This window comes from Tachypleus tridentatus, chromosome 1 (genome assembly GCF_004210375.1).
Source record: "Tachypleus tridentatus isolate NWPU-2018 chromosome 1, ASM421037v1, whole genome shotgun sequence".
Classification (NCBI taxonomy): Eukaryota; Metazoa; Arthropoda; class Merostomata; order Xiphosura; family Limulidae; genus Tachypleus; species Tachypleus tridentatus.
The window spans coordinates 42,205,820-42,277,908 of NC_134825.1; the positions used below are offsets into that span (position 1 = coordinate 42,205,820).

At 32.4% G+C, this 72,089-nt stretch overlaps 2 protein-coding genes across 3 annotated transcripts in view; both read left to right on the top strand.

The window, feature by feature from the left end:
- The first annotated feature begins 4,295 nt into the window (after positions 1 to 4,295).
- Alg9 (alpha-1,2-mannosyltransferase Alg9) lies at positions 4,296 to 54,408 on the top strand. Its single transcript, XM_076494351.1, is given in 18 exon segments — positions 4,296 to 4,357; positions 5,952 to 6,101; positions 8,599 to 8,740; positions 13,308 to 13,442; positions 16,159 to 16,229; positions 21,162 to 21,324; positions 21,609 to 21,670; positions 23,569 to 23,656; positions 24,571 to 24,676; positions 36,043 to 36,131; positions 39,778 to 39,877; positions 39,880 to 39,893; positions 43,019 to 43,090; positions 44,716 to 44,845; positions 48,927 to 49,074; positions 49,277 to 49,406; positions 53,461 to 53,591; positions 54,212 to 54,408. Coding segments are annotated over 17 exon segments (1,824 nt in total). The 5' UTR covers positions 4,296 to 4,357; positions 5,952 to 5,994; the 3' UTR covers positions 54,348 to 54,408.
- Positions 54,409 to 69,646: 15,238 nt separating this feature from the next.
- The window catches only part of LOC143247041 (methyltransferase-like protein 27), a 14,395-nt gene continuing 11,952 nt past the window's right edge, over positions 69,647 to 72,089 (top strand). The window contains exons 1-2 of one of the 2 annotated variants that reach the window (XM_076494371.1): positions 69,647 to 69,801; positions 71,967 to 72,089. The exon at positions 71,967 to 72,089 is cut by the window's right edge and continues 29 nt beyond it. In XM_076494371.1, coding sequence (XP_076350486.1) covers positions 71,987 to 72,089 — 103 coding nt within the window. In that variant the 5' untranslated portion in view covers positions 69,647 to 69,801; positions 71,967 to 71,986. The remainder of the gene's footprint in view (positions 69,802 to 71,966) is intronic. The other variant, XM_076494381.1, reaches the window with a different exon arrangement.

The following is a 72,089-nucleotide window of genomic DNA, read 5'->3' on the forward strand; positions in this document are numbered from 1 at the left end:
AGTAGTTTTTTGCTCATACCTTAAAAAATATCATGATTAGGATAATGCAACTAGAGTATATTATAAATATTATATTAACACACATATACGTAAAGTTGTATGTAAATTGAACGACAAATAAACTGTTTATAAACAAATAACCAAACATAGGCGGGGCAGAAAGTGTTCATGCGTCTACTTTAATGGTCAGTTGTATCGCCTTTCAGGTGAATTACTTGGCGCAATCTCTTCTCATAGCCCTCCATGATCGTTTGACAATACTCGACTGGTATTTTCTTCCATTCTTCTTTACAGAAGGCCTCCAACTCATGCAAGTTTTTTGGATAACGCTGATGAACCCTGGTCTTCAACTCACGTTAAACGTTTTCAATTGGGTTGAGATCGGGTGACTGCGATGGCCACTCCAGAACGCTTATATGGTTCCTCTGCAACCAGGATTGCACATATTTCGATGTGTGCTTAGGGTCATTGTTGTGCTGAAAGATCCAACGACGCCCAAGCAGCAAGTTTCGAGCATCATTCTTGATATAAATGCCTAATATATCAACGTACTCTTCTTTTTTCATGATTTCGTTGACGCGGTGAAGGCTGCCTACACCAGAAGAGCTGAAGGAACCCCATAGCATGATCAAGCTATCTTCGAGTTTAACTGTAGGGACGGTGATTTTTGAATGATTTCGTTACCCCTTCATACGAAAAATATTGCGAACATCATTGTGGCCAAAAAGCTCGATTTTAGTCTCGTCTGACCAAAGAATACTCTTCCAATAGGTAAAGGGTTTAACTACATGCTTTCTTGCATACCTCAATCGTACTTCTGAATGAACAGACTTTAAATATGGAGTTCTACGAGGACGGCATGCTTTGAACCCAGAAGAGTGTAACATGTTCGTAACTGTAGAGGTGCTTACTTTAACCCCAGTTTCTCTTATCAGTTTCTTGTTAAACTTCTAACTTTTTTGAGAACCTTCCTCTTCTCTGGAATTTTGGTAAGGCGTTCGGAACGAGGAAGGTTAGCAGTTGATCTTGTAAACTTAAACTTGGCAATTATGCTTTGAACAATAGATTTCGGCACATTAACTTGTGTAGCAATACCGGAAAGAGACACACGAGACTTCTATTTTACAATAATTCGTTTTTCTTAATCATTGGACAGTTGTTTCCTGTTCGCCATGATGATCAAGCAGATAATCACGGAGACGGCGCTAAATTGCCGGAAGAAAATTTTTTCTGGCTAAATTCCAATAATTATGAACCAAGTGTCTAGTTCTGGAATGGTATAATGTAGTTTATTCGCCAAACTAAACAAAATTTTTACGGGAATATCAGTTTTTTTACACGTTCTGAACTGTACGAACACTTTTTGCTCCTTCTATTTTTGGTAATTTGTTTATAAACAGTTCATTTGTCGTTTAATTTTCATAAAAGTGTATGTAGATGTGTGTTAATATAATATTTATAATATACTATATGTCTATTAGCCTAATCGTGATACTTTTTTAAGTTATGAGCAAAACACTACTCGGGACGCAGGGGTACGAACACTTTCTGTCGTAACTGTATATATGAACAGCAAGATATTTTCTAGATCAATTCAAAGTGAATGAATCTTGTGATTGATACATTATTTAAAACATTAGAACAAAATTCAAATTATGTTCAACACATAAACATATCTACACTTAATACTGTTTATGTTTTGACCTTATTAAAATAAAAATAATAACTGATTTTATTGATGTAAACGTTTGCCAACTTAATTTCATTAGTTTAATCATAGAAGATGGGGTGAGTAGTCATTATTTAATTTATATTTTAGAAATTTTAAAGTACAGTTTTCTTACTCACATTAAGGCCTGGCATGGCCTAGCGCGTAAGGCGTGCGACTCGTAATCCGAGGGTCGCGGGTTCGTATCCCGGTCGCGCCAAACATGCTCGCTCTTTTAGCCGTGGGGGCGTTATAATGTGACGATCAATCCCACTATTCGTTGGTAAAAGAGTAGCCCAAGAGTTGGCGGTGGGTGGTGATGACTAGCTGCCTTCCCTCTAGTCTTACACTGTTAAATTAGAGACAGCTAGCACAGATAGCCCTCGAGTAGCTTTGTGCGAAATTTCAAAACAAACTCACTGACATTCACTATTTACAAAATAACAGTAATTTTTCAAACTAACACAGCTATTTCATATAAGATGAGTAGTTATTTTGAACACTTAAAAGGAAAGTATTTTCATATGTCGTGGATCGTATCAATATTTATTGCAAAATGCATTACTAAATTTTCTTACAATAAATATTTCCTTTTTCAACAGATGGCAATACTATTCAGTAGGGGCCTGGCATGGCCTAGCGCGTTAAGGCGTGCGCTTCGTAATCTGAGGGTCGCGGGTTCGCGCCCGAGTCGCGACAAACATGCTCGCCCTCCCAGCCGTGGGAGCGTTATAATGTGACGATCAATCCCACTATTCGTTGGTAAAAGAGTAGCCCAAGAGTTGGCGGTGGGTGATAATGACTAGCTGCCTTCCCTCTAGTCTTACACTGCTAAATTAGGGACGGCTAGCACAGATAGCCGTCGAGAAGCTTTGTGCGAAATTCCAAAACAAACTATTCAGTATTTTTATGTAAAAATATTTCCAAGGTCAAGTTCTTCATTTGCTTTGAATTAAACAATTCACAAGTTTTATTTTGAAAATAATTATTAATCACAGTATTTTAGAGAGAAGTCTGAATTATGCAGATATCATAAAAATGGTAACATTAGAGTATTAATCTTACTATATTTTTTTCCACATGAAAAGACAAGTTCGACACTTAAGAATAATCTCATTTTAAACAATATGTGATTAGAACAAAATTATTTCGAGGTTAGCGCAGCTTAATACGATGATTAGGAAGTAACTTATATTGAGAATATTTTAGAAGAACAGCCACCCAGTGGCACAGTGGTACGTCTGCAGACTTACACACTAAAAACCGGGTTTCGATATCCGTGGTAAGCAGAGCACAGATAGCCCAGTGTGTAGTTTGTGCTTAATTCAAAACAAACTAAGAGAACAAGTAAGACTAAAATAATTTTACTATATTGAAGAGTTCTTTAACAATTTCAATTCATATAGTCAGAATTTTATAACTGTAGATGAGTCATGTTTATTATACCTTTTGGTTTTTAACTGTTTGATACATTACCATTTTCATAACATTTTTATAAATATGTACGTTTTATTTACTTCAATAACTTCTTGTTAAATAAATTAGTTATAATTTTATCAACTTGCGCCCGAGTTTTATACATTAATGGTACTATTGTGTGTGTGTTTTCTTATAGCAAAGCCAAATCGGGCTATCTGCTATGTCCACCGATTGGAATAGAACTTTTGATTTTAGCACTGTAAATCTATACACTTATTACTGTTCCAGGGAGGGATGGTATTATTATGAATAAAAATGGACAGACGCTCTTGTACCGCAAGCCAAATTCTGTTCGATCTCTCAAAATTTTCTAATATTATTAAGATTAAAATATTTCAAAAACAAATGAAGTAATTAGACATGGTATAGCTTTAAGCATAGCTATCTAATTATTCTGAGGTCATTAATTCTGGAATTAATGTCTTAGAATTTTTTACAAAGCTACCCGAAATTTGGACAGATAAAACAGAGAGAAGTCAGCTGGTCAACAATATTTACTGATAACTTTTAGGATACACTTATCTGAGAGGATAGTGGAATTTAATTATATTTCTTATACAGCACCCACTACAAAGGCTTTCTATTGGTAATCTGAGGGTCGCGGGTTCGAATCCCCGTCGCACCAAACATGATCGCTCTTTCAGTCGTGAAGGCGTTATAATGTTACGGTCAATCCCATTATTTGTTGGTAAAAGAGTAGTCCAAGAGTTGGCGGTGGATGATGATGTTTAGCTGCCTTCACTCTAGTCTTACACTGCTAAATTAGGGACGGCTAGCGCAGATAGGTTTACGCGAGATAAAAAAACAAACTAATTATAATTGTGCTTCGTCAGCTTGTAAAAGGCGTTCACTCTTTTACAGTTGTTATAGTAACAAGTATAAAATGTTCAGACCACTACTGTGTTTATTGTATCCCAACTGGCTTGAAGAGATATGGACAGCAGTGGATATGTTAAATCTAGTGTGGTTTGTATATTATTATTATACACTTTCTAAATTTTGAAAATTCCATACACACTAGGTAACTAATGTAGTGTTAAATATACAATCGGCCTAATATTAATGTCTTGAGTGAAGTATGATTGATTAATATTGTTGTTAAGTAATTGTACACTAGAGGTCGTTAAAATTAATCTAGCGATAACCCCAAGTTGCGGTTACATGTATAGTGTAAGTAGTACTTGAGAAGTTTTCTTATGTACTAATAGTAATACTGTTTGTGATTTACGTTAAGCAGCAGAGTAATTTTAAATTTTAGGAAGTATATTAATACTTCTGTTGTCGCTACTGTTTTCAATAACTTGAATTACGTCATTATTTAACCTGTAAAGTATATTTTATCTAGGTGTAAACAAAGTTCACAAGTTGTGTACTGTTAAACTAGTAGAAAAGTAGTAGAGAATCTTCACTTTTTGAACTGCTCTGCAGTACATATAATTATTGTAAATTCTTGTAGTATAAATAAATATTGGAAACTGTAAGTGATCCTGATTGTTGAATTATGGCTAAGACATGGCACTAATTCCTTGTTTTTCGAGAGATACTCCATTACCTGTGCAGTCACTATTTCCAACACAACGGTGAATCAACACTACCACTTCACCGTCCACAGTGTAGGCATAGGCCTCTCACGGAAAAGTTTAGCTTTAAGCATAATAATCGGGAAATATTTTTAACTAAACACGCAAGACTAAGTCGAGTTTCCTCTACTGTTTGTATCAAAGCTGCTGCTGCCCCTACTACTACTATTAGCTCTTGTGCTTCAGATCTTTAAAAGTTAAAGCAAGAATAATTGTTATCCAGTTTATTTGATGGCATTTTCGTCAATTAATCGTTAGATTATCAATATATATCCTTTAAATGAATACAATGTAATGAAGTGATCTTGCCAGTTTTATAAGTTATCCAAAGAAACAATAACATTAGTAATATTTTATTTTTCAATTAGATGAAATTATGTAAATAATACACAGCTGGAGAAAGTGACACTGTTACTTTTAGTTCTTTTTAATGTAAAACTAAAAGTAAGAATGCTATTATAACTTTGTAAAACTGCGTAGGCTTCATTTGAAACACCATGTGCAGTTTTAAACCTTCCTACAGCCTTGGGAGGAATAACATGGGAAAAAGTACAAGAGTTCAGGCCAGTGAAATGGTATGCTGTTTAATGTATTTAAGTTATGAAGAAGTACTTAGTATTTATTATATTCTTAATTTTAAAATGAAGGACTGTGGGTAATTTATTAAATAATTTAATATTTAGATTATCTGCATAGAAAAGATAAAAAATACAAGTTCCAATAATAGTAGTAGTAAGTTATGATCTTTAAAGCCAAGATAAAGATATTTTGTTGAAAAAAAAGTTTTCAGTTAGTGTAATAAAGCTTTAAAATATTTAAGTGGTTAGTATTTTTCATAAACTGTGTTGATAACTTGTTGAGTTGATAGGATTATGGGCATGACAAGCTGCAGTAGAATAATACAAAGACCAACTAAAACAATGAGAAATACTGAATGAATATTGCAGCTTGCTGTAGAAGATATAACTGTTTCATTGAATTTAAATTCAGTAGTTTTAAAATCTACAAGATAAAAGAAGCATTTACTTGTAGTTAACCCTAATAATATCATTAATATATATTTCATTTATTTAATGATTTGCTTATTTTTTTCCTCTCTTAAGAAACCATAAGCTTATTTACTCCCTTTTTAGACATGAGGTATAAAATTTTGGTCTTATAATAAGTTATTTTTATTTTTACAGGTTATCTTGGTATCAAAAATAAAAACTTGAGTGGGATCAAATTATGGCCCCAGCAAGAAGTCGAGGAGCTGTTTCAAGAAAATTGGCTGCTCCAAATAAGAAGAATAACAATAAAAATGCCCTACAAATAGTTCACCAGAAGAAGGCAGTGTGAGACATTAACTAAATATTGATATTAATATCTATTTGGTTTCATTGTACCACATTATTGTTATACTGTATTTACATTTACTTATTGTATATTAAATATGTAGGAGATTAATTCTTCTGTTGTAGAATAATGAATTACAATATTAATAAAATAGCTTGCAAAATAACAAATTGCCAGCAGAAAGTTTGAATAACATTACTAATTAACAAAGTATTATATCTATGAATATATTACATAATCTAGAAAGATTTGTAGTTTGTGAAATTAGGCATATTATTTTTTGTGAAAGGACCTATTTCTTTATAGGGTTAAGTGTCATAAATCTATGTAAAATATTCTTCATCAGCTTCTACAACCACATTATTTGGGATTTTAGTAAAATGTAAGAGATAAGCTGGGCTTGTGGTTCATGGTGTCATCAAAATGCATATTAAACTGCCCAACATCTGACCAGGTTATTTAAGAGTAAATAGAATTTTTAACCAGATGTTTAGTTAAATATACAATAGTTATAATTTAAGAATTAAAAGGATAAACAAAACTTAACTGTTCTTATTTAAAATTATTTGAATGAATAAATTATACTTGCATATTATTACTCTGAAAAAGGAAGAAAGGTAAATGATGGGAAATATAGAAATACAAGAAATGGTAAACAAAAAACAGAGGACCAACAATATTCTATCCGAGACTGTTGAATATACAGAAGGACAATGCAAATAAAATAACTGCAGGACAAATTACATACTATCAACAAAAATAGATAACTTCTTGTTCTGTAAAACAGCACCTAAAAAGAACAAAACCTTTTTGTTACTATTTGAATTTCTATCACTAGCTTTTTTCAACATATTTGCATAGATAGGAGAAATGGACTGCTATGATTTAAAGTTTTGTATAACTGTGTAAAAATAAAAAGCTAAATTGTAATTGTCAAATACAAAGCTGTGTGTGAGGCTGTACAGGTATATTATACATGGGATAATTTTATTTTTTTCAACGATAGGAGGAATAGTTTTTAATAGAATAATGTTAACAAAAATAATGAGAGCTGCTGAAGATCAAAGTTGTGTGCCTTATTTAAAAAATAATGAAAATTTTGATGTAATATACAAAGTTAAATAACATTTGAACTACTACTCTGAAAATTAAAACCTGCAAATTTTTCAATAAAAAAGATCCTGTAAAAAGATAACTAATGATGAAATTTACAGATTTTAAAGACTGCAAATGACTTGATACATACCTGAGGTACCTTAGAAGAGTAAAAGATAACTTGCAGGGAGAAAGTTGTTTTTTTTCTGTACTGACTCGTTATAGTGTTCCTGATTGTATAGTTTTGATGCAAATCTGATGTTAGATTTCCTAACTACAATGATCAGCAATTCACTCTCATGCTTTCCAAGTAATATTCTCAAGCTATTTTGCTATCAATATTGCTGATAGAAATTTGATGTATGTATTTAGTAAAGTCTGCCAAAATTTCACTTGTCATTGCTCTTAATTATTTATGCAGAAAATTAAGTATGAACATTTTTACAAATGATTAAGTAAATTATACCTATATTACCTTGGATAACTTTAAATACATGATAAAATGAATATACATGTACAGAGACATCATATATCACAAAATTGTAAACAAAATTTCAGAAAAAACAGTTGTACATTTATGTTGAAGGTATATTATGGTGTTTTAATATACTGGCTAAAAAACCCAAATTTTTAAATTCACTAATCAAGAAATTTTTCTGGGAATGAAAAACATGGTTTATAAACCTTTAAAACTTACTCAGAACCTTTTGAAATGAAACATTATTGTGAGGCATTATTTGTATATGGTATTTTTTTTTTAAACTCAGTGTTAAACAAGTATAACAGTTAAATATTCCCCACAATAAGAAAAGTATGTAATATTCAGTTCCTGCCTCTTGATATACAAAATAATTAACATGGTATTCCTATTAGTGCATACACATTCTGTATATGTACATGTATGTCTTTTTGCCAATATTTGTTAAGAAAATTAAAGTATTTTTAATAATTTAGTGATCCAAAATTCAGTTATTTCATTATTGTTGTCATGGGACTTGTGTAATTATATGTATGTTACTACATATCAATAACTACAGGATACGTGCTTGCTTTGTGTTAACAGAAGCTCTGAATAGGAAGGTTTTTATTACTTCAAGAAGGCTATGTAACTGTTTGAAAGCTAAATGTATACTGAGGTTACATGCTCCACAGAACAAGGTAATAAGTAATTGCAAATAGTGGTGGATTGTTAATCAGCAAATAAATAAATTTTAAAATGTCATGTCTGCTAATTCCTATTGAAATAAATAGTTGTTTTCTAAATTTTGTAGAATTGCTTCACCAGATGAAATTTTCAAAACTTTGCACTGTTATGATATTTTCATATATAGTAGCATTGAACCAAAAGGTGATGTACTGGAATTGTTGCTTCTCTTCACCTCTGTATTTCTTTTTTTGTAGGCCTGCTGATAATGAAGAAATATTAGCTCCATGGACTCCATCGTCTTATACAGCATTTAAAGCATTGTTATCTGCTAGGTTATGTGCAGCAGTATGGAGTAATATTTCAGATTGTGATGAAACCTTCAACTACTGGGAACCAGTACGGATTTTTTTTTTTTTCCTTTTTATTTATGTTTGAGTTTACATTATTTGTATGGTATACAAAGAATAAAATCATTGAAGATAAAATAAATTTATCTTGTTAGTATAAACTTAAGAAAAATATCTTAAATTAATTGTATCATAGTAAAGGTGCCCAAAACATACAAAATACTAAGTTAGAAAATGATCATCTAATATACATATTGTAGGTAATACTTCACTAAATGTGTTCCATCCTTAACAGCAGTCATTAATAATCTAACCAAATGTACAGTTTTTATTTTCAAATTTCACACCTAAATTAGTATTTATAACACAGAGTAATGTTTTAGTCCTATATTGTATTTTGTCAGGGGACACTAAGGTGAAAACAAAACTCTTTATTGATGCTGTCTTTGAATGGTTTAGCTAAATATGCAAATCTGTGCAACAAATATTTTAATCCAATATAATCCAACAGTATCTGTACGGAATTTGAACATCCTTACCAGTGTAACTATAAAGCAATTAAACAGTATGTTTTATAATTTCAAACTGAATATGCTGATATATGGGTAAAGTAAGGAACATTTATTTATTTCCATATAAGCAGATCAAAGTGTATGTCATGACATTTTACAGTTTTACATTTAAAATTTAATTAAACAGTTTTATTATGCATGTATGTTATTAAACTTGGCATGAACCTGTTAATTCACATTTTTATATTATCTGTAATTTAATTTCAAAAATATATTTTAAAAGATCTCAAACTTCTGTGTTTTTGCCATATTATGCACCTGAGCTTCAATTTCTTCTCTTCATAATTCTCTAACTTCTAAAATAAGTTGCTGCAGTTCTCAACCAGTTAAATACAAGTAAGAATCCAAAATTTGAGGCTACTTTTATTTGCTAGGTTACCAATAAATTTGTTAAATCCATCCAAGAAACAGTCTCCCTCTGATTTTTAAGATTTTTACAAAGCAACTTCACATTGTTGATGGACATATTTACAACAAATAAAAAAAAAAGGCAGATTATCTTCTTTATCAAACTTACAATTTCCTTTTGAATTTGGTTTGGAGAGCATTCACTTGCTAAAAATGTCTTGTAGTCATGGATTTATAACTTTGAATGGCTAACAAAAATTTTTAATTCTATTTATGTCCTTAGAAATATGAATGAAGTATTGTAATTTTAAGACTTTCTAGTTTCTGAGATATATTTTGTGTTTTAGAATGCATATTGAAAAGATGTTAATTGTTTTTGTACACCCACATTTGTGAGAATCTACAAGGTTTAGAGGGAAATTTCAAAATGTTCTTACTTGAGTAGAAACAGTTTGAATGTGCTATGAGTACTCTGTTTTCTATTTTTTGTTGTATTGTTTTTTTAAGAAAAGTAACTAAAACAGAAGAAATATAAACTTATGAGTGTAGACCAACAAGACTCCACTGAGACAAAAATCTAAAATTGAACTAGTTCAAGTATCAGTGCAAGATATGACACTAAATTCATTTGTTGTTACATTAACAACTGGAATAGCTAGTTGGCTTCTACTGTGATTTGTTGCTTTTCATGCTAGGACTACTGTTCCAGTTGTGTAAAGCATGACAACAGATCCATATTGAAATAAAAGTTATGAATAAATTTAACAAAACTCTGGAAGTTGGACCAGATCAACTGGGTCTCTTTCACCTCTGTCTCTCTCAGAACTTGATCCTGTTGTCTTTAGTCTTATGTTTATTAATGTCTGCATATAGGCAGAAACTAATTTTTCATTTACATAGCTGTTCATTCTATACCTAAAACCTTGATACATTTTCATGGTATCCTCACCCATGGTGGTCTCCATGTTGCCAACAGGCACGAAAGGCTTGAAAAACAGGTCTGGTATATCTTTTGCAGGTATCCCACTGTTTCTAACTGAATTGGTTCCTGGCAGGGTTGTGCCCATGCTTGGCAGGTTAGACGTAAAAGTTAAAAGGAACCTTGGATTAAGCTTACAACTAGCATCTCTTCTACCACCAGTTCCAACATCATGTGACAAGATTCAGAAGGTCAATGAAAAGTATGCTTTCCATCCTCTTTCTAGCTTACTCTCCATTGGGCAGGGAGTTGCTGATGTACTGAGAATCACTAATACTCTTGGCAAGAACTTTTTTTCATCTTTCTAGCACTTCTACTTCCTCTTTTGCTATTTAAGCCATCAAATTTAAGGCAGAGTGATTGTTTCTTTCTATCAGGCTGATCATCTCTATGACTGTTATAGCTCCTTTACACTTGTGGAACCCAAGCTCACTTTTCATTTGTCTGGCAGTACATCAGTCAGACCTGATGATGTTCACTCTGGGATTTTGCATCATCTATCTCCTGCCTCTCTTACTTTTCTTCTGATTGTTTCTAACCAGATCTAGCAGAAGAATGTTCTTGATGGTTGATTTAATTCTGTTGTTCTACCTTTTTCTAAGCCTGGGAAGGATACTAAGATTCCTTCTAATTGCTTTGAATAGCTGTCTCTCTTGCCCCTCCAATATGGATTCTTTTGATAGTGCTCCATTGTGGACTTATATTTTTGTCTTGAAACATTGATGAGGGAAGCCTTTCTGAAGAGAGATAATCTTGTTTCTATCTTCATTGATCTTTAGAAGTCTTATGACACTATGTGGATGGATGTATAACATTTTGTATAAGGTAATCTACTCTTATGGATTACCTAGCCATTTGTCCATTTTTTTATAATTTTTTAAATGACAGGTGATATTCTTCTTCCTCTGGTCCCTAACGCAAAGGTTTTGGGCTAATCTTTGATCATAAGCTTAAGTTCATTCCTCACATCAAGCAGCTACATATCAAGTATAAGAGGGCTCTGAACATCCTCCATATCCTTTCCTTCACCTCTTTGTGAATTGATTGATATTCTATGCTCAAGATTTTATGTGCCCTCATTTGATTTAAATGAGACTATGGGTCTATTGTTCTACTTTGAAGATGCTGGTCCACATTCACCATCTGGGTCTTCTGGCTCAGCATGGGTGTTTTTCACACTTCTTCAGTCTTGAGTTTGTATACTGAGCTCAGTGAGCCTCTGCATAACCTCTTCTTTTTTGCAACCATCTCTGCAGTATGCTTCCATGCTTTGATCCTAACCAATGGGGTTGTGTCTTCCTCAACAGGCTTTTTTGAAATAGACAGTCTACATTTACTACTTTTTTCCTTTGTATCCAGATGGAACTGTCTGTATTGGGTCTGACTGATGTTGCTATCTCCACTTGTCATCCAGTGTTTTTTAAATTTTTATGAGTCATTGGCTTTTTAATTATCTTTGAATATTTTATCAAAATTTTGGAGCTTTATTTGATTTTTTGACTTGATTTATTTTTGCCTTTTATAATATTTTACTTTTATTGAGTTTTTAACACAATGTTTGGTGCAGATGGCCTCAGTTTTGTTCTATAAATCACCAAACAACCATAGAGCGTGCTTGCTATTTCAGCCATGAAGATATTGTAATGTGACAGATAATCCTACTCTAAATTTGCAAAGAGTATCCCAGAAGTTTGCAGTGGGTGCTGTCTGGTGTGAATAGTAACGATTATAGAACAACTTACTTGGAAAATATGTTTTTAGAAATGCAAATTTATAACTTCAAAATTAAAACTATTTATTGAAAACTGTCAACACAGAAGTTTGTTTAGCAGTGCTTTACCTAGATTAATGTAGTGTGCTTTCTTTATAGTGAGAGCTTTTCTCAGAGTTTTTGTTGAATATTTATGTCTGGCAATGTCAATAAAACTAATAATTCAGTAAAAGAATATATAAAAGTATATCTGTGTGCAGTGCTTTGCTATAGCTCTTATTTTTTAAGATACTTTATAAAGAAAAAAGCTGTTTGAATAAACTTTTATCTGCAGTTTATGGGATGAAGGTATCACCAATAAGTATTTCCTGTGTTAGTAAACATTTTGTGAAATAAAAGTTATACAGCTCGTAAGACTTTATTGTGAAACACTCATAAATATCTGTATCAAGTAGCACAAATGATGGAAACTCTTTTATATATTTTTTAAATTAAGAAGTAAGTGTAAAAGGAACTAAAACAAGATTGTGTGAACATTATATTATTCTACTGAATTTGGTTTGTGCACCTTGAAAATTGGTGTGTAAATATATATGTGGTGTGTTGCATGAGAGATAGAAATGCTTGTTCCTAACATTAATTTTTTTTACACTTTAAAAATAATTCATTTTATATTGTCATACATTGTACTGAATAAATATGAAACATCAGTCAGTGAATCTAGTGCAGTAGATTGTCATGTTTATCATCTGTAGAAACAAAAATATAACCAGGTTTAGATAGATTATCAATTACTTGAAATAGTCAAGTAATTGATAATCTAGGAATGATAGTAATAAAACACATTTATTCATGAAAGTAGAAGTTATTTAATAATAACAATTACATGAACATATTTATCATAGTTTGTCTGTCAACAGTGCTGTAAACACAATATTATTACATGTTGAAAATTTGAAAAGATGTACGTTAAATGCAGTTTAAAGATTTTTTTTTTTTATTTTAGACACACTACCTGATGTATGGGAAAGGATTTCAAACATGGGAATATTCTCCTGTATATGCAATACGTTCATACACATACCTATGGTTGTATGCTCTTCCTGGATTGTTTTATAGTTCTTTACTTCAGAGTAATAAAGTAAGAAGCAAACTCACCACTTTATTCATTGAATATAAGAGGCATTATGTTGTGTGGTTTATAAACTGATAATTATTGTTTGTTTTAGAAAGGTTTCAGAAGGGTTTTTTTCCAGTCTTTTTTTCTGTGGAAAATATATTTAAAAAGAAAAGAATCAGTAATTTAAAATGCATTTTTTTGCCTGTTATTTTTAAAAATTTTACAAACTTGGTCTGTTTTTATTACAATTACATCAATAATCTTTTCATTCTTGTATTGAGATTCAAAATGTTAGATTTTAAATTTCTTTAAAAAAGTGTTCCAAAAAACACTGTCATAATAGCTTTTAAATTATTTATGTATTAACAAATCCAAGTACAAATGCAACAAATCATTTTAGCTTGTTGAGTCTCAATTAACCATTTCATATTTGCTTCATTTACTCAACAAATTCTTGAGTCTGTTAGTGTAATTTTAAAAAGTGAAACTTGACTTAACCTGATGTGTATAAACAACTTTTACAATTTCTGAATCCAACACTAGTCCTAATCTAGGTATATTAACTAAATATAAAAAATCCACTCTTTGATAACTAAGCTTTATTGTTTGCATTTTGTATATTTTACATTTAAATTTTGTCTTTTAAAATATTGATGTAAGAAAGTCTTTAAGCTTCATTCAGTTACTTTGACTTTAGTAGGAACATGTATTACAAATAAAACAATTGGATTTTTTTACATACCATTAATATTACAGAACTTAAAATAAGCATCAGACAATCCATTATCCAATAGAAAAGTGAAAGTCCTCATATGAAGATATGTTTAGGCTCTTAAAATTATGTTCTCTTGAGAAAAGAAAGATTATAATGGTTTTATTAAAGTATTCAAAAACAAAAGTGGAATAAATAGGATTAATTTATTATTTTTCATGTTTAGTGGTGAGTATGAAAGGATTAGAAGACAAATTTAAGATTTACCAGGGTAGAAGTCACCTGCAAATTGGGCAGTTTTATTTTTCAAACATAATGGTCAGTATTTGGGATAACTTGCCTTCAATTTGGATGAATGCAACAAAGTTAATAGAGGGTTTAATGAGTAGTTGAAAAGACTAAGCTAGGTACATGTTTGATGAAATGAATGGGGCAGTCAAAAGTGTCACTTATTGTTTTCGAAATGTTCGAGTTGTCAGGCAAGAATATCATACTGTACAAATTTTTCAAAGTGTAGAAAATGTTTGTTTCTGTCTTTTTTCTCTATATTTATGGAGTTAATTTAGCATTTCATGGGTTAAGTTAGACCAAAACAAGAAGTCACTGGAATCTTGTTCATTTAGAGGTTAGTTGTTTCCAATACCTTGTACACACTTCCACACCTACACATGCAATTTGACCTTTATTTTTGTTTTGCTTGGCAATACATAGAAACAGATTGATGAAATATATATAAACACAAAAAATAGTCAATTTGATGAAATATGTATATAAACACAAAAACAGTCAGTTTACTTTATAAGTAAGAAAAAGTTTGGTGGAATGTTTTTTTTCAGCTATCTCATGTAAATAAGTATATGCAATAAACTTCATTAAGTGATTTATGTGGGACAATTAGGCACATTTTACACCAACAATAAAAATGATAATTCTCTTTGACTCTGCTACTGTTTATATTTACAACCAATTGAAGAGTAAATTATAAATTACATGACCTTTGTAAAGCCAATAAGTTGTCATCACAGCTTGTCAAATTTGGACAGAAAAATTTGATCTTTAAAGTAATTAAATGTTTAAACCTAGTTAATTAGAAAGCCAAATAAATTACAGAAGTTTCTGTACAATCTAATTAGCAAATGATATGTATTTGGTTTTATCAAATTCATATTTGAAAGCTATATGAATTATTTTTTGACAATAAACATAGTATTTAAATAAATGTGGTTGCAATTAGTTATGAAACTAGGTTCTCTGTTAGACATCAGGTGATGTAATATGAAACTGTTTACCCACACTATCTGTTCTTCCACTGGGTATTTACACCAAAGCCGTTAGGCAGAAACTATTTTATAGTCCTCATCCAAAGTTCTTGATTAGACACTTTTAAAAGAACAGTAAAACAAAATTAAATTACAGCAATTGTGAAACTATGCCTAAAGTCATAAACAATAGTAATTGCTGTTAGACTTGCATATTGTGAAAACAAAAAGTAAAATCAAAATTTGATGCAACATTTAAAGGTGTTTTGTTTTTGTTGTGTGAAATCCAATTTCAAGAATCCTTAGTATTTCCTGGTATTTTACTGTGTCTTTCTAAATTTCACATCTGTGTGTTCCTTATACCAAGGACTTGAGGTGAGCTTCTTGTCATTATCAAGATTTGCAAAAATCTGTAAATAACTCAAGCTAGTGTTTATTTTATTATCTGGATTTAAAATATATTTTTTATCTAAATAATTGTAGTGTGCTCAGCATAGCAAGTGAGACTTAAATTCAAACATATGTGAAAGCTCTGCAAATAACACATGGTGCATTAATTCTAGTTGTAAACCTCAACAACCACTAATGAAACTTTTACTCTCCATAGAAATTCTATGTACATTTTTTACTAAAATATTTAAGTTACTCAAATATTTATGTAAAGTAGTCACATAACATTATATTTTCCAACCCAAATATAAAAAGTACAAACAGAGTAATGAATGTAAACATCAATTTATTACTGATTACACCTCCATCCCAACAGGTCCTTGTCTTCTACTTCTTGAGATGCCTGTTAGGTTTGTGTTGTGCCTGCTGTGAAGTCTACTTTTACAGGTAAGTGCTTTATACAAATTATAAGTTAGTTAATTCTTTCAATCCAAATATCCTTTACTACACATGATGGAGATTTCAGTTTCTTGAATTCAAAATTTTATTAAAACACTTTTTATTTATGTTATACAATTATTTAAAATCTCAGCTAATGATCCACATTTTAATAGTGTACAAGTTTTTTGTTCTTAATTCTACAAGCAAATGTTTTTAAAAATCCTGAAATTCTGCTAGTATAACACACGACGTATTTTTTTAGACATCTTGTTTTCTCTATTTTTTCCATCATCCCTTGAAAGAGTAAGAAATTTAATGTAAATTACTCACTTTAGAATCATTATTGTGCAGGCAAAGCTTTACTGTTATAGCCTTCAATTTTGTATGGTTACAGAGCTATCAGTAGAAAACCCTTCCTGTCACACGTACTCTCTTATGTTCGTATTTCTCTTTTACGTTTAATTACACTATGTAACACAAGTTTTGTTCCTGGATACTATGTGTTATTTCTTAATTGCTTATGTTGTAAAAGTACAGAAAATGGCCATTATTTCCTTCAAACTTTGCTTTTGTGACCTGGATAATGAAATTTAGAAATTAACCTATTTTTTTAATAGGTAAATTTGCACATTTTCATTTACATAAGGTCTTAATAAGACAACATAATAATCAAGATTTTATGTATTTATACTAAAGTTATACAAAAATGAACAAAAATGTTTAGAAGTGAGTAGCTTTTCGAGATTTGCAACTGTAATGTAAATCACTTTCATGTGTCAGATCCCCATATATAGTCGTGGCATTTGACTTTGTTATACCAAGATCTCTGATCAAGTTGTTGAAGTCTCTTTGGTAGTATGGGTTTCTCTCACCAGCTGCATCTCTGAAATTGTAATTGGGATCATCAATGTCTACCTCCTCTTCTGATTTGCTGCTCTCTTCCGAGGTTTGCTGCTTTCTGGGTACAGGGAGCTTAGGGCAGTGTGGCACTGGGGCGATGGATGATGGAAGGTCCAGATACATGATAGCAGATGCATTCTTACCAGCCCGATGTTTGGAAGGGTCCGCCATGCAGATGTAGCAATTGCTTGAGTGGTCAGTGGGTTCACACCAAATTCTTGGAATAGCAAACTTCATGGCTCTCTTTTCCCCTCTGTACCATCCTGCAAAAAAGCAAAATAAAATTGTTATTATGAAGAATAAATTTATTTTATTTACAACTAATGTGTAAAAGGTTCACTCAAAATATTTTACATGATATTTTTCTATACTATTTGAAATTAAAAAAAAAATTTAAATTTAAAAGGTCTAAAATTTGTATAATATAAAATCTTACTGTTGAAGCAAGCAAAAATTGTCCGTCTTACCTTCTAGAGTTTTTTTGCAGTGCTCGCAGATAAAATGAGGTGTCCAAGGTTTGTCTTGATCCCCAACATGCATGCCAAAATATGCCTTGTAGGCTTCGCACATGTTAGCAAATGTTGTCACAGAGTACTTTTTTGCTCTTTTCTTGATAAATTGGCCACATACATAGCAGAATGTGTCTGGAGAATGCTTGCAGCTTCTTGATGCCATCTCTGATAAAATCAGATAGGTTATGTGTTTACTTAGGCAGCTAGAACTAAACTGAAGTGGTGGATGGTGAGCCCCTGTATATATATTACAAGGTCTGTTCAAAAAATACGTGGACTGACGTCATAAAACAAAATGTACTTTATTTAGAAGTTACAGGTCTGGGACCCCTTCAAAGTACTCTCCTCCCCAACACACACATTTTTTCCAACGGTGTTTCCACTTGTTGAAACAGTCCTGTTATGCTTCTTTTGTAATGTCCTCCAGCTCCTTCGTCACATTTGCCTTAATCTCGGGAATCGTCTCAAATTTTCTTCCTTTCAAGGGTCCTTTGAGTTTGGGGAACAAGAAAAAATCGCAAGGAGCAAGGTCAGGTGAGTAGAGGGGTAGGGGTGGGGAAGAACAGTGATCGAGTGTTTGGCCAAAACCTTACGAGTTCTGAGGGCTGAATTTCACAGCAACGCGGTGCATCTTCAATTTTTGGTCAAAATCTTGTAACAAGATCCAACTGATATCCCACACTCTTCAGCAAGCTCCCTGACAGTCAGATGTTGATTTGCCTGCACCAGGGTGTTGATTTTGTCAACATGTGGGTCGTCAGTTGACGTGGAAGGACGTCTAGGACGCTCATCATCTTCAATGGACTGTCGACCATCCTTAAAACGTTCATGCCACTTGAAACATGCCGTACGCTTCATAGAAACATCACCGTAAGCCATGTTAAGCATAGCAAAAGTTTCAGTTGCAGAATTTCCAAGTTTAACACAAATTTTCACAGCAAGTCGTTGTTACTTCAGGTCATTCATTCTGAAATCCGCCAAATGAAAAAATCGCACTTCACTTAAAACAGCGTAGCTAATACACAAATGAAGATATCTGCAATCGGGAAATGGCGTCATAATCAGCTGATTTGTGCGAACCTAGCGATATCAAGCAGATTCCCCTGGAACCAACTGGAGCCGCGCAATTCAAACAGTCTGCATATTTTTTGAACAGTCCTCGTACTATGGAAAGTTCTAGAAATTTCTTGTAAGTTCTACAACATTCTAGAATGTTCTTGAAAATTCGTGTAAGTTTGAGAAAATTCTCTATCAGTTACTCAGCACTGAATCTACCTGGAATGTTCTGGAAAATGAGTAAATTTGAAAATTTTATTTCCCAGGTTGCAAGAGCTAAGTTTCAAGAGAAAAATAGGTCTTTTTCCATTTACTTTAGGCATAAGTAATTGGGAAATAATACTTTTTGCCCAGGAACAAGAAAAAGTAAAAATTTTGCTACATAGTGTTATATATTACATTTAACTGAAGAAAGTCAAGGCTGTAATCTATCAAATGTTTTGTTGCATACTGCTGTGTTCTGGGCAGATATGTCAATTTCATTTGGTGTATAAACAGTATTTCACTGAGATATGTAACAAATAGCTTAAATGAATTAGTAATGGTTCTTGTCACATAGATAGAAAGCCAGAAAGATTGCAAGAGATATGGAAAATTGTCTGCTTTTGTAAATTATTAATACATGTCCTTTGGTGCATTATTTAATTACATAAAAATTATTTAGTACATTACTACCAATAGTATTAAAAAGTAAGCTTAGATGTCCTCAACAATCAATGAAAAAAAAAGAAAATTGGGTAAGTGCTTTATTTTTTGTTTTTTATGTTTATTTTTATTTAGTATTATAAAAATAACTAAAATTTAAAAATAGGGATCTTTTTAGGTTAGTTGATATTGGATTAGGTAAAATTAGCAAAATGTGGTTAAGGTAATTAGATAGTGCAACTTAAGCTACACGTGTCCTGAGTGATTTACAATTTATAACAGCACAGAAAGTAGTTAGACACAGTTTAGAGAACAGTAAAATTTAAGTCATTCTAGAAAGACAAAAGGGTAATTTAGATTTATTTCTATTTTTTCATGGTTATAAGGTTGATAAACATGAATAATCTCATTTAGTTACAGTAGAGAAAATAACAAATAAAATATAAAGTTTTACTGAAAAAAAAAACGTTTGAAATACATTTAAGATGTGTTTAAGGATTACACAAAGGATATTTTATTCCTTTTTTCAAATTAACTTATGTTAACCAAAAGACTGCTAAATTTTGTTAAGATATATACTCTATATTGAAAGTTAAAAACATTAGATCTCTGAAGAGGTTAAATGAGTACAGAGATGTTACATTATCAGTTCAACTGACCGATGCTGAAAATGTTAAAAAAGAAATTATTTAACTAAGCCAAACATTTTATATCAGTTGGCACTTGCCATTCTCACTGCAGTCTCAGCTGAATCAACCACATTCATGAACCATAAATTTACCTTTATAGTTTCCATAGTATAACTTCTAATATTTTCTCTTATGTATTCAAATGAAGTTTTTTCAAGGGTAAAGTCTTTTGTAGACATAAAATCAAATTTTTTAATGCAGTACTTTCACTAAAAATTTCTAATTTTTTTTCTGTAAATATATGGAATTCAAGTGTTATGACTGCTCTGAGTGGAAAATGATTTTCATGTTAAAACTAAAAATACTTTGTTTCATCTAAAAATTTGCAAATTTCATTTGCATATCTGAATCTCCTAAATAAATTTCTAACTTTTTGTTCAGCAAAACTATATCTGATGTACTATGTTCTCTACCCTAACTCTATAAGGTTGGTCAATTTGACTGGCCTAATAACTGCCAGGAAAAAAAAAAGAAATTAGTCTAAGTTATGTTTTTTTCTTTCCAGAATGACTTCAAATTGTAATGTAATACTACTTTTGTTTATCCTGAATAGCTTTAAACATGTAACAGTATACACCTGTTCCTATTTAAATTCTATTATTTTATTGCACTTTGAACCGTGTCTAACACCTATTCCAGCCAAGTGCCTAATGTGTAGCCAAAGTTACCTTATTTAATTACAGTAATGATAGGCTGCTTGCAAGCATAACTTGTGAAAAATTACTATTGTTGTTATTATTTTACCTTATCTAAACAAAAAAGTTTGATTTTTATATATTAGGTATGTTTGTAATGACAAGTAAAGAATAGACATCAAAGACAAAATATATAATAAGTACCTGTTTTTATTTTGCTGTTGACTGTCAGTGAAACCTAACCCCACTTGTTTTTATATGAATGATACTACTCTACTGAAGTTTTATATTAATTAAATATTACACCAAATAATGCAGAATATTAGCTTATAAAAAGCATATAATGTCCTATATCTATCACAATTTTTCTGGCTTTTTCAACCAGGCATTACATAGATTGCAAATAGTAGCATTTCTCTTGACTTTACTTCTATGAATAGTATTTTTTTTATCCCAGAACAGCATAGATTTGTTAAGTCCTTAAATGTTTCACACTTACAGGGGAGTTTGTAGCCATTTTGGTGCTCATGTGGGTAGAATGACCTTAGTCTTTCTTTTGATGGCAGCAGGAATGTATGTATCATCTACAGCTTTTCTTCCAAGCACCTTCACCATGTACTTAACAATGGTTTCTTTTGGTGCATGGTTTCTTCACCAGTATGAGGTAAGATTTGACTACTGTCCACTAACAATCAAGTATTATAAATGATTAAGGTAAGAGTGTATTTTAAGTAATTTTAGAAGTCATAATTAGTACAAGTAATCAATACAGTCTTGTTTGTGGTGTTTTCTGAAATGTTAATGTCTAGTAAATAAAGAACATCAAGTTTCAAAACTTTAAAAAAATATACAAACAAATAATACTTTGAATTAACCTTAAAGTTGAGTTATTGTTATGGTAGTTTCCATTAAATGTTCTATTTCATGTACTTATTTTATGTTTTGTAGATAGCTATAATAGCAACTGCTGTTAGCTCTCTTGTTGGATGGCCTTTTGTTGCTATTCTAGGGTAAGTAATTATTTGTTTAGATAATGTCTTACCAAGAAAAGATAATACTATTTAAACTGTTATTTCTTTATTAAAATTTTTATCAATTTGATTAATTTTTGATGTTTTAGCATTAATGTCTTCCAAAAAAAAGTGGAAGACATTATAAAAGTGGCATTATAAAAGTGACAGTAAATTTCTTAGTGTGACTGATGGATGGTGAGGTGCTGCTTGAATTGCTGCCTTTCTTGTGGTCAGTAGTTAAAAAGTAAGGAAGGTGGCAGATAGCCTCACTAGCTTTGCCATGAATATAAGTATGGACCAATTACATTTTTATTTAATATTAATTGCATGTAATGACTGTATTTAAGGAATTAAGATATAATACTTTGAGATGCACAGACAGGATATGTTAGTGAATAAATTACTGGAATGTTTTATTTAACTGATTTGCTTAAATTTAGATCCAAATGAACTGAAATTCTATACTGAAGTTACTCATCTGTAGACAGGTTGTTTATATGTCTTAAATTGGTGCTGTGCATTATGTTTATTCATTTAAAACTAATGCATAACTTTTATTTTTTCTAAATTAAGCTAAAGGTTTTAATTATAAATAAAATAACTCATAATTAATAACAGATTTTTTAATAAATTGTTTCAATCTCGGAGATTTATTAATAAGTCTGGAAGATACAGAAGTTTTACAACTTCCAGTAAATTAATAACTGAAAATGTTGACTGATAAAATATTCTTATGAAACTATTTATAATTGAAACATCATCATCATAATAATATCAAAGCTTAAGAAGTATCTGGGGTACAAACATCTGTAGCTTGGATGTGGAAAGCACAAATATAATTAAGCAATGAATTGATTGTAATATAATCAGATAATATTAATTATATGACAGATATAAATTGTTTAAAGTGTAAATACATATATTTTAAAACTGGTATCAAATATACCATAAAACAAGAGAAAATCTTCAGTAGCTGCAGCACTTGAAATTATTTTAGGCATAATTAGAGTAACTTAATCTATGAGACCTTTATTTCCCTGTTTATTAGCTATATTTTTGTATACCAACAATACCAAGTATGGGGCACATATATACCTTATTTTTTATTTAAATACTCATAGGAATCTCTACCATCCTTCTGTTTCAAATTGTAATTCTTTTAGGCAGGATTAGAATAAACTAATATATGCGACCTTTGGCATGGTCAAATACGTTAATCAAAAGGGTTTGACTTCTTGTATCCAAAACTGTAATTAGCTGTAAGCAAAAAGTCTGTACTTGAAGAAAAGTTACAAAAGACTGAGCCATTCCATGACCAACTCAGCTTAGGGTAAAAATTAAAACTTTAATACGTAAAAGTTTGAGCTTTTTACCAGCATTAAATATTACACACACAAAAATACTGATTATTTAAGTGTATCAAAGAAGTTAATAATATATATCTTGATGTACAAATGGTTAAATTGGTAGTATTTAAGTTGATGTAAGAATACAGAAATTGTCTTTTTTTCAAGTTGTATGTGCCCTCCCACTCAGGACTTGCAATACTAAAAATCATGTTTTTATACTTGTGGAGAGCATAGTTCAGAAAACACATTGTGTTCCTTGGTATTTAATAAACAAAAATAGTATGCACAAATTTTACAATAGTAAGTAGGATATTATTTAATTTATTTTAGTAACAAAACTGAAATTATATTCCCAGTTTTCTGTAAAGAGTATAAACAGTTTTATCCTAGAAAAATTCACAAGCAATTTTTGTGTTTGCTAGATTTTATTATTTTTTGAGGGGAAGGCATAAGGTCATTATTTTATACTCTTCCAGTCTTTAGAATTTATACAGATTAAAAATGTGAATTTATTATGCAGTTGAAAATAATTTTTCTGTGTTACAGATTGCCTTTGGCCTGTGATGTGTTAGTAAACAAAAGAGACTTTGCTTTATTTTTTAAGATTTCCAGCTTCTCTTTTCTAGGTATTATGGTAAGTAAATGTTGTATTTTTGGGGGCCATTTGAAATGTAATTCTGTGAAATAAAACTACATTCTTGTCAGATAAGCATCCATGTTAGTGTGTTTGATATAAAGTATCACTACAGTGCAACTGAATTTAAACATAAGATATGTAGATTTTAACATTTTCTAAATATTGTAACAGTTAGTACACCTCAAGTACTTTTCATAACCTTTAGACTACTAATGCTGTATCTGAAAGCAGAAACTACTGTTGTTCTTTAAAATAAGAGGGGAAAAGTTTGAAACTAATAATTCTAACTCATTTCACTACCATATTATTAGTCTGTTGAAAACATAATTATTTTACAATTAAACTTAAAATGGGGATTAAGTGTAATGGGTCCTTGTGGGAAAACGTGGTGTCTACTTGTATTTTATGTAAATGCATGAAAATATTTTTCATTTATTACATGCTAATTGTAATAATCTCTGGTTGACCCATAATGTGTTCTTTTCCTGTCATGAAGCCCTTGTCATATTTTATACAGTTTTAAAGAGAACTCTCACTCTCTACACTTTAAATTACAGTATGGTGAATTCTGTAAAATTGGACAGAAAACTTTGTCTTCAACACTAGTAAATAGAATGTATGTTGTGTTATTCAATCAAAGAAAAATGATGTTGAAAGATCTAAATTTTATTGAAAACTATACTGTGCTAGGTAAGATTAAAAGAGCAACAAGACAGTAATTTTAGTTATCTCCTAGAAATGCATTAGAAAGCAATTTCCTTTCATTTCGTGTGTTAAAATTATGCATCCAAAGTATGTTAAAGTGAACAAAGACATTTAATAGGAGATATGATTTGTCAGTATGCTGTGGTTGAAAGCAAATATTAAAGCCAATATTGACTTTTTTATTAACATCATTTTAGTTGTTTTAGATTCCTCTTGTGTGGTTGGACAGTTATCATTATGGTCGCCTAGTCATTGCACCAGCTAACATAGTCTTGTATAATGTCTTCAGTGAACATGGACCGGATCTTTATGGTATTCATTATTTTTACTTACATTAATCTTTATAGCTTAACTTTGTGCTTATATGAACAACATTAAAAATTAAAACTAGTACTTTAATTAAATTGATACATGTATATGATTATTGTATACCAGCTTCTTTTTTAATTATCTTTTTAGTATTTCAAAACATACTTGCCATTCATTGACACTGTAATCATTTTTTGACATTGTCTTTGCCTATCTAAGTATTGGTCTTGCATGCTCCAGTCTTTTATACCCTACTTAAATGCCCATGACAATATCTAATTTGCATATATTCCCACCTATGTCAGTATGCCACTTCTATTGGTACTATATATATGCACCTCACTCAGATAATGTGATCACTTTTTCTCCACAAAGTGTTGATTGCAGTTTTTTCTGATGAAGTTTTGGGCATCATTTCATTATGGATTGCAATTTTGTGCCACCTTGTAAATTTCCATATAATTATAATTACCTAAAATATATATATATATAAACTAAATTACATGTGATATTGGCAGATATTAATTCCCAAATTATTGTTGTCAACAAGATAGCAATGTGACCTGCTTTATTCCTCATTTGTTATCTACCATTTGTCTACATTCAAATAGGGGGGGTCACTTTCAGTTGAGGATGTCCATGTTTTGTTCCGTTGGGAGATGGAGACGTACATTTAGCCTGGGTTGCTTTCTCTTAATTGTAAAGTTGCTTTTTTTTGTTGATCCTGGTTATTCTGGAGAGAATTTTATAACTTCTTTCTTTACAAAATTGGCTTCTGACGAGTTCAATTTGGATCAAACATTTCCTACTGCTTTGCATCAAGTTGTCCTTTGTATTTGTGAAGTGTTGGGCTTTCCTTTGGTCATTTTGAGTCTACTACTTTCTTATTGGTGGAAAAGTGGAGAGGAGATATTTAATTTTTTTTCTTTCACCTAATATTTTGGTTCATGCTGGGAGATTTACTGTTTTATTATGTGGTGAAATAGATAGACCTTGTAATCTTATTTGTTTGTTTGCATACTTTGGCTTTCCACCTCTAAGTAGATGTATATCATGTTTCCACAGACAAAGATAAGTTTTTGTGGATATTTGGAGTTGAAGGATGATTAATTTGATCACTTTGAACCAATCATATTTTCTTGTACCTGTTTGGTTCTCATTCTTGCTTTATGGTGTCCCCCCAAAAAATTGTTGGCAGCATATCAGTGAACCCCATTTCAATTTGTTTGTGATCAATTGATGGTATTCTTCTGACTTTTATCTTCATCAGATGTACTGCTTCTGTTCCTTCAGTAGTGGTACCTTTTTGAAGAGAGTTTGTCAACCTGCTGTAGCCTCAGTGTTTTACATGTCTTTTTTTTTAACATTACTTGATGTTCACAAGTGTCCCAGAAGTGTTTGTATTGATGTCACTGATATGATTTTTTTGTTGTTTTTTTTTGTAATCCTTTGTACTTTCTTTGATTCTAGAAGCTCAATAGATTCAGAACTTAGTTTCAGGATCCCTTCATTCAAACTGACATATATCAATGGCATCAGTATCTGTCTAGGTGGTGGAGTCTGTTAGAGTGAGGTTATCATTATTGATGGACCTCTGGTATTCCTTAAACTGTAGATCAATGGATATTTCAGGTTCTGTTATTGTAGTTAGTGTTGTCATTTAATTATCCACCTAAATTTTATCCCAGTCTCTTGTATTTCCACCCCCATCTGAATAATGGATTTTGTAGTTTCATTTCATGGCCCTCTGAGTTACTGGTCATGGAGTATTAGTGACAATTGATTCCATTCCTTTGGGATGTTCTGTTTATTTGTTGTGCCTGGGATAAGAGGAGATTGGTGGATAATTGTCATTCTTATCTCCACCTGTTCTTGGATCCTTCCACATTTGATGTTGCAGAGGCATTTCTCCACATTATTTTGATTTTCCCTGCATTTTGTGCTTAGAGATCAAGCTGTACAGTTCAGTCTTCTGTTGTACAAGTTTTCACTGTGTTTTAAGCCTTGCTCAGTTACATTCCATTTAGCTCCAGGCTGTGAAAAAGAAAGGGATGCTCTTACTTACAGGTATGGTACTTCTCTTTTGGTTTGTGGGCTTCCCTCAAATTTCTGAATATCTGAGATGAAGACGAGCTATCTCTTCAGTAGTATCAGTGAAACTAATGGATCTAGAACTTCAATTTACTGGATTTTCTAATCACCTTCATCAGGCACAGTACCTTAATTTTATAGTGTATATATCTGTGTGTGTGTACAGATACCTGCTTCACCCCTGTCCCAAGTTTATCTCTTTATACATACTACTCTTTAGGGATGAGGTGTGTCAGGTAATCCAGAGTATATGAATGGAGAATGAATCTTCATTCTGCATCATTTACTCTGGATTTCCTTGCTGTTTACAAGCAGTAGTGCTAGATCTAGACCCCTTGCAGAGAAATATCCTCCTGAGACATTTCACCAATTCTACAGTGGACTCAGGTTTACTGTCATGAAGACATGCATTCTCAGGGCTGTTTTAGAAATTTGTTTCTTTCTATACATGACTTATTCCACTCATATTAACCTTATGGTTTGGCATTTTCTTTCAGTGATGAATTTCTGAGATTGTCAGTTTCAGCCCTCACTTTCTTCTAACCAGATGGATTCTCTAATGAAAGGTTTCTTAATAATTTGCTTTCAGTTTAAGCCTCAAATGGTTGCTTTTGGCTACTTATTGATTCTCTCAACTACAAGTGCCCCCCGCTAGTACAGCGGTATGTCTCCGGATTTGCAACACTAAAATCAGGGGTTCGATTCCCCTCGGTGGGCTGAGCAGATAGCCCTTTGTGGCTTTGCTATATGAAAAACACTCAACTACAATCTCTGGAATCTCCAGTTTCTCCTCCTCAGGCTTTGATGGTACATGCATTCTATCCTGATTGATGGGATTCCTCATCTATTCTTTTCCCTCAATACATTTGTTACTCAGGGTTTTGGCTATATATAGATCCTCTGCTTGTCAGCTGTTGCTAGGCCCAGATTTGCCAGACTAACCATAATTTCCTCTCCTTCAGTATCTTCAAGTGAGTCCACCTCTGCATCTTTCTTGAGGCAACATCATTCCGTATTCCACACCAAAATTCATTAGGGTTTAATGTATAAAGTTGCCTGGGGTGTGACTCACAAGAAGTTTGTACTCACTTTACCTAATAGTGCTCATTGTGTTTTTTTTTACATGGTCTTTATTTGGGTATTTGGGTCTAGCTCTGTCTGTTGTTCAACTACTATCAACAGTCTTTGGATTTTATTGTCTTAATTAACTATATTGATACATAGTTAATAATCACACTATCCTAGTGCCATTTGAACTGAATAGATGGTATTCAAATTTTATGTACATACTGAACAAAAAAGGCTGAATCAGGATTTATGTGTGTTGTCAGTATGAGATTGCTGTGTGTTGTTAGGTCATCCCAAGTACAGGCTTTACAGAGCATATAGGAGATTGTAACAGACAGGAAGGTGAGTTTTCTACTGTAATCTGTAACTAGTGCTATGGCTTGGACCTCATGTGTTGATGACCTGGCAAGGGATTTATCCTTGTTTATTTGCTGGGTTATTGAACATTACATAGCACAACTTTCGTATCCAGCCTCTCAACATGGATTCCAGTACATGATAAGGGGACCTCCCAGAGAAGGTTCTGTTCTTTCAGTTTACCTCCTCTGTGATATAAACATCCTCCTATGTGTTTGCTGTGCGTGCTGACTTGGGAAGGGAAGGAGATGATTCTGGTAATTGAGGAGTCCAACCCTAACACATTACTTTGGCCTTGAATTACTGTAGCTGGGTGGCCTTCGGGGGGCCTCCTTAAGGTCAGTCGATTGGTCCACTTGGGCTAGTGTCTACCAAGTACCAGTGTTGGATATTCTCAACAGGTGTTGTGGACATTGTATCTGATGCTGATATTTGGGTATAGTGCTCACAAAACCCTGGCATTGCTGCAGTGTCCTTGTTTGGCATTGTAGTGCATCCCCTCATAGGGCTCCATGGTGGGTGGGATCAGTGGGCACCAAAATATTTTATTATTATGGATTCCCCCAATAAAAATTCAAATAAAATAGTGAAAAAACAGTCCATATGTAAACAACCACATCTTGAAGATTCTGAGCAGCTATCTTCAACTTCTATAACATCTGTACCTCATTTTCTTTTACTGCATTCTCTTTTAGGCAAATCTTTAGGGCAACTGTCAACCTTTTTTATTCAGAAGGGACTAGAGGGACTTGCTGGCTCTCCTAAGACAGTCAAAAAGCTTTGCTCTGTTGACATATTGGTGGAAATATCCACTCCTACACACAGTGAACTCCTCTTGCACTCGAAGGAGATTTGGGATATACCCATTGAGGTTACTCCCCATGCTACTTTGAATTTTTCACAAGGAGTTATTGTTGAGAGGGATTTGAAGAAAATTCCTGAGTCAGAGATCCTCACTGCTTTCTTCATTCAAGGAGTTTCTGCAGTGAGGCATATTTCCACTCGCAAAGATGGAATTATGATGTCGACCAATGTCCTGATTTTGATGTTTACATCACCACATCCACCTGCCACCATCAAGTCTGGTTATGTTAATTGCAAGGTACAGCCATATATTTCAAACCCTCTCAGATGTTTCCAATGTCACTTAATCACATCATGTCTTGGCTCCTTGATGTGTGCTCATTGCAGTGGCAAGGACCACAATGCCTATGAGTGTGAAACAGACCCTCATTGCATTAACTGTAATGGCTCTCACTCATCTTACTTTCATTTTTGCCCTAAGTGGGTGGAATAAAAAGAGACACAGTGTTTGAAAATGATTCAAAACATTTCTTTCCCTGAGGCTCAAAAGTTACTGTCAACTACTTCGCCTTGGGCATATGCTACTGCATTTTCTTCCCCTGTTACAGGGGGAGTGTACATGGATCTTTCCATGCCTCTGAAATCATCATTCTCAAACCATGTGAAAAGTCTTTTGATTCATCAACTTTCTTAACCATGGAGGTCAATGTCAACACTCATTTCTGTCCCTAACATTCATTTCAGCAGATGCCCAGATCCACTTCCTTTGGTCCTGGTAAGGGCATTTCCTCAGGTCCATCTTCTTCTTTAGCCCTGATATGCAAAACAATCATTTGTACATGCTTTTAGCTGCTGGAATCTTCCAACAACAGATACCTGCCCAATCAAACCAGGGCAAGATCCATGAAGATTGATGGACCTCCCTCGAATAAAGAAAAAAGACTTAGACAAAAACAGAAGGCTCTCCACCCAATTTGCCTACACATAAATAAAAATGGCCACTTTGATACAGTGGTACTGTCGAAGTTTATGTTCTAACCTGTATGACATAAAAGCACTGATTGATTTTTACCATCCTGTATGTCTTTCCTTACAGGAAACATTTCTGAAACCTGCTGATACAATAGTCACCTTTCAGCAGTTTTATTTGTACAGAAATGACAGGTTGTATGATGGAGGAGTGCATGGAGGGGTTGCACTATTAGTCATTCAGCATGTGCCTACACTGTCTTTGCCAATTGACACACCCTCAGAGACCATAGCCATTTATATTTCTTTGGATTGTACCATCACTGTTTGTTCTCTCTACCTGTCTCCTGGAGAGTCCCATGATCAATCAGACCTTGGTGCTCTCATTGAACAGTTGCTGTCTCCCATTTTAATTTTGGGGGACTTAAATGGACATCATCAATAGAAGGCTTAAAAACAGTTTTGGGATACCTTTCGTAGGTATCCCATACTCTCAAACTGCATTGCTTTTCAGCAAACCCATGCACATGCTCGGCAGGTAAAATGTCAAAGTCTGAAGGAATCTTGGATTAAATTCACAACCAGCATCTCTTCTACCACCAGCTCCAAACTCATTCGAGACAAGATTTGAAAGGTCAGTAGGCAGTATAATTCTGTCCCTCTTTTGATCTTGCTCTTTGATAGCCAAGAAGTGGCTGATGCCCAGAGCATCACCTATACTCTTGGTGAAAACTCTTGCCAGGTATGTAGAACTTCTGCTTCATTCTCCATCTTCTTAGCCATCTAGACTCGGGCAGAACAATCACCTGTTTCCTTCTGGGCTGATCATCTCTATGACTATGATTGCTCGTTTACACTGATGGAACTCAAACTGGCTCTTCATTGGTCAGTCTTGATGATATACACTACAAGATGCTGTGCCATCTATCTCCTGTTTCTCTTGCTATTCTTCTGGTTGTTTTTAACTAAATCTAGCAGAAGAATGTTTTTTCTGATACATGGTGCCAGGCTATTGTCCTACCTTTCTCTAAGCCTGGGAAGGATCCCAATATTCCTTTAATCTACCACTCAATTGTGTTAATGAGCTGTTTCTATAAGACCTTAGAGAGGATAGTTAATGTTCGTCTTGTTTGATTCCTGTTCTGAGGACAGCACTCCACTATTGACCACTTGATTGGACTTGAAATGTTGATCAGAGAAGCCTTTCTCAAACGACAACATCTCATATCAATATTCTTTGACCTTGATAAGGCTCATGACACTGTGGCGGTATATCATTTTGTGAGACCTCCACTTGTATAGGTTACGTGGCCATTTGCCCATTTTTATTAAAAAATATTTTAATGGGCAGGTGATTTCAAGTTTGTGTGGGTTCAACACTTTCCTGTTCTTTCCAACAGGAACTTGGAATCCCTTAGGGCTGTGTTTTGAGTGTTGCACTTTTAAGTATAAAGATTAATACCATCACTGAACAACTCCATCTTACTGTTACAAACTGGGTGTATGTATCAACAACTTCCACATCTCATGTCAGTCATCTAACATGATGTTTATTGAGTGGCAGCTACAAACTGCCCTCAGTCATTCACTGAAGTGGATTATAGCAAACAGTTTTAACTTCTCACTCTCTAACAGTGTTTGTATGCACTTTTGTTGCCAGTGGGATATTCACCCCGATCCTAAACTCATTGTCAGTCAAGTTGTGCTTCCTGTGGTCCCTAAGACAAAGTTCTTTATCTTTGACTGTAAGTTGACCTTCATACCACACATCAAGCAGCTATGAGTCAAATGCACAAGAGCACTGAACATCCTTCATGTCCTCTCTTCCACCTCTTGAGGAGCGGATTGATGTTCTGTGCTAAAGATTTATTGTCTTCGTGCTCTTATTTGATCAGACAGAACTACGGGTCTCTGGACTTAGCCTTGAAGATATTGGACAGTTTGCAACTATCTTTATGTTTTGAAATTTTGATCCTTAATAAAGCATCCCACCTGGGGATGTGTTTTTCTTTCTCAGTGGGCCATGCTTTTTCAAAACAGTTGGCAGTTGACTTGGAGTGAGCAATGTGAAAACAAGCTTTTCCAGATAAAACCCTCTATTAAACTTTAGCCATTTTGTTTTGATAAGGATTAGAAAAAGGAAGTTGTCCTAACTAAACTACACATTGATCACAGTTTTTTAACTCATCCTTTTCTTTTATTTGGGACCGATGCACCAATGTATGGTTTGTGTGATACTCAGGTCACAATAGTCCATATTTTACTGTCATGCTGTCATTACGACTCTTAACAATGACACCATTTTAGAAATGTTTTGTCCTGAGGTTTATCCCTGATGTTGGACAATGTCATTGGCAATGGTCACACTGTTTACATTACAAATGTCTTTAGTTTTATAAAGCTCATTTGTCTTTTTAATGCTATTTAAGGTTTTAAGTCATAAATTAGAATTTGTTTTGTTATAATATGGTTCCTTTTTACAAATTAAAGTAAAATTAGTTCAATACAAAATTAGAAAATGGTCGTGACATCAAATAACTTGAAACCAGGACTGGAAAGGCCAACTTCAAGTAACTGATGCTGATTTTTGAATTTACCCGTTAGTCATCTGTGTGAGTTATAATAATTAAAATTATGCTACAGAAAGTCTTTTAAAACTTGTATTACTTTAAGTTCTCTCTTACTGCTTTAAACTAGATTTAAAAATTGGATTTAATGCTATTTAAGCTTTCAATTCAAAAATTAAACTTTGTTTTGTTTTAACATAATTCCATTTTACTAATTTTAATAAGTTTGCTTTACTTTTAATTTTTTACCAGTTGTTTGGCACAAATAGCCTAGTTGTTTTTTTGCCATAAAATGCCAAGCAACCAATCTGAAACTTGACCTCGACCTATTTCCCCCCCTCCCCCCCCCCCCTCCCTCCCCCCATAATGATTTTGATTTTGTTTCTCAGGTATGTGATATTTTATCCCAGGATATTTGGGTACATGCTGATGAATTTATTTCACAATTAAGTAACAAGATTATCATGCCTCACCCCCTATTGGTTTTGTATATATTTGTTGTTACATATCATCATTCAGATTGTACTTTTCTAGACTAGCAATTGTTCAGGTCCATTTTGGAGGTGCACTCATTTTTTGTAAATCTTGCTCAGGCCCAATTTTTCCACCTTCTTAATCTCACAACTGTTTTACAGAATCTCATTACCATTAATCTCCTCTCTGAGAATTTTTACTAAACTACTGAGAAGTTTTCTGGGAACATGCTCTCCCTCCTTTCGTCTTGTCATTTTCTTTGATAATCCATGTTACATCTACAACAGTATCAGTGACTACCTCGTGGGTTCTGGTCCAGTGGGAACTTGACTTATCAATTTTTGGCAGCACTAGTGTCCTTTCATCAAAGATCATCAGATTATTCAAATTTTATCAAAAGAATTTATGATCCTGTTTTTATATCTGACTCTCCTCTCTCCATTTCCTTCTTTCTTCCTGAAGATTCCATGGCCAGCTGACATCTAAGACAGCTCAGAAGCTACTATTTCAGAATGTTATTGAACCTTTTCTAAACCCTTCATCAGAGTATATTCAAGACTCTTTGTTGTTCCCAAGAAAACTGATTGCTGGAGAATCATCAGTTTGTTCTGCCTTAATCAGTTAGTTCAGCTGCCTTTTTTTTACCATGTGGTGTGCATTTTCTCCCAGCTTATGAATGAACAAGATGGATATTGCTAATGCTTATATACACATCCCAGTATCACCAAGGTCTTATCTATAATTTTGATTCATCCATTATGGGTAGTTGATCAATTTCATGCCCTACCCTTTTGGCTTGCTTCCACCCCATATATTTTTTGTTGGGTGGTCAGAGCTTTTTCTCACCATCTTCATGGTCTGTGGTTGCAGTTCCACCATTTTATGAATGACTAGCTTCTTCTGGGTCATTTCTAGTTGGAGTTGATCAACCATACTCATCAACCCCTAGTGGCTACTAAAGAGGATTGGATAGTCAAATTGGAGTTTTTCCTCTGACCTTCCCAATATATTATCCACTTAATTGTTTTTCAACACTTATCTCAGTCAAGCCCAACCTTCTTTCCATGGAACTGTTAGTTTGCCATGCCCTTTCAGCTCTTTGACTTTCTGCTCACAAGTTTCTGCCATTTTTAGGGATGTGGTCTTCAATGGTGTCACTTGTCTCCAATGGTGTACATGAGTAATCCCTTCATTTATCATGAAGAGTCCATTGAAGGAATTAGTACTTGGTGTTGTGCATGAATAATCCCTTAAATGGTCTTTTCACTATCAATGGAACCTTGCTCGGGCCCCTTGTCAACTCCTGTTACCCTTCCTCCCACTCTGAGACGATCTGCATTGGCAGTCAGACAAGACTCATACATTGGAAAGTGTCCTGCTTCTTTTTTCTCATCAGATTACATTTTTTTTACAGACTCATCCCTACAGGGCTGGGGTAAATGGGTCAGTCACTAGGAGATATTAGGTCTGTAGGCAATAGTTCTTTGTATATCAACATCTTTAAACTTCTCATTCTTTGTCTGGCTTTGAATCACTTTCTATGGTCTTGCCACACCATATCTGGTAAAGATTAATTTTGACATTTCCATGGTGGTAGCACATACCAATTTTTTTTAAGTTGGATCTACTATATTGGGCTCACATGCACTACATTCATCTCATTGTCTCATTCCAGCTGCTTTCATTCTCATAGCGAATTGTATCTCCTGCACCAATCAAGTATATCCCATGGAGTAGTTTATAGATTCTCTCATTTTCCAGTGGCTTTGCAATCAGTGGAGCTTTCTTTATGTAGACATTTGCCACACACCTCAATCACAAGTTAACCCTCTTTTTATCCTTGGAACGTCATCCTTGGACTCTTACTGTTGATGCCTGCAGGAGGATTCTTATCCTAGGTCTAGAATAATATAGGCAGAAATGTTTACAGCTATACGTTTGGACAAGCTAAATTTCTCAAAAATAATTATTTGTATTCACTAACTAAAAAGTTCTTGTATATTTATTTATTGTTTAAGCTGCAATAACCCCTTTACTAATAACCCCAATGTCAGCATGCTGGCATTTCAGTCTGAGGTGTACTGTTTCCCACAATATCACTACCAAAATAAATTTTTCACTTCAAACTTTGGGGCCATGAATAAATCCCTCTGTTCAATTAGAGTAGCCCATTTGGTGGTGATGTCTAGTCTCTATCTTTTTAGAATTAGGAATGACTACTGCAGATAACCCTCAAGTAGCTACATACAAAATTAGCAAAACAAACCCTACAACTTTCAAACATACATAATATAACACAAGATTATTATCACAAAGGAGAAAAAAGTGTCAAAAGAAACTAATAAAATTCAAGTTTTGTGGGTTGTTCCTACGTCTTACAAGCTTTTGTATTAGAATCCATTGTTCCTCAGTATAAGGTTTTGCTACTCACTTTCTCAGGAACCATAAATCACTGCTTATCCCACATTATTTACTTTACATTGACATACAATTGAAATATTTTCAATCCAATCATTTTTACCTGTTGGTTCTATCTTGTTTAATTATAAAATTTATTTTTGTCCAACCCATTTTCAGTGACATCACACAAGGTTGTATAAAATCATTGACAAAAGAAGAAAGTTGTATGAATAAAATCTGCATAATTCTATTTCTAAGGGGTGCCTGTTTATGAGTAATTGTTGTTGGGACTGTGCAGAGTTCAAAGTTTAAATTTTTTAAGTAAAATTTCCTTAACAAATTACAAAGTTTTTAAGAGTATTTTTTTAAAAATATGTTAGTTGTTAAAATGTTCATATAGAGTCAGGATTATTATTTTTAAGTTTTGAAATGTTTATATGCAAATTGGAAACCTGGCACAGTCATAATAAAGTTAGTCTAGAATTTCTGAAAATTGAAGTAAATCTGATTTATTTTGTAGAAAAACATATGGCCTACTTAGAAATCTCAAAACAGAATTACAAACTTTCTGGTATTTAAGCAATTAATGTAATGCAACATTTATGTGAATAATCTTTAAATTTTTTTGTTTTTGTTTAGGAATTGAACCATGGTATTTCTACTTTGTGAACGGTTTTTTGAACTTTAACTTTGTCTTCATAGCTGCATTAGTTGCTTACTTTATTTTGGTAAGTATATTATTTAAGAAAATGCAAATTTTACCTGTGGAGTTTGAGAATATTTTAAAAAACCTTTGCAAAGTTTGTTTTTATAACATTTTATATCATTCTTAACTTGTAATCTGGCAATAACTTTATATTAAACAAATACCTAGAATGAACAAAATGTTTATTAGGTTTTCTTTTCCGGTTACTTTTAACACATTTACTGATTTCAAGTGGCATGTCATAGATGTCAAATTAGAATTTTGTATCTCAGGACAGCTGGTATAGGTATTAAAATTTTTAGTAAAATAGGGAACAACATTTCAACCTTCTTAGATCAACTTCAGGTTAACAAAGGTTAAACATCACAAAATTAGAATTTTATTAACTTTGAGTTACAGAAAATATGTTAATATTTTATAGTGTCTCTCTACAAATTTTCATAATTTTAAATTTTAATGTAAATGTACTCTGGAATTTTTTTGGAATTAAAGTATAAGCTGTGACAAAATTTTAAATTCTGAAAGTAATTTTTGTTATTTTATGCTTAGTCAAGCTGACAAGTATGAACAAATTCCACTGAGATGACTCTCCTACTTGGACAGATTACCTATTTTACTCTTGAAGTTGTGTTATTCTGTTTTAGAAATTTGCATGCTACCAGCTTTGTGAAGCATCTGCCTAAAATTCACATAAAAACACGTAAATTACTGTTTGATGATGTGTCATGAAGCAAAACCCTACTCCAATAGGAGTGTGACATATCTTCTTTTGTAATACTCCTACATTCACACAAGAAAATCCTCGTTTTTTTCTCAGGCACAGTTATGCTAAGACTTTGTTGTTGTTGAAGCTTACTGAAATTAATACTTCAACAAACTTACTATATTACATTTTCAACCTTCCAATATGAATTCACAGATTAATGTGAAATATTTTTCTGATGATGTGACTACAAATATTACAACTTTCAAAAACTTAGGAGGTTCTTTGCATGTTGAGATTGTGACAGTCATCACATATTGTTAAAGTTACCACCCAGATTGATAAATATGATAAGGAAAAAGTAACATAACCTTTTCCAATGTGTGTTCAGGTCCATATTACCACCTGGACTCTCTTCTTGCATGTCTGCCACACATTTCACTTTACATAATTTGAGGAGGTTGAAATAAAGTAACTTTTCTACCAAATATTTATCCACTTACTGAATGTCTCAACTTTTCTTGCCTTGTATGTTCTTTCAACTTGTATCCTTTCTCTTTTTCCCTGTTAGTGCTCCTCCCAGCATTACTTTGGGTTCCACTTCCCACCTGTTGTTTTATGCCTCATCCTTTCTGCCTTACCATATAATGTGTAAAATTTATGGTTTATATATAGTTTATTTTTCGATAATGTCTATCTCATAGGATTTAATTTTTAGACATTGTTTATTACTCCTTAACGTGTCCACATACAAATATGTTTAGTATAAGTTCACTATCCCTTAACTTGAACTAGCTTTATTAATGTGTAATGTATCTAAACAAAAGATCTTGTTCATTACTTCTCTACATGTACTTTTGGAAGATAATGTTTGATCTTAATTTGTTATACATTGCCATGTACATATAACTATTGATGTTTAATTTTTGTTTATTCCTTTATTTGTACACAAGGAAGCTAATGCTTAGTTCTTACCATGTTAATCTCAAGTTCTAGTTCTCACTTATTAGCATCTGCATGTGGAAGATAACTCTTAGTCTTAAGTTAATTGATTATACCTTGTCATGTACACATAACTGTTAATATTTGATTCTAGTACCTCATTATTTAAAATGTTTGCCTTTAAGTTAATGTTTAGTTCTGTTGTTATTCTTTAACATGTATACGTAAGAGATAATGTTTCAATATCTCTTGTTCTTCCTTAACTTGCAGAACATTGATGATGCTATACATACTTCTTTCATTACTTTTCAACATGTCCACCGAATGATTAATATTTTTTTCACAGTTTACACAGCATAATTTGTATCCATGAATGTTGTGTGTGTGTGTGTGTGTGTGTACATTAATTCTGTTTAGTTTTATTTTAGGTAAAATAGTGCAGAAGAAATTTCTATTAAAAATTTGTCTATGACTGTTACATTAATTTGGGTTTTATATATATGGTTGTAACTTCTTTTAAAGGAAAGTTACAGAGGTTGTGTTAATTAACCAAACTGGTGAAACAAAGAAGCTTCAGTCTCTTGTATTTTTCTTTAAACTTTTATACTAGAATTAATCTTGAAGCTTTAATAATATAATGAGTATTATACTTTTGGTTTTTCTGAGAAGCAAGAAAAATAGTTCTCTGTAATATTAAGTTCAGACAGATTTAATAAATTCAACTGGCATTGATTAGTCTTATATCTGTTGTCCTTTGTTGGAACAACAGTAAGTCTTTATATTTATAATGCTAAAATTCAGAGTTTGATTCCTATACAGTGAACACAGCAGATATTCCTTTGTATATTTGTTCTAAAAACAAACTTATTTGTCAAATTAAATACTTAAGGAATATGTGACTTAGCCTTTATTATATTTTCTATATACTCTGTATGCGTATAATATAAAGATTAGTAACTGAATAAATGTAGACTGGTACACTTTTGAAATGTAAGCTTTGTTAATTCTGACTATTATTTCACCAAATAATGCCCAGATACATTTTCTGTACCTTATAGGGTAATCAGCATATTGAACTATTGTGTTTTTTACATTCAGTTTATCCCTAACTTGAAACATTTTAGTATGTTTCAATAAGTGGTTTCATCTGTGAATATATTGGTATTAAAGTGAATTAATTAGTTTGTATTAGCTTTAGTTAAAAATTACTAAAATTTATAGTTAAGGGTGTTTCTTAATATAATTTTGCTATTTAGAGAATACATATAGAACAACTATTTTTTGCCCTAGAACTAAAGTATGATTTAGGATTAATATAAATTTTCAGCTTTAACTAAACCTAGTGGAGGGTTTTTGAAAATTTTCTGAGTCAGTGTATCCAGCTGTACTAATTACTTATAAATTATTAAAACCTGACTCCAGCCTGATGGATGGTAACTCTCATCTACCATACAAAACTGATCAACACATTTCTTGAAAAATGAAGAATAACTGATGGGTGGTCTATATGCTTCATCGTTACTTTCATCATATATGTGTGTTGTGTTTTGAGGAGAAGTGTCACATTATATCAAGTAACTAAAGATGACTTAGAAACAACTCTTTCAGAATAGTGGTCAAGGACACTTGAGGACCTCACTGGCATTCTGATTTTAAGTATGCAACATCAACTTTCATAATAAAATGAAATGATATGAAATGTAAAGATATACAGCTACACTTATCAAATGGATGAAGACTGAATGAGAAATGACTTGCATTTTGGATCATGTGATGGATCATATTTTTGGTGTTGGTAAAATTTTATTTTTTGACATTATGCTATGACTTGTATAGATTTGTCATAACTAAAATAACATAATTTCCAGTTATCTTTAATCTTATCCAATGTAATTTCATTGATGAGAATATGTTTATTAAATCAAAAACAATTCTATAAATTATACAGATAATTGTCATACTGGTGTTTAGATTGAAATTCTTTTGGTGATTGAAACTGTTTTAAAGCTGATTTTATTTTCAGGCATTGCTTAGGTTTGTTCTCAATATTCCAAGAGATCATCATTTACAGCCATCATTGTGGTTGTGCTTACTTCCTATGTACCTGTGGATCATTGTTTTCTTTACCGTCCGCATAAGGTATCATCACAGTTATAATTTCTAAATGTTTAGATGTGTATAAAAAAAAAAAAAGGAGATACCACTAATTTATAATCATCGTGAAGATTTGATAATTTTTATACATTTTCGTAATTTATAACTGATTCTAAAGATAATTTCAACTTAGAGATAATTTCTTAATACTATTATGTATTCCTTTTTAATATTTCTTTGCATCTTCTAGAGGTGCTCAGAATGTTATTTATCCAAAGTTTTGTATATGCTTATCTTTATATTGTTTTCTATATGTGACTGGAACTAGTAATGCCATAAAGACTATTTTACTGCTGTATTTAAGAAGCAACATGTTAGAACATATTGTCCCACTGTAAGTGTGAGTCAATGTCTTTTATTAACCATGTTCTTACCAGTAACCTTGATACTGTAGTTAATGATAATTTGTAGCTCTTAATTTTAGGGAAGTAAAAGTGAAGTGGAAGTCCCAAATGTTTTACTAACATTTAGTTTTTTGCATAATATGTAATACGTTATACATACCACTACAGCTACCAACAGCTTTGTTTACATTTGTAAAACAAATTATATTACAGCTTTATTAAATCTACAAATGTTAAAAACCTTCAAATAACAAAGTATGTTTCTACAAGGTTCCTGCTAGAAGAAACAGTAAATGTTTGTGTATGTAGGAGGGGGGATATTGTTCTTTCTGTGGTGTGGATTTGACATTTCAGATCATAAAATGATGACACCTAGTGACACCAGTGGTACTGCTCCCCATTAGTAAGCAGTATGTCTGCAGTCTTACAAAGGTAGTAAAAGAATTTTGATACCCATGGTGGACACAGTACATATAGCCTTTTGTATAGCTTTGTGGTTAACTTCAAACAAAGCAGTGGTAATTAAGTTACAAAATGCGCTTGTAAATATGCCTCAATGTTGGTCATTCCACAATCTTTAATGTGTAAAAACAGTAATATGTAATATAAAGTACCATCCAAAACAGATTATAAAACATTAAAATATTTAGACAGGATGGAATATGTGTATAAAGAGAATACCATACAATTTTTTTTTTTTAAATTCCTAAATTACAAAAATAACCAAATAAATACAGATTGGTTGATAGCTTTAAAGAAAAACTATTACTAATGGTTTCTTAAGTATAATATGTAAAGTTTTGAAATACATTAAAAAGAGTTTAAACTAATACTGTAATCACATCAGAGAAAGAACTGGGATTAATCCATTTAATATCATTGGCAATTCCATTGAATACTGAAAGTTAGATATTTTGGCAAAAATAATTAAACCGGAGATTCAATAATCTTTGTACTAATCTTCATATTGATAAAATTAGGAAAAGGCTTAAATAATTTCTATGTATTTTAAGAATTCTGGTAAGCTAGTGCTTTGTATTAGTAATATGGAAATTGTAGTCATGAAAAGTATCTGTTTTACACACAATTTTTTCATGCTGTAAATATATTTTTACTTTGGAACAGATTTTTGCAATTTGCTCAACACATCTTTCAGCAAATGGAGGGGATTCCTATAGGTTTACCTTCAGTCCACAAGTTGAAGATTACTATTGATTTGAATTTGTAATTTAATCCAGAAAAAAGTATGGCATTTTACACATTAGTCATGCTTGTAGTTAATGATATTTTATCAAATTGTCAAAGTTTTAAAACTGCCTTTTTATCTGACAGAACTCATCTTGGATTTGGGTGTAAACACAATTAATTAAATGTTCAAACTCAAAATTTCAACCTGTTTACTGCAGCTTGGATATATATTTCCCAATGCATTTAGATGATCACATAGCCTACTAACTATAACAAAGATTTATATCTGATCACCAAACCTTTTTCAAAAGTAATTAATACAATAAAAGTGAAAAACTTTTCATATCTCAGACAGTGTCACTTAAATATTATCTTAGTTATGGTAAGAAACAAAAATTACATCTTATGTTTTGTGTTCAGTTTAATAAAGATAATTATCATCTCTGTTCCTATACCAAATAGAGACTCTTCAGTACAATAATATGTTGATGGAAGTTACCATAAATGTTATTTTTGTATTTGAATTTGTGAAGACTACTAAATGTTTTCAGCATAGATAGCCTAGCTGCCTTTGCCATAAAACACTAAATCAACCAAATCAACTAAATGTTTTCAAAATCATTTCTTGTGAACTACTGACATTTAAAGAAAATTTCAGATATAGGCTGTTGTACAAGTTCACTGAAAATACACCTACATGTTTTTCATATGATTTTGTATCACATGATACAGCAAAAAATGTACTTGGTTTATATTAATTTATATCATTATATGCACTATTAATATCCTTGCTATAATACTTTAGTATCTTAAATTGAAGCTACTTATTTCACTAAAAGTATGTAAAAATGTTACCAGCAGCAATTAAAAAGTTAAAGAACTATTCATGTTGTAGAGACTTAGTTGCTGTTTATAGGTATATTCTGTGAGAGAGAAATCAAAATACAGTTTTAATTTTGAGCATTCTTATGTGTAAATAACTTGTAATCAATACATCCATACTGTAATGACTGACCCAAAAATGGTCTTGTACACTACAATAGAAATGGCTTATGCTAGTAATAATATATTGAAGTGAGAACAGTCCAGAAATTGAACCTAAAGTCTTAGACAGTAAAATATATCTGTTAGTCTCTCCAGTCTAACTTTTGGTTGTTGTAGGTTTATTGTTAGTTAGAGGTTTCTATCATAATGACAGTTATGAGTAGATGTGATCTAGTTTCCTTTTTGCAACTAATACAGTGTATCTCTGCTTTGAGAAAGATCTGTTTGAAAATATAATTATTTCTTGCTTATGAAACATTTGGTGCCTTATTAATATGTTCACTTTATAGACATAACATCTTTTGTGTTATATTGAAGGTTACAATGTAATTAACCATATCTATAATTTGTAAGTCATCTAGGTTACTTTGTTTAGGCATTTATATGTTTTGAGTATGTTTATATTTGATCAGTATTGTGTAAATAGTTTAAATATTTAAAACAAATTTTTGTGTCATGTAAGGAAGTGATATATTGGAGAACTTATTAATTGATAAACAAGAAACTTAGTGTACAAACTGATTTATGTCACAGGAAGAACGGTTCTTATTTCCTGTCTATCCCCTTTTTTGTTTGGCTGCAGCAGTAACAGTTGATGGAGTTCAGGTAATTTATACTTTGTAAATGAATCTTAAGAAATGGTAGCAATTTATATTCAACTAATTTAAAATCTTTAAAGGCTATATCTAATGAAGTATAAACTCAGGAATTTTACCATCTTAACTTGATTATGTTATACAATTTATAGACCTAACAAGTGTTTTAATTTACAGCTCAAATATAACTAATTTTTTAAAACTATTTTCTTTCTTAAAAGAAATTCAAAGTGCCTTGCATATGCTTTTTCAGAAAATAAAAAAACAAAACCACATATTAAAGAGTTTTAGGTTTAACTCTTTCTGCACAATTGGGTTAAAGTGCACATATTATGACCTTTTAAATTAAAAACTTGATTAACTTTATTATTGATGTATATTTTAAATTTGGTGTGAAAATATAGTAAATTCAGTTTATAATTTTTGTATTATGTTAGTTTTAATTGCTTTTAAAATTTGAACCTTGAGATCTTGCTAAATTTGTCAAAGCTATCACAATAGAAATGCTCCCCTCTTTTTGAATTTGGAAATTATTTGTTAATCACCTTTATATGGCTAGTTTATAACTAGTCAAAAATAATAGGTTCTTCTATTGGTAAAATTTACAATCTTGTGTTCAGTTTTTTGTTATAAGCCATTGGTTGATAAGAATTACTTGATTTGTTTTAGTCAGATACTGCTGCTCTAAACAATAACTGAATTTTTTGTAACTTACATAGGAAACCAAATAGATTATAGCAGTATTGAGAAATTATTTCTAGTCACTAGAAAATTTTGTGTTTTCAAATGCCAGTTTGAAAACTTCTTGAAATGGTTTTTTTTTTTTGGACACTAAAATTTGAGAGATTTAATAAGGCTTAAGAAAGAAAATTTAAAATTTTTATCACAGTGTAAACTGCTCAAATATAAAGTGAGAACTCCAAATCCTCATTTAGTATGTGTATTTTATGGTTATATATTTAACAAAAGTAACTGCAGTGTAAAAAAATTGTATATTTATCAGCTTAGCTTAACCAAACATTGATAGAATGAAAGGTCTGAAATTTTACTAACTCAAATGTAGTATAATACATGGCACTAATTATGTGCTATTTTTGTTTAAATTCATAGTTATAATTTGTATAGTTTGGCAATTCTAAGGCTGGTCAAATTGACGAGCTTCATTTTTATAAAGTTAATGGTCTACTACTACCTGTTTCTAGACTGAAGTAACATTTTTGAATTTGATACTGAGATCTTCTAAATGTTTTGAGCAAGTCTTAACTTTTGAAGCTGAAACACTATTCCAGTCTAGAAACACACATCAGCAGTCAGTTAAAGCCAAAACTCTATCTTGTCTACACTGAATAAAATTCCCTTGAAACAAAAATATGTATGAAAGTGAAAAAATAACCTTCTTCTTTCATTACCACTAGATGAAAGATTGAATAGTGAATTTTGTTTAAGTCTACTTCTCTTGCAGTCCTGAAAGAAATTGTTTGAAAATAACAAAGAAAATGAGTTTTTATAGGCAAAGACCAGATCATCATAAGTCATCTTTTCCATATGAGCAAAAGTGATCTGGACTATTTTTCATGAACTTGTATTTCCTGTCTTGTAACTTTTATAGTTCTTAAATACTATTTCTTTCTCCAGAAACTATTCTTTCATGTGTTTGTGGTACAGAAGATACGTCATTATCTTGACTCGACAAACTGGATTGCTGTGGTTGTTGCTGTTTTATGTTCTTTACTTTCCATCTCTAGAGCAGTAGGTCTTTACAGAGGTGAGTACATCACAATGTAATTTGAACATACACATTCAAGTTGTAAAACAGTTATTAAATGTCTTGTATTTCAAACAATGACACTTAAATGGTGTTATGGCTTTCTAGAAATGAGTTAGCCAAGAGTGTAGCTTGTTAATTTATGTTTTAGTTAATTTCATATCATTACACATTTTTAAATTGATGTACATGTTAACTACATTTGCACTTAGGTAAATAAATCTTGGCCATTGTGTGGATTTGGTTTACTTTAACATCAAGAGGTAGGATTAAGTAAACTTAAAGAATTAGTTGGAGACCCAAAGTTATTAGTTACCTTTCTGTTGTGGTTTGGTGGTTGCTCACAGAATTCCCTCTACAGCTTCTGTGTTCACTTCTGAGTTGTAACTCATTTTTATTGCCTTAAATCAAGTAGAGGCTATACAATACATTGATTGTATAATTTACACTGACTCTCTTAGCTCTCTACTGGCCTTGGAATCACTTCATATTAATTTAATTCACACCCTGTTTTTGTTGATATTCAACAATGGCTGGCTCATTTTTCTCTATCTTCCATTACTATCCTGTTTTTCTGGATACCTTGCCATGTCAATGTTCACAGGAATGAGTTCATACTCACTGCAGCTAAGTCCATCTGCACTGGTGTTGTCACAGCCATGCCTTTTCAGTATTTGGACTACGGTACTGTATTCAAGGCTCAGCTTTGTGTCAGTTGGTGGTCAACTTGGAATGAGTAATTTCATAACAAATTTTTTTTTCAGATAAAATCTTCTGTTGCTCTTTGGCCATCTTGTTTCCATAAGGATTGGAAGGAAGAATTTGTTCTGGCTAGGCTACATTTTGTCACAATTTTTTAACTCATTTTCTTTTACGTGGGACTGATCCATCAACATGTAACTTTTGTGATACTCAAGTCACAATAGCCCATGTATTACTATCATGCTGTTGTTACAACTGTGAGTGATAGCTCGATTTTAGATGTGTATCTTCTGAAGGTTTATCCTTGATATTGCACGATGTCATTGGCAATGATGACACTGTCCAACTTGATTGTATTTTTAAGTTTTTACAAGTCATTGACTTTTTAGTTGTGTTTGTCACAAAGTTTTACTAAGTTACTTTCAAAATGTAATTAAAGCACTTTATTATAATAGCATATGAATAAACTTGGTATCAAAATATAGCTGATTATTCAAGTAATATTATAGTTTAATATTAATTAATATTATAATTTTGTATAAAGGAATATTAAAAGCAAATTCTCAGTTTTTCATGGTATAAGAATTTGCTCTCTGAGTATTCCCTCTTCTGTAATTATTTACAACCTATCCAAAAAGTATAAAATTTAATGTGAAGTAATTATTATAATGTTATTATCTTTCAGGCAATGCATAATTTTTATAGCCTTCAACCTTATTTGGCTAGAGAGCTATAAACTAGAAAGTGAAAAATCTCTTAATATGCTCTCTCTCACTTCCACTCTTTCACACATTGTTCTCTGAAATTTAATACTATATTATTTGTATACAACTTAGTCTGTCAACTTGTACAGAAAATTGTCCATTTTACTTCCAGTTCAAACTTTATTTCTATGGGAAACATATTGATGAGCTTCACTGAATTTTTAATAGCTCACATAGCCTAGTTAGAAAACCAGAAAAACTGTGTTAGATATAGAACATTGTCTATTTTTGCATGTTATTATTTTGTGTTCTTTGGTAAATCATTTAATTGCATGAAACATTATTTATTGAAGTAGTACCATTAGTACGAAAAAGCAGAGTTTAATGTTTTTGACAGTCGATAACTAAAAACAAAGAAGACCCATCTAGCTACTGTATTTCTCATTTATCATGTGTATTTTTATTTGTTATTATAAAAGTAACTAAGATTAAACTTAGTAGGTCAGATAAGATAAAATAATAATTCTTCACAATGTATGCTTATAAATAGCCTGTGCAGCACTGTAATTTGGTAAGGTAATGTGCACTACACATTTGCTACCAGATTTATAACTTACAGGGTAGGAAGTTTAGACAGACAAAAATAAGAGGAATAAAATAATAAAATTTAAGAATAAAAAGATGTATATTAATCACAAGTTTAAATCAATTTAGGATAAACAAATTTAGTATCATGTTCTAATTTGAAGTCATTATAAAAATAAAATAAAGGGATAATTTAGTTTTTTTCAGTTGTTTTAACAGATGAAATATTGTGTTTTACAGAAAAAATTTGAATTTATTTAGGAGGTTTCAGATATTATGCAAATTTGAGGATTTTCAGATGAAGAAAAGTAATTTTAAGCTTTACATGAAAATCACTTTGCACTTGGAGTAGTTAACACTTTGACTCCATATATTTATAGAGAAATATCTTATGAAAATACCTTATTTAAAATTCAACATTTTTTGTCTATAGAAGAATCTTAGTATTTACTGAAAGCTTGCAAAATTTTAAGAAGATACACAAAACACAGAAATTATACTATAGAAATCATAAAGGTCAGTTTAGGGTCATGAATCTATCTGACTTAACTGAGCCCATAGCAAGTGTGTTAATAATAATAATAATGTTGTAGTTAACTAACATTCACCAACTTGAAAAAAAGTCCAATTGCATACACTAATAAAACTGCAATTTAATATTCCAGTATCATTTTTATAAACTTTATGCATTAAACTACAGTATTTTCTTTGATCCAATCAAAGGCAAAATTCCATTACAGCCTAGTGAAGCTTAACTAACAGAATAAAAAAACTCTAATGTATATGTAAAAACAGCTGGTTTGGGTTGAGAAAATTTTTTTATACAGAGGAGCGAACAACGAAGAACGTTCACTCCTCTGCATAAAAAAAGTTTCAAAGAACCATTTTACAAAAACCAAGCATCAGTGATTAAAAAATATATTTTCTCTTCATTCTAAAGTGGATTTTCTCGTCATCAGTGATTAAAAAAACTCTAACAATCTGCTTCATTCTCAAGTAGCCATTGTCTTTGAATCGTTCAAGTAACCAGTGAGGCTGTAACCAGCCATTTTACCATTTATTATACAAATCAAAGATTATCAGTGACCTCTTCCTTTAGTACCAAACCTAAGTTGTTTTTACCTTGAGCTTAATGACTAAAATTTATGTAATCCTGAAGGCTTTTATATTTTTCACATGTAAATCATTCATAAGCTTTATAAACATAATTTTAGTAAGCTTGTGCATTTTAACATGCACCACAATTATCTGAAAGTAGGATCATACGAGAACAAAGTATGTCTTTATTTCATGATTTATTGAAAGTTGATAGTGTGTTCAGTTGTAATACCACCCAAAAGCAAAATTTAAATTACAGATAACTCCTTTAGTGCACCACTGAGAAGTGCTAAAAATTGAATCTGTATGCTTACGCTTGGAAGCAAATATACTTTAATTTTTCTACTTGTTCCTTCTAGCATTTCACATTAAGGACAATACACTTGTATTAAAACATTGTGAACTACTGGTCATAGGAACTAGCCTCACAAGAATTAGCTTATCCAAAAGTATGTCAATTGTTCTTTATAGTCATAAATAAGTAATTTACAAGACTGTAGGACAAATATTTTATTCCATCAACATGAGAAACTGTATGTACCTTTTTCTCCATAGTGTGATAACCTTGACCATTGCTAAACAAGTGTAGAAGAAACACTTAGTATTTTCAATTTTTTTTACAAAATATAAGGGATAAAACCACAAGCATAAAAAATTGACCACTATTTTGCACTTTGTGGTTATCATAAAAGTTAACTTTTACCATGCTGGTGCTCAAGTTCATTCATGCTTTTTTTGAACTATACTTCTGACTCTTGAAAACAAAATTGAGAAAGTTCTAATTTTAATTTTCATATACTTTTGTTTTGCATTTAAACACTGAGTTATGCAAAATCTCCAAGTATTTTGTAATTTTCTTATTTCAGATTATTTTAAACTAAAGCTATTGTAAAATGGGGTTAAAAATTAAGTATAATAGAATAAGTGTTAAAAAAGTCACTTTATTGCTGCAATTATGTTGAGAAATTGTATTTTTATTTTTGTTTTATCAGCATACCATGCACCTATGGAAACCTACTTGGAATTAAGTCGACTTGCAGCAGACTCTGACCTCAGTGTGCAGTTATCAAACACACAAACAGTTTTGTGTGTTGGAAAAGAGTGGTATCGCTTTCCTTCAAGCTTTTTCTTACCTGATGGGTTAGTAATTTTTATGTATAACCTCCTGTCAAGATATTATTTACTTCTCCATCTAGACCTTATACTTCACACAAAGCATAAAAACTTCATAAAAATTTCTGATCTGAACTTTGGTTTCTGTGCTAATTTTAAGGATTTCTATGCAAACACAAGTATTTGTTTTGGTTGAAAATTCTAACATTTATTCTTCTTGAATTCTCAGATGGGAGTTAAGGTTTATAAGATCAGAGTTTAAAGGACAACTTCCTAAGCCATACAGTCAGTTAAAAAATGCCACAAAAATCATTCCAGAAAATACAAATGATAGAAACATGGAGGAACCTACAAGATATGTAAGTTTTTTTAGTCATCATGAAATTACTGCAAGTAAAAGTTTTCCTTATATATTGTTAACTTTACAGTTCATTTGCACTGTTGAATTCCATTTGTAAGCTGCAGTATTAGTAAACTGGTATCTTATAAGTGAATCACTCTTTTCAAACACACATTCTAGTTAACCTAGACCTATGTTATATCTAAATACATGTAAGTGCATTTAATAATTAAATAAGTTTCTTCATCAGCTTACTGATAGAAAAATGAATTACGCTAATTCGAAACTAAGTAATTTCTTACTGTGACACTTCTTAAGCTTATTAAGTAACTTCTAATATCTCACAGAACATTTCACATAAAACAGGATATTTTTGATTGCTTTAATTTTTTATTTGTTCATTGTTTTTAAACACTTATAACAAAACTAAATCCCTTTAAGGTGGATTCCTGTACATGGTGAGGGGACCTATCAAGGAAGGTTTTGTATTTTTGGTTTACCTTCTCATATCCACCCAAGTGTTTACTGTATGTGGTGACTCATGAGGAGAGGATCAGGGTGGTTGAGTGGTGTCTGGGGCACTGCGACACACCACTTTTGCATTGAATTGCTGTAAATGAGTTCCCCCAGGGGCAATTGGCTGGTCCTTTTGGGCTAGGGTCAATTGAGTATAAATGTTGGGGGTTCTTTATGGGTGTTGTTGGCATTGTGTCTGATGCTATGTTTGAGTATAGTGCTTAACAAAGCTCTGGCATTACTACAGTGTCCTTGTTTGACATTGTAGTGTGTCTTTTTGTAGGATTCTATGGTGGGTGGGGTCAATGGGCACTGAAGTTTTTTTCTTGTGGATCCCCAGCTCCAAAAAAAATAGTAAAAGGATAATAAATTATTTCCACAGTCACCATCCAAATTAATTTCTATACCTCATTTTCTAATTTTATATTCCTTGACTGAGGAATTCTCAAGACAAATGTCTCCCCTTTTTATCCAAAAGAGATTAGAGAGGCTTGCTAGCTCTCCCAAGTTGGTTAAGAAATTATATTCTGGAGATATTATAGTTCAAACATCTACACCACACCATAACAAACTCATCATGAAGTCAAAAGCCCTTGGAGACATACATATTGAGATTACTCCACATGCTACTTTGAACTCCTTGCAAGAAGTTATCATAGGAAGGAGTTTAAAAAAAATTCCTAAGTCAGAAATCCTCACTGGTTTCTCCAACCAAGGAATTTTTGCTGTGTGATGCATCTCCACTTGAAATGATTGGAATTATGCTCCTAACTAATGTTCTTATTTTGACATTTACATTCCCTCATCCATCTGCCTCTGTCAAAGCAGGTTATTGTAACTGTAAGGTATGGCTATGTATTCGTAACCTTCTCATATGTATCCAGTGTCAACAGTTTGGACATTCAAAAGCATTTTGTCATGGTTTTTTTTTATATGTTCTTGTTGTAGTGGCAAAGACTATGATGTCTGTGAGTATCAACTGGACCCTCACAACATCAGTTGTAATGGTTCCAATTCTCTTATTTCCAGTCTTGCCCTAAATAGGTAGAAAAAATAGTTTATTTACACTAAACAGTACTTCTTATTTAGAGACTCATTTGTTGTTGTATACTCCCTTTCCATTTTAAATATATGCTTCTGTGCTATGTTCCACTTTTTCCCTCTATAGATAGAAGTATAAATAAATCAATAACTATTATTGTCTCTGCCCCAAGTGTTGCATTTAGTGTCTGTTCAAGTCAATCTCCTTCAGTCCCAGTTTCCAGTGATACCTTAGTCCATCCTCTTTGGCCCTAAAATGCAGAACGATTATTTGTTCACGACCCTGAGTCACTGGAATCTGCTTCTTCTAATGGAGATATGCTCAATTGGCCTAGAGCAGGTTTCATGGAGGTCAACAGACCTCCTTCCACTAAAGTAGAATGGTGTTGTTGCAAGCAGAAGGTTTTTCATCCATCTATTCTCCACTTAAATAAAATGGCCACTTTGATATAGTGTATTTGATGAGGTTTTCATTCTAGTTTGGTTGATATTAATGCCTTGATCAATTTATATCATTCCATGCATCTCTCCTTAAAGGAAAAAATTCCTGAAACCTGCTGATGCTGTCACCTTTTGGCAGTTTTCTTTATACTAGAATGACAGGTTGTGTGATGGATAAGTTCATATGGGGTTGTCATTGCTAGTTGACCAGCATCTATCTACATTGTCTGATGATGTTGCTGTCTTGAATAATAAGCCCATCTTCCCATGGCTATTTACCATCACCACCTTTGATCTTTTTTTGAGTCGTCTGAGGAAGGCAAATACTCTGTTAAAAGTACTGTCATCTCTTTTCTGAACATCTTTCAAATCATTCTTTTATTCTAATTTTTAAAGATAGTTGATGACTGGCTGGACTCTGCTGTGGTTTGTTGTGGCTCTGAGGCTGCTTACAGGATCCAGTTTCTCTGTTCACTGCCAAGTTGTATGCCATTTCTCTTGCCATGGATCATGTAGAAGCTATGCAGGACACTGATTATACAATTTACATTGCCTCCTTTTGCTGTATAGCTTGGAATACTAGGAATAGCTAGCTTTTTTGGATACATTTCCATGTAAGTACTTGCAGTGCAAGCTTGCTTATCACAGCTTAGTCCATCTGCTCTGGTGCCATCACAACCATACCTTTCTCCATGTGGAAAACTGGTCTCTATTTACGGCTCACCTTTGTGCTGGCTGGCAGTCAGATTCAACCTACTGTTCCTCTCTGACCTTCTTGTTTCTGTAAGGACAAGAAGGAGAAAGTTGTTTTGGCTAGGCTACACATTGACCATAGTTTTTTTTAATTCATGGCTTTCTTTTATCTAGTATTGGCACACCAATGTGTAGTCTTTGTGCCACTAAAGTCACAATTGTACATATTTTGCTGTTGTGTTGTCATTATGACTGTGTGGCAGCATCATTTTAGATATGTTTTCTAAGAGTTTATCTCTGGCATTGGATGGTGTCCTTGGTGATGGTGACACCATCCGACTTTTAGCTGTAGATCTTTGTTATATTTAAGTTTATTTCTGCTTGATTTTTGGTCTTTCTTTAGTTTTTAACTTGGTATTATTTTACATTTGATAGTCTTTTACTTTTGAAATTTTTATTGGTTGTTTGGCACAGACAACCTAATTTCTTTGTGCCAAAAAAAGTGCCAAACGACAAAACTAAAAGCATAACAGTTTTTAGAATAAATACACTGATGTTCAATCAAAAAATGAGTTTTATATTGAACTGTATATGATTGATCTAAACCTGGTAAAATAGTTACGATCATGCATGAAAGGTGCAATGAATATCAGAAAAATACTCAAGATTTGATTGCTTTTGAATAATTAACATCTTCAGTAGAATAAAGGAACAGCAAATATAATGCTGCTGTATAATGTTGTGTTACTACATGTTATTTATTTATTTTCCTGAAGAAAATTGATCAAAACCACTTTTTTAGGCCTATGTAGGTAACAAGTTAACAACTGGAGTCACTTGGCAACTGTTCTAATCAATTACAGTTGCTATTGCTAGTACTTAGATAAAATAGTTTCTTCATTATTTAGTTTGTACTTATTAATATTGGGAACTTAAAAGCATTAGGTTTAATGTAGTGGGATGTTATTAGTAAAACTTTAACATAATGCTGTGTGTATATATACATATAAACATATGTATACATAAATTACAAAATTATGTACCTTTACTAATTCACAAAATTTAATTCAACAGACTTAGTGATAGAAGCATTAGTGAAATTCTGCATTTTAAGTTTCATGATAAATACTTAATCTTTCTAAATTTCTTAATTATTGTAAACCATTTTTTATTAATTAAAATTAATTAAATTCAAACTTTGATGTTAATGACATGAAAGTTAAATAATTTGAAACTTTAATTTATAAAGAGTATAATAAACATAAGACTATGATTAGAAGTTATTGTTCAAGGTGATTCTGACAAGTGCACAGTCCATCTTCTCCAGGGAACTTGCATGTCTCTAGTTTTCAAGGGTAATTTGAATGGTTGTTTTTGTTCAGATCAATATACAACACTGCAGCTACCTCATAGATTCTGACTTTTCTGAAGAGACAGAGAGAGAACCACGTTACTCCCAGCTATATGAAGTATGGGAGATTGTATCTACCACTCCTTTTCTAGATTCATCACAGTAAGTGAATGTTTCATTTAACAGTTGGGTGTATAATGACAATTTAATTTTGTTAAAATCTAAATATGTGAAAAATGGTGTTTTATTTAAAGTATATTTTAATCAGTGTTTATATAGCATTCTGTAATGTTTTACTGAAACATTGCAAGTAGCGTTGAATTTTCTTTGAATGTAAAACGTGTCAGTTCCTCTAGAATGCAGAAGAATTTTCTTAAAATGGGTTTTAACTGAAAATAGTGTAAAAGTGTATATAAAAAGTGTTTCATTAAAATTTGTATAAAAAGAAACAAATCAATTACCCTGGAAGTCGGTTAATGAGAAAAACCATGGGATATTTGAACTTTTATGTACATATTATTATTGTACAAACTTGTTTACACATTTTATTTCTCTATAGTACAAACATTTTTACAGATATTGTTACTTTAATATATACTTTAGATTTATAAAATGTTTCCATAATTTACTTAAATTTATATATTTCAGTAACTATAATAGACAATTAAAATGTTCTTTTGAATACATCTAAATTTAATATGTAAAGTAAATTTGTGGAGAAAGTTGTATTTTTGATACTTAATTTACGTGTCAAGAGAAATTTTTATCTGTTACACTATCAGGTCACCACGCCTATTCCGGTCCTTCTACATTCCATTTATGACAGAAGCAAAATGTAATTATGTCAGTTACAATCTCCTGAAAAGAAAAGAAGAAATTAAGAAAAGAGAACCAAAGAAGTTTGGACGGCGAGGTTGAATATTTTATTTGTAAAATGTAAACAACCCAACTTTTAATAAAAAGATATTATTGTATGGTCTGTGTTTCTTTTGAATAATATATTTCATGATCTGTTGAACCAAGGGTAGTGTAGTGGTTAGTGTGCTGGACTGATCTCTTTGCATCTCCATCTCTATCAAACTCATTCCACATTTTGTAGTCATGGATGCATTATAAGAGTTGACAGTCAAATCATTGTTTGATTACAGCAGCTCAATAGCTGGAGGTGAGTGTTGTTGACTTTTTGCCTTCTCTTCTGCCTTTGACTTCAAAATTAGAAGTAGCTAGCACAATTAGCTTTTGTTCTTTATGCAACAAAATGCCATAACTCACTACTAATAAAACTTGTCAAATAGAAAAAAATCTCCTCTGCTGTAGCATTCAAGAGTTGCTTATTTCCTTCAATAAACCTTAATGTTATACCTCATGAACTAGCTCTATTCCCAGTGCTAAATTACAGAATACCTTTGTACCAAATGTAAATCTTCCAAATCTTAGACATTTCAAAATTAAAGTTAAATTACATTTGAAATGTACAACTGTGATAGGTGAGGACAAAAATTATATTGTTTAATATCTGAAATGACAAATTTTTATTGTTATAAATGGAGATCATCTCTTGAAATGTAAGGTCAATTACTCAGCAAATTAGTGTTGTTATGATTGTTCCTAATTTTGAGAATGCTGTCTTTGCAATAAATAACTGTTTATAAAAGGACCAAGAAGTCTCTCACAATTCTGTAATTATTACTTCATATTAACTACAATTATAACATTCATGTTTGGCCTACCAATTTTTCATTTTCACATTCTTCATTAAATAGTAAAAAAAATGCCTTAAAATTATATTTTTTGAAGCTTCATTTGCTAAATATTTTAGGAGTATTTGAAACTATATCTAATTGTTTGTGACATTTCTAACAAAACAAAAAACTGGTGAAAAGATTAAAAACAAAGTATAACTCTTCTGCCGTGTACTGCTTCTAAAAAAGCAGAGGTGTTAAAGGCTAATGAAACTAAGTGACAGTTTTAATTTGTTAGCATATGACTTTGCACATAGATAAGACAAAACAGCAGTAGATGAACATACAAATGAATTTTAGTATTCTAACTCAACAGCCCTTGTTACTACTAGTGTAGCTTCAGTGGATCTTATGAAAACTAAAAATTGCATTCCAAGACTTATATGTATCAGTAACCTCCTAGTAGCTGCAATTCATAAAGCATTTTTTATTTTGAATTATAATTAATTACCTCAGATTCCTGAATCATCTTAATGACATCCCAATACAAATAAATATTTGGCTCAATTTTCTTCATAAAATATGTTAAAATGTTTATAGGCTATTCTTATTCTTGACTTCAAGGGAAACGTCAAAAATAATAAAAAAACATGAAGTTCCTGAACTACCTGCATCTGGTATAGTTTTGTTTTGCAATAACATTTTGTGTATATTAAACAACATCTGTATACATTTGTTTGAAAATCATAGCTGCATGGACAGTTTAAAATTTTCATAGTGATAACTAAACCTATTTAGTCACCTCTATGAAAATTCTAAACTGATGACTAAATAGGTTTATTCTTCTCTTGCTATGACTTGGTTACAACTTACAGACCTGCATAAAATGACATGAAAATATTACAGAGACAATCAGACAAGAGTGCATTAGAACATATGTTGTTTAAGTGTAGAATAGTTTTCCATTCATATTATTGTAAGATCTTAATGAATACAGTTTCCATGTAAGTTATTCTGGTTATCAACCAGTTTGATTGTCCAAGAATAGCATAATGGCTACCATGACCAGATTATGAATATGATGATTCATGGTTTGTCAAAAAAAAAGATATGCCCTACACTTTAAGTTGGCAGGTGCATTAAAGGATCATCAAAAGAGTTGACAAAGTTGCCATTCTTTAGTCTTCTAGTTCAAAATTATGGACAGCAATGCTCATCTAACCCTTTTTGTAGGTTTGCATGAAATATTTGAAACCAGATTCATTCAAGTGATCTCAGCATTTAAGTTTTTGCTCAATATTTAAAACACATTTTCAAAGAATGATTAAAACATATTACAAACCAAATAAAAAAATTAGAAAATATATAGCGTATTGCACAGTTCTTATCCTTTTGCTGCGATGGTTTTATTGATTTGGTTTACTTATTTAAAATGTTGATTCTGCCCATGAACAAAAGGTTTACTGCTAAAGACATTTTGTAAGCTTCTGTATTGAAAATCTGGTTTAAAACAGAAAAAAAAGAAGTCCTAAAGACAAATGGGGTAATTTCTTACCAAATAAAATATCTAACTCTCATATTTTAAAAGCTGTTTGTCTCTTTGTTGGTCTTTTTATTAAGCCCAAGCAATTTTCAATTAATGGCCATCAAATGAAAATTGACAATAACTCATGAAATATAGTAAATAAAACTATATTAGTACTCAGTAAAATATTTAAATAAACATACGAAAACAAGCGAAAGTTTAGTCACAATGGGATGTAATAGTTTGGAATTTGAAGTCAAAATAGCGTTTATCAATGGCTGAACTAAAGATGTTAATTACCTTCTAGGGGGAAAAAATTATAAACATAACACCCATAAATAAGAATATACAAACATCTGTGAAAACAGCACATTGGTTTACTGAAAAGGTATCTTTAAGACAATTTGAAACACCATTCTTTTCACCTGCAGTCCCTGCTTAAAACCATATCAACAGGTCCACAGAAAAACATTCTGCACTCAAAAAATTTGGAACTTCTTACAAAATTCTTTACAAAGTACATCCAGTACCAGCTTTCCTTGTGTCATTTCAAACTTTATATCAACCATGCTGGATTTAAAAAAAAAAAAAACTGAAGGAAACCACAATAGTGTTTACAAAAATAAGTAGAATCTTATTTCTCTCTAAACAATGGATCTCTTATTCTTTAGAATATGTCAATATCAGAGGTGGAAGAGTAATTTGTGCTTAACCCACCTTATAATTTTGCAAAAATACTAATCCAGACAAAACTGTATTGGACAAATTTTTGAAAACTCTTGAACAGATTTGTATTTTTCAAAGCAATGTTATGTGTAGTGTGCGACATTTGGAATAGGTTAGTAATTGATGCTGTTTTCATTGTGCAACTTGTTAATGCCTGCAAATGATTTAAACTATTTTCTTTTGTACAATACAAATAATATTTATGAATATTAAGTCATAACACTAAGTATATTGATCCATGTTATGTTTTTATATCTAACACTTACTGTTGTTGCTACTTGGACTGGGCTGCAAAGCATAACACTTTGGTAGTATAAAATAACTCAGTTTATATACTGTATTACTTATAAATAATTTTATACTTTTAATTAAAGTATATATATATTGTTGATTGAGAACCTAGATTAATGACACTAATTAGGAATTAAACACCATTCTTAAATTAGTGAAAATGTCAGTTAAGAAGCAGTCAACATTTATAATATTTTCATTTGATGTTCTTTCAGGTATATGTTGCTTAGAAGAAATTATCTTTATAAATAAATGTATATGTAATGAATATTTTTTTAGAATAACTGAAGCAACCAAAATGAATTTAATTGTATAATAAATTTCATAATTAAAAAATATTAAAGAAATTATCTTTTTACCATATGGCATGTGATACTTGAATTTTGTACACACACACAGTTAAAGTTGAATATATGACTTAGAACTTGATTTGTAATTGGAATAATTAATTTTGAAAATATACTTTGCTCTGGAGAAATGTATTTAAATTGTAAGATTTCAACTTCCATGGTGTCCATGACTGTACTGAAAATGTGCTGAAGTTCTGCGACTTATACTGGTGTGCAGAAAAGTGTAGTTTTTTACATTTGGCTGAGAATAAAGCCTGACTATAGAGTAGATATATTGCAACAACTATAGATATCTTGAGTGATTGATTGTTTTAGATTTAAACATATTCCTTCATTTAGAAAATAATCATAGATTTGTTGTCAATGGAGTGTGTATAATTTCAATATATTCAACTCTTAAAAATGTTTCAAATTGTTACAGTGTAATTTTTTTTACACTTCTATGGAGAATTTATTTACAAACATGCTACAGCACAACTCTAAATCTCTAAGTGGGAAGTTCATTGAATAACTTCACAGTTATTACACAATAATTATTTAATTTTTCCCAACAGCCAAAACTATAAGGTAATCTTTTCTGTGATTGTCTTCTTGTGCAAAGATGGTGTGAGAACGCCCTTGTGAGATTTTTTACCAATTTAGTATACTTTTTTAGAGTTGTTATCCATATAACTGTCTTATATACTACAATCTTCAGCTTGTTTTTTCTCTTTATACTGAGTTCTTGGAGGGATCTGTCTTTGTTGACTGTGCAGCACAGAAAGTATAACAATCAAACCATTTCTTTTTACTGAATATGTTCATCTCTGTCAGCCTTTGGGAGAATTACAGCTGTAACAGTTAACCCTGATATTCATTTATGGGTAGGTGGTAGGTGCTTCTGACGGGATGCAATTACTATCGTCAACAGTTTAAAGTTAGGAATAATATGATCTAGCCTTGGGATCTCTGACCTGGCCATCCAGCTCGTGTCACATAGTGCTATTCTGGTTGAAAATGCTAAATACTTAGTGCACACATCTTTAGTGCATGCTTAATCTGACAATGATGTGATACATTTTCAATAACTCGTGGGGAGATCAGTGTATGTATGCTGCTATGATGGTCTTCCTGTTACACGTTTCTTATTCCATAGAAATATTAAAATGTAACAGAGTGGAAGAGTACTGTAATTAAATAATCACTTCACATGATTTAAGATTGCTACACTTGTGGGAACTATGGTTTACTAAACAGAAGCTGGGAATAAAACCAATATTCCATCAAGATTCGTCATTTCATTGACTGGAGCAAATCATAAGAGAGAATTTCCTTCTACTGAGATATAGTGTATTCCAAAACCAACACAATTATAAACCAGTGTTTTTAAACTTTGAAAACCTTGTTTGCATTCTCTTCTGTAGATTCGTATTTTTGGTTCACTCGGAATCTCCTGTTTTGTTTCCTTATTTGTTTTCTGTTGTTTTGTTTGTTTGTTTTTTAGAAATACGAAAAAGGCACAAACTTTGTCAATTACTCTCCAATGGTGTTATAACAAATTTGTGATCTGAAGCTCCCCTTGACAGATAGTTACCTATTAAAAATATATGCATATTAAATATATCCCCACAAGGTTTAGATTTCTTTACACTGAATTGTAATAGCTACTTTCAAAAGTATGTAACACACATTTTCATAAAAAATACCAAGATAACTAATCGTAAGGTACGTATGAATTTACGACACAATAATATCAATAAGTGGGCCGGATATCAGAATGTGGATCCCACGATTTATGGTTTACGTTTGCAGTGAGTGGATTATAAAAGTTACAACTAAGTCCCATTATTCGATTAAGGTAGTCATGTTGCCTTCCTTTAGTCTTTTAAGTTCTAAATTTTAAAAGGCTAATGCAAGTCGTAAGAAATTTAAAAAGTCGTTTGAAACAAAAGAATGGAATTAATCTAGAAATTTAACTAGACTACAAAATCTGATATCAATTAAGAATAACTCAAGTAAACTCAATAGTAACATCAAATGCCATGTTTTTAAGTGACCTTCAAAAATAGGATTTGCTTGTTTTTGAATATCGCGCAAAGCTTGTTTGTTTGTTTTGGAATTTCGCACAAAACTACTCGAGGGCTATCTGTGCGAGCCGTCCCTAATTTAGCAGTGTAAGACTAGAGGGAATGCAGCTAGTCATCACCACCCACCGCCAACTCTGGGGCTACTCTTTTACCAACGAATAGTGGGATTGACCGTCACATTATAACGCCCCCACGGCTGAAAGAGCGAGCATGTTTGGTGCGATGGGGATGCGAACCTGCGACTCTCGGATTACGAGTCGAGTGCCATGTTGGGCATTGAAATAATATTTACAGTTGATTTAAAGGCACTACTCGGTCAGTTATAGAGAATTCTCTGTACTGAAAACTAAAATAAAATAAAATTAAAAAAGCTATATTTTTAATAGAGTTTATCTTCGTTTTACAGATGTATGAAAGGTTTACGTAACAGATGAGAAAACTGTTCTGTAAAAATTCGTTAAATAAAATATTGTAGTATTATAAGTTTACAATAACTGTACAATAAAAATTCCTGATATAAAATGTTGCAGTACCGTATGTTTACAATAACTGCACAATGAAGATTCGTTAGATAAAATGTTGCAGAATCATAAATATACAATTACTGCACAATAACGATTCGTTAGATAAAATGTTACAGAATTATAAATTTACAATAAATGCACAATAAGAACAGTAAGTAAAGTGCAGCGCAAAAATTCAATTATGTTGTGTGTGTTTTTGTTTTTTTTAAGTTGCGATACAGGGTTCCCATCGGTGAATTCAGCAGATATCCCAATATGGCTTTGCTACAAGAAAACACACACGAGCAATGTTGGGTGCATGGTAGTATCAATGTTAAGCTCGTGATATATACTTTCTGGGGAAATACTTTAACTCTACAAGTACGACTAGATATTTCTTCCTCTGGTATCACTTACATAGTCTGTTTAAAATCAACACATTTTACTTTAAAAAAAGTAAAAAAAATGTCAGTTTTTCTCTCATACTGTCCTTCATTCTAATTACGACAGAAAATCGTACTGATTTTCTAAATATAAAGTTACTTTTCAAAGTTTTTTTGGTTATTCCATTTCCTTACTTATAGTGATGTATTTACTCATTTCATTAGAAACATTTTGCTTTATGTTTTGTGACTTTTTACCGGTCAGTTAATTTAAAATTGTAACACGTGTGCAGAAAGTCATAAAAAAGAGCTGTATTCATAGTTGAACTGTGTTTGTTAGCGCTCTGAAGGACACATAAACTCAGTGCCCTTTAACCCAATCTCCCCTTCCCCGAAAAAAATTAGTGTTCTAAATTTTTATAATACGTTATACAATATATTACAGCCATTACAAAGTATAATCTTTAAATATATACGTATATATCGTGGTGATATTCAGTTTATCCTTCAACATAGTTGTAAATATTATAAATCACTGAATTCCTAGTCAGGGGCGAGCCAAAGGGGGGTTTGGGGGTTTAATCCCCCCATGAACCCAAACTTTTTAGACAAGTTCAGTTGCCACCTGTGAAGTTTCATAAAGATCCGTGATTGCATGGCAGATATTTTCACACACAACAAATGGTCAAATGCAAATTTCTGATTGAACTCTATTTTAATACAGCAAGTTTTGTCAGAACTAGAGAAACACAATCGAATATCTATGAAAGGCTCATGCGCCTGTTCGTCCTTGCCAGGACATCTACAACACAGTTTGGTTCAACTTTAATATCACGGTAAATGTATAATGAGGCCAGGCCATTCAATCGATCTTCAGTGGTGGTATTTCTCAAATACGTTTTGACTCTTCTGAGAGTTGAAAACGAACGCTCCACTGAGCTCGTTGACACAGGCAGCGTGGCAAATGCTTTCAACAGTCTAGAACTGACTGGAAACATATTTGCATTGCACATTGTATATGCATCTATGACATTTTTTGGTCTGTTGTTCGCAAGTGATTTGTACCAAACCCTAAGTTCACCTACTGCAGCTAGTGAAGTGCTGTCAATGTCAGCCTTGTATATATTGACCAACTCTTTGATTTGGTCACATTGTTATGCTGTAAGTTCTAACCATTCTGTGGTAGATCCTGATGGTAGTAGACACATGGAGTTTGTAAGGAGAGTTTTGTGACTGGACAGACGGTCACATATTTGTGAAAGAAAGTGATCAACAAATGGTACAAATACAACAATACGAAAGTACTTCTCAGGGCTAGTTGTTTGTGGGTTAGCACGGTACATCTGTCTTTTAGCCTGCCTTAGCATTATGATGTCAATTTGAAGCTCACTATACAGAGTTTGGGCCTCACAGAAAAAATTGTTAAATTCATTCACAGTATTATTTCTGAGTGAACGGATTAAATCTTCCACTATTTCTACATAATGCATCGCAGCACCTAAATCAATGTTCTGTTGCTGCAGTTAGTTGCACAGAGGTACTCTAAAGGAAAACAATTTAGCAATGGTAAGTAGAGTGATGGCTGTGTTATGGCATAGAACACAACAAATGATTGGCTTGCGTGGCAGAATCTCTGTCTTACCAACCTGATATGGTCTCAAGAACATCTGCAACTACATGAATTAATTCTAGAAAGACAATGACTATGTCAAGCCTCTCAACTCACCGGGTGGGGCAGAGACCTTTCAAACTTTTTTTTTCGATTCAGGTGCTTTATTCTCCACCGAAAGAGTCAAAACGTGCTTTCATTTGGGTGTGTTGAGAAATATTTCAATGCTAAAAATTACTCCCATGCAATTTCGCACAGGAACTTCTTTACAAGCATCAGAAATTGCCAAGTTTAGGGAATGGGTACTACAGTGTACATAGGGTGCAAGTGGGAATTTATCAGTTATGTGTCTGGACACTCATAGAGGCAGCACCGTCGTACCCTTGTCCTCACAGGTAAGCCATGTTAATAGCATAGTTTGTCAGATTGGTTATGATAACATCAGCCAAGTTTCTGCCTGTCAAATCATAAACAGGTATAAATTGCAAAAAAATCTTCTCTCATTGTAGCAGAGTTGTCGTTGACATGCAAATATCTAACACACAGCGAAAACTGTTCAATGCCTGAAATATCTGTTGTTTCATCAGCTAATATAGAAAAACACTTTGCAGCATTAACCTTGTTGACCAAAGCAGCAAGAACATGAGTATTACAGGCATTAATGATTTCATTTTGAATTTGAGGACTCAGATACTTAGCATTCCTCTTTGTACTCTTAAGGCTTGCTGAAAGTTTGACATCACCCTTTGCCCTGTAACGCAAAATTGCCCGAAAATTCCCAACATTATTGATGGGCTCCTCATCAGTTTCACCAACAAACATTGGACCACAATCATATTTTCCCCTCAAAGCTAAACCCTGTCTCCCACACAGCAATACAGTATCAATAATAGGCATTAAATATTGCCGGTTCTGTTCAATTTCTTGCTTTAAGTTGTATCAAGCTGCAAGTGCACATATGAACTTGTGTTTACGATCTGTAGAAAATTGTTAGCTTTTTCTTTGCTGTCTTGGTGGTACAGTTTCAATTCATGCGCTTTGAAGTCTTCAACAGCCTTCTTCCAGTTTGTGTATGGACATTTCACTAGTTGTCCCAATTTCTGGCTTCCAACACCAGCACCATCAGGAGCAAAAAGACAGCAGTACTTGCAGAAAGCACCCTTTGCATCTTGACTGTAGAGTAGCCATCTCCACTGTAAAGCCAACGATGCTGAAAACGCAGCTGTCTTGGACCACACTGGGAAAAAACATAATCACTCCCTGGCTTCCAAGCATTCTCAAGGAGGCATTTTTTGGTTTCAGCGTTTATCTAAAAGAGACAGAAACACATAGTTCAAATTAAGTTATTTTGCATATAGAAAAGTTTGTTATGAGAGTACAATAATCTCGAAGAGAAAGGCTTAGAGCTGTACTTCACAGAGCAGGCCTAACATCCTGTGGCTGTAGGCCTACAATCACTAGCAGCAATGAATATTGAGTCTAAAACTCATCAGAGTGTTTGCATGATTTGTAATACAAAATTAATATAATAAGGAGTCGACTTACTTGTTTACCAATGCTGACATCATCAGAAATATAATTTCCAATGCCCCAGACTGGACCTGAGGTGGTAGTGGCAGCACTAGTAGAAGGCCACGGTGATGACTCTGACAGTTCAGTTGATAATTCTGATTCAACCTAATTGGCTGTAGCAGATTGATCAGGTTCAGCCTCATGAAGGGGTTTAAAGAACCCATGCAGTGTCTTTTGCTTTTTCAGGTTTGACATAGTGAATGATTGTTTATCGCAACTTCTGTTTGTCAACGTCACATTCACAGTATTATTGCCGCGATCTATAGTGAATGATTCACTATAGATGGCGCCAATGGTACTAGGCTAGTGCCATGGTGCAGCCAGCCTGCCACTAATCAGTGATGTCGAGAAACCCACTTGTTGAGAAATTTAATGCAAAAACGACTCGTTTGGGTTGAGAAAATATTTTACATAGAAGAGCGAACAACGTTTCGACCTTCTTCGGTCATCGTCAGGTTCACAAAGAAAAAGGTAACTGACCGGAAGCTGACCACATGTTTGAAAGGGGTGTGTAACTAAGTGTCGGAATGTAGAGGGCGGTGTTAGATGTTTGAATATATAATTTTATTTATTTTATTATTTTAATATAGGTATAAAGGCGTTCCTTTATATTGGTTTATTTTGGGTTTAAGTTGTTGTATAAGTAAGGCTTCTTTAAATTTGCGTTTGTTTATGTTTGTTTCTTTATTTAGTATTTGAGTGTTTTCTATGGTTATGTTGTGTTTATTTGACTTGCAGTGTTCGAAAACGTGTGAAAGTGACTTTTTATGTTCTTTGAATCTAATATCGAAAAATATTTGAATCGAAACGTTGTTCGCTCTTCTATGTAAAATATTTTCTCAACCCAAACGAGCCGTTTTTGCATATAAATTTCAGCCTGCCACTGTTTATTTGTGATGTTAATTCTTGAAATCCAGGGAATCTGAACATACACTGTCCATGATACTTGAACACAGATTATAGACACTATGCATATATTTTGCACTCTCCTGAGTGATTCTATATTTTATATGTTGATGACAGGACTGTAGGCCTACTTTGCTGGGTCTGATAACTTTAAGTTATATATTATATATATAGGCTTATATATTTATTTATGATTTAAAAAATAAGACAAACACCTCATTGTGCCATTCTGAAATTTGCCAACAAGGTGGTCTCAGAATATATAATTCAGGCTTTTCTATTATGTTTTTATTGAAACATTTCCCAGGGGCATGCACCTGGACCCCCCCCCCTCTCTAGCATGCCTGCAGCGCTTGCATCAAGCACTCAAACTAACCACCCAAAAATAGCGTTTTCTGGCTACACCCCTGTTCCTAGTAAACAAGTTGAAGCTTCTTATCTTATCGGGGTTTAGGTCTAAGACCTAGGAGTACAGGCTCATTGACCTTTTCCTTCCTTCTGTAAGTTAGTGCACGGCTCCTATTGAATGTATTTGATAAATGCTACATGAAGCCACAGTAAACTGCACTTACTCCGGCCTCTCTAAGGAAAACGTCCACGTATTATTCACCATACATTCGCGCTTAGATACAAGTTCTCTTGTATTCGGTTACACTCGTACAGTCTTATAGTTCAAGGACAGTTCCATGTTATTTCACACATTCACTAGTTTTAGCTTTAAATTATTATTAACATAAGTACCTTAACATGTTAATTTAATCAAAAACTAATGTCGGGTTTGATCTGATTAACTTTTTATTTCTTAGAAAGTTGTTAACTGAAGAAAGGTGTTTAGGTACATTTATATCGTGTATGTAGAAGCGGTCCATTTCGCATAATAAACCGTTTTTATTTTTGTAAGGAGGTACTTGTTAAGCTTTATAGGCCCGGCATGGCCAGGTGGATTAAGGCATTCGACTCGTAATTTGAGGGTCACGGGTTCGAATTCCCATCGCACCAATCATGCTCGCCCTTTCAGCTGTGGGGGCGTTATAATGTGAAGGTCAATCCCACTATTCGTTGGTAAAAGAGTAGCCCAAGAGTTGGTGGTGGGTGGTGATGACTAGATGCCTTTCCTCTAGTCTTACACTGCTAAATTAGGGACGGCTAGCGCAGATAGCCCTTGAGTAGCTTTGTGCGAAATTCAAAAACAAGCAATCCATATTTTAGTTGTTAATTTATTTTCTTCACCAAAACGTAAGCCTCAATGAAGAAAACATGTTTTGAGATCTATACTATTCGTATATTTGCTATTTCCGCTGCAGTAGACTAGTTTAGTTGCTGTATTTAGTTTATTATTGTTGTTTTGAAGAGCAAAACAAGTGACTAAAGTACGTTGGAATGTAAACAGTCCTTTGATTTTGCTCTATAGTCGTTTACTCATCAGTGATAACCTAAAATATTTTAAGGGTTTATATAACGTGACATACGTCACAATTATTTATTTATTATTATTCATAAAAAGCTGGTTATTCATTTAGTTGTTAATTTCTTTCACTAAACGTGAATTTCATTTTAAAAAATGTAGAGGCCTATTACTTTTTCGATTCGCTACTTCAGGTACGTGAAATTAGTTTTGCCATCGGTGCCGCTTGGAAGAATGTGTCGTTTAAAGCAACGAGGCCGAATAAGTTGTATGATGGTAGAACGTAAACAATTTGCTTGGTTTGGGTGAATATTTTTTATTCTCTATTAATAATATAAAATTATTGGTTTCACTGGGTACATTTTAGATAAAAAACTTCATGTATTAATTTTATTTTCGCTATATTAGCTTATGATTAGTTTCGGCGATGTGACGGATAGAGATGGACTTACCTACTAGTATGCATGCAAAACAAACCAAACCAAAGCAAACCAAACTCAAACAGAATGATTTCGTCTTAGATATTTCTTTGTTAGGCTTTATTAATGCGGACAGCTTTGAATAAAATAATTATTTATGAAAGGTTTGATATTTTTTTAAAATTTCGCGTAAAGGTATACGAGGACTATCTGCGCTAGCCGTCCCTAATTTAGCAGTGTAAGACTAGAAGGAAGGCAGCTAGTCATCAACACTCACCGCCAACTCTTGGGCTACTCTTTTACCAACGAATAGTGGGATTGAACGTAACATTATAACGCCCTCACAGCTGAAAGGGCGAGCATGTTTGATGCAACGGAGAGTCGAACGCTTAACCCACCTGGCCATGCCGGGCATAGGTTTGATAGAACAGTATATTATTGATCAATGCATTAAAATAATATATCTACATTATTCTAAGATAAAATACATAATTAACTTTAAACATTTCACCGATTACGTTTCCAAATCTCAAAACGTGATTTCATAACAAGTTTGGTATTGTTTGTTTGTATTCCACTATACAGTAATACCACCTTGTGCTATTCTTTTGAATTTATATAAATTATCGTTGTCAATTCATGTTATAGTAAGTATTATGGTATGTGATTCTATACCCAATGCACATTTAAGACACTGGTTTTGTAATTATTCTGCAGAAATGTAGGCGTTATATATTTTTTATGATTAGTGAATATTAAAATGTGATAACGTAATCACGAGTTAAGTTGCTCAAAAGTAGTGTATGCCTTTATTTTCACCAGAACAAAGAATCAAACTTAAAGTTGAAGATAAACATTTTTGCTCAAAATTTTGAGTTATCTCAGCACTGTGCAGAATACTATAAAAAAAACCAACAACAACTAATATTAACTTCAGATGAAATCAAGCTACCTATATTGAACATAACTAGAACAAAATCAGCAATGAATATACCCAAATGTGTTCTTCCTTGCAATGTGGAATGCTGTTGTTGTGTCCCAGCTGACCCGGATTGAACCAAACATGTTGTCGGCTGTACGTACGAGGAACATGGTGTGGTTGGAATACTGTTATCATATACTCTTCTAATCCTTGAAAACCTTTAATAAAATATGATAGGCATGATACTAATGTCTCATACAGTTAATTATGGTCGTGCCTTGCTAAATTAAAAAAAGACATTCACACTTAAACAATTATTGTTGTACCAAATGGTTTATATAAATAGTGTCGCATCTACTATTGTTGTTGAGTTTCAGCCACCATGATGAACTCTGGATTTAGCGAAACGCGTCAATGGGTACAACGAACATTGTGAGGTTACTATTATTGTTCACTTTTCTAACTTCTGAAAATCCCCAAGAAACTAGGTGTAGAATGCACTGTTGGAATATATAATTAAAATCGTTGTTTAATGATTGTATTACAAATTTCTTTTTACCAAACATTGAAATTGAAAATATAACCTGTGAAGAGACCTAATACATTCTTTGATTCGTCTTACTCTCTGGCGTGAACAACAAAATGTGTTAGGATTCTGTATGACCAGTTTAAAGAGGCCTAACTGCGTTTCGTTTGTTGATCCAAGCTGTGTTTATGAGTCTTTAATAGACGAAACTGCAGTACATAACAGAGAGTATAGAAATTAAATAATACATTAGACCTCTAATTCACAAAATGTAATTCGGTTTTTAGGTAAATGAAACTGTGGGTTTTAATGATCACTTTAAGATAGACCATGGAAATACGAATTTAACGTCGGAGGTTTTCGCGTACATTCGAAGCCAGATAGTAAATATAAGGTAGTTGTGAAAATCATAGCAAATTTCTCAAGAGGATAGTTGAATGAGTCAGTGTGTTAGTGACCATAGCTACTTTGCGCAAATAAGCTAATTTGATCTATGTTAGTCTTATTTTGTTAGAAAAGTTTGAATACGATTTGTAAGGCAGACCTACAAAAGTTTAAAACATTCTACAAGTGTTAAAGTCTGTAAGTTATGGAAACATTAATGGAGAAAATAAATTAATTTGTTATAGTTAAAGTAGACTGGACATTAAATTATTTTCACTAGACAATTTAATAGAACTTGTCAACAAAAGAAGAACAATAAAACAATACATTGCCTGAAGATGGCTAGTTTTTGTGAGTCGAAATGTCGAAGTTTTAACTACTTAAAAAAACGTTTCAACTGTAAAGCTGTTCTTGATATTCGAGTTCAACAATTATATACAAATTACTCCGCGTTAGGATAGTTTGCAGCGTTATCTACAGTTATTTAATGTATTTAGGTACGGTCTAGAGGGCGCCCATTGATAATTTATTGTATGTAAAAGTACATGGGACGTCGGGCCCACATAAATTGTTAGCCTCTGGGCCCACACAACCATAAATTCGGCACTGATGTAAATTGTAACAAATATCACTGTCGCATTATTGTTTCTATGATAAATTTAAACTATAAAAAAAAAGAATATCATTCCCTATTATTTAATCCTATCCATGTGAATAGTATATGTTGATCTTATCGTGTAGCATTTTGATGGAAATTAATAAAGTGCCGACAGAGTGTTAGGAATCTTTTATAATCTGTGATCTTGAACATGAAAAATCCTATTAGAAAAATATAAATCCCGTAGTCTCAGGACAGTTCTTTTAAAGTGAATACACTGCAGTGAGGGTAACTAGATCAAGGACTTAAACTTCGTAACAAAATACCTCAACCAATGAGAAATAAGGCCAAGCGGCTAAGGTTTATAACGTGACGTCAACAGGGGATAGCTTCTAATTAACAGTATTTTCTCAACAATCTTTTACTGTTGTGGAACGTACTTGAATCAACTTAATCTTTCGAAATTCAAGTTTTAAGAAAAGACCAAGAACCTGTTCAATAACTAGTAAGTTAATATTTTATTTAATGATTTAATGAATGATGGAAGACTTCACCATTTCATGGACATATTACTTACAGTGTATAAAGATTTAGTGTTCTGATAGAATAATAATAATAATCAGTACGAGGGATATTTTTCTAAGTAATGCTGTCATTAATACCTCAAAAGTATTTATTGTTCTGCATTTGTTTACGTTGTTATGTATTTAAGGTTTAAATAATACGAGCATGTTATACAAATTCAGTTCTCAGCTTTGTATTTTGATTTGCGATTCAGTTTAATGTATTAATCTGCTGAGAAAGCCTTCGACATGGGCGTCTAAAGAGATTATCTAGGGAGGGGAATTTTTTCCGATGTAAAAAATATCGTGAAATTGTGAATTGAATAAAAAATTCATACATTCATGATGAATAAATAAACGGACTAAACACATTTGAAGAATTATGTGGGTTTTATCGAACATAATCAAATAACAACCAAGTTGGAAGGTGAAGGTTCAGTGTTTATCAAATTCTCTCAGGTCGTATTACCAAGGGCCGGGCATGGCCAAGCGCGTAAGGCGTGCGAGTCGTAATCCGAGGGTCGCGGGTTCGTGCTGCGTCGCGCCAAACGTGCTCACCCTCCCAGCCGTGGGGGCGTTATAAAGTGACGGTAAATCCCACTTTTCGTTGGTAAAAGAGTAGCCCAAGAGTTGGCGGTGGGTGGTGATGACTAGCTGCCTTCCCTCTAGTCTTACATTGCTAAATTAGGGACGGCTAGCACAGATAGCCCTCAAGTAACTTTGTGCGAAATTCCAAAACAAACAAACGTATTACCAAACAAAAGTCAAGGATTGCTACTACAAGCTCCAAATTGCGCGTAGATACGTGACTTTTATTGATCTTAAAATGTAAGAATATAAATACCATCGATATTGCAACTAACTTCACTGTATAATGTTGGGTTTTCCTATATATATATATATTACATATGAAATAAGCGATTCTAACTCTTATTTTTCAGTTCTTTGGATGAGTATTGTGACAGGCAAGAAAAACAAAAAAAACACCATTGATTCTATACTATTTAACCAAATTGATAATTCGAGGGTTAATTTAAGAAAAGTTATGAACCATTACATCTTTTAGCAGAAGTTCATTAAACAATAGATTATGTTAGCCAATGAGGGTTAATGACAAAAAATATTAAAGTTCGATATTTTTCAGATATGATACGAAAGCTTTTCATTCTAACACAAATATTATTTCTGAGGAAAAAGTAAAGTAACCAGGGGTGTGGTTTAAATGTAATAATATAGAGAAACAATTAAATACAGCTTTGATAACAAGATGAGACATGTCCATATTTTTATGTAGAAGAACGTAATTGTGCAGAGACCCAAAAGTACTCTGTTTTAAGTAAATTAAGCTTCTATTAAAATTAACAAATATTTGTTTTCGTGCTTTTAAAGGTTACGACAGTACAAATTGCAACGTTGAAAGTCCTTTATGCGGCATCATTTTAGTGTCTACTGACTGGCAGACAACACATTACTGTGTGATGGTGCGAGTAATTATAACAGGCGATTCCTCCAGGCGGTCTTCGGCTTCATCTCGGAGAAATAAGATACCCAATAATGATCAAGCTGAGATGTTAATAAAATTTAAGAGCAATTAGATTATAATACTAATATACCGCAAATCAAGTTTTGACATTTTTATAACTAACAAAAATATCGCTTTATGAACTTCATTGATATTTGAATTTACATTATATTCCAATCACGAAACTAAGTAGTTAATCAAATGTTTGGTTCTCAGTTAGCAGGCTTCTAAAATAATAGACAGTTGCATTGTTTTGTCTTTTCTTCTCAATAATTTTTTGCGTTATATATAGATATACTGCAAAAAGAAAGCGACTTCTTATATATCATAATTCGATTAACAAAATCAGTGATACTAGCGATTCTCTTTTGTTATACGAAGTACAGTCCAATGAGAACTTTGATTTGAGTTATGGGTTGTCAGCCAACAACTTCGGTGCATAAAACACGTATAATAGAACTTACAGCTGTTACAAACGGTCATTATTCACTCCACGTGATATTCTTAGGATTAACTGCAATAATCGACCTTTATTTCTGATTGTTATATTTCTTACACGTTTAAACATTCCTATTCTAATCTAAGGTATTACAGCTTGTACCAAGATGACATCTACTTCGAAAAGCTCTAGCCCCACTGATGTAAGAGACTATTTCATCGAGAATGCCTTTCAGGAACGCTCCCCAGAGGAAACTTGTAGCGTTGTTT